General features: G+C 32.7%; 1 protein-coding gene across 1 annotated transcript; it reads right to left on the bottom strand.

The window, feature by feature from the left end:
• Positions 1-25,822: 25,822 nt before the first annotated feature.
• SLC16A7 (solute carrier family 16 member 7) lies at positions 25,823-56,620 on the bottom strand. The gene is made up of 4 exons (XM_011358177.1): positions 56,407-56,620; positions 33,114-33,257; positions 29,189-30,001; positions 25,823-26,091 (listed from the first exon to the last, which is right to left on the bottom strand). Exons 1-4 carry the CDS (start codon positions 56,618-56,620, stop codon positions 25,823-25,825), a joined length of 1,440 nt encoding a protein of 479 aa, XP_011356479.1.
• Between the last annotated feature and the right edge of the window lie 15,469 nt (positions 56,621-72,089).

Below are 72,089 nucleotides of genomic sequence, written 5' to 3'. Positions count from 1 at the left end.
TGCCAAGTGACCAAACAGCTGTCATAGCTTCAGTTTCAGTGAAAGTGTTATTGTGTCCAGTGGTAAAAGTGCTCCTCTCTTGGGAAATAAGGAATTCTAATTCAGCAGAGACTGAAGTTGTAGGAATGGGAAAGATATTTTCAAGTAGTTCTCTAGAATTAATAGCAAGAGGCCTAATTCTATACCTATGTCTTGATCGTAGGCACAAGCATTACAACGATTTTGGGTACAACGGTACTGTGTCAGTGCTTATCACCTATGTCTTTCAAGGACTGGTAAGATAGCATTTTACCTACCAACCTTTCACTAGTTTCTTTTTCCCACATAATTCTTCTGTATTCTACCTCAAACCTCCCCATACCTCAAAGTTGCAATATTTATTTTCTTTAAAAATCTATAACACCTTATTTATATCTCTGCAATACCCCTGCCTATTAGTATTAATTTGTGTATCACAATTGAAACTGTGGACCTGTGGTTGTCTTTGAGCATTGCTGCATTTAAAAAAGCACTCCTCTTATGCCTCCTTTTTTTCTTCTGATTTTATACTGTAAACACCTAAAGAAGAGCAGACACTTCCTCTCAGGGGAATGTAGTATATGGAGAAATAGAGGCCAACTGTCAGAAGTCGTCCTATCAGGAGAATCTGTTCAGAATCTCCCCTTAGAACATTAACTCCTTGAGGACAGGAACCATGTCTGATTGATATCAGTGGTATCTTCAGAACAGCGTCTGACACATAACAGGGACACAGTAAATAAATGAGTGAACAAATTGTGTACACACTATTTATCTCACAGTGGTGTTGAGAAATTTAAGAAATTTAAAAATATGTGTTACAAAGTATTATTATTATATTGTTATTTATCATGATCAACTGGTTGTTTTATTGAAAAAGAGGAACATATGGAGTAACTAATGGGAGCAAGATTGTTGGGACCTGAAATTAGCAATAATGTTGTCCATTCTGCATACTCGCTTTCTGAAAAAAATTTAATCATTATTGGTTGTAGGAGAAAGAAGATATCGATGCAAGAATACAGCAATAAAGAGATCATGTGTATGCTGGGAAGGCTGTGAGCCAGTGCTTATACAAACAATGCAAATACCTGTCTCTTCTACATAGACATAAATATTGAGACATATATTATTATATCTCTTACACTTTTTATACTTTCTGTCCCATTCTGCTTGCTTCTATCATCCAAAGATGAAGGCAAATAGATGAGGTCTGAATAAGTTATCTCCAAATTTCAACCATACCCACATAAACTGATTTCTGGATCTTTTGTGCTATTAAAGGAAGCATATATTTGCTGTGAATATGGGATTCTTCTACCTTTATTCCAGGTTGAGTAGATTATTGGGTAATTAATTATCTGCTTACCCTCAGGGTCATGATTTATCACTTCACATCTTCAGGGTTATTGGGTCAAATGTGGAGGGACAGTATATAATGCTAATAACTGCCTGCTCTTTCCTCATAACTGGAGTCCATTGTATAGACTCCTTTGTAGATCTTTATAGCATTAGTGGATCTGCTCTCCAAGGGTAACTGGAGAAGATTGGTTTTATCTGTACATATTTTTTTCCTTGTACATCTTAACCTTGACTCTCTATACCATTTATTAATCCTCTTTTTTGTATCCCATGTTATTCTAAGAAAATTAAATTACTTTCTTTATATTAAGAAACTAGTGCTAGTTGCATAGAATTTATTATAGTTATTAAACTATGATATATTTCTGTAATAACTAATATGGTGTATTCTAGATAGTTCTTAGGGCTTAGATAGAATGATTAAGCCAGATAGAAATGGTCTTCTCTAATATGGAGCCTTCATAAGGGAGAGAAAATAGAACAAGAAAACAATCAAATACATGAAATTATAAATTGTGATTGATGCCATAAAAAAATAAATGAGTGGCTAAAATATAAAATAACAAGGAAGGTGGAGACACTGTAGAGGGGTTCTACTTTAGATAGAGCAATAGAGAAATATTTTTCTGATAAGATGACATTTAAACTGAGAATAAAATAAAGGGAACAAATAATCCATTTGAAGTGTCAAGGGGAAAAATTTTGATCTATATTGAGTGTCTAAAGGAAGAGAGAAAACACGAAAGGAGAACATAGAGAGGAAGCGGGAAACAGATCATGCAGGGTATTTTTCACCATGGGGAAGAGTTTTAGTCTATTTATAAGTGAAAGAAAAATGATTATACAGTTTTAAACACCAAGATGATTATATTCATATTTAAAGGAGATGACCTTTGAGTGTAGAGAGTATGTTGGAGATGGGGGCAAGGAATGAAGAGGGGAAACCAACTAGGAAGCTGTTATCGTGGTTGAAGAATGAAATGAAGCTATGCTGAACAAGGATGGTGACAGCACAGACAAGAAGATCCTAGAACATATTTGTAGGGAGAAAAGATAGACTTTGCCTGTATAGAAATTAATAGGAAATAAGTTTTGACTTGTTATAAGAAATAATTGCATCTTTATGTGACAGATTATATTATTGTTCAAAACTATGTCCTTAAGAAGATTTTACTTTCCTATTGCATTAACACCAGTATTGATCATGCCACTTGCTTTGAGAAGAGAAATGATACATGCTGCTTCTAAACAGAAACCTTAAGCTAGTTTATGGCTTTATCAGTGCTCTTTCCCTCTGCTGGAAGAACAGTATATCTCACACAGGAGCTCTCCTCTTGTCTCAACTCTGAAATAAAAAAAATTAATAAAAAAGTAGGGCAGAGCCGCAGCTGATTCAAAAATATGTCATGTGAGTGGGGAATAAACCACAAAGATTTGAAGTTTGTTTATCACTGTAGCATAATTAGTGACTGATAAGATGTGTAAAGATTCAAATCTCACTTTTTAAGTATTTTCTTACACTCAATTTTATCTATAGCAATGTTTTCCTATTTCTATTAGTTATTGCATAGCTCCAAGAAAAGTTTGGATGCTCGATACATCTATCTTCTTCCAAAATTTTCTAATATTTAATTTATCAGTATCTGGATATCTATTTCATCCTAATCCCAACATCGTTCTTTCTTTACCTTGCAATGTGGCACTGAAAAGAGAACATATAGACTATAATGATTTAGATCATATGAATAAATTTAATTTTTCTGGCAACATAAACCACTTAGAAGAATTCACTGCCACCATGTTACTTTCAATGTCACATAATTAAACTCTCATGTCCTTTACCTCTCCCTATACACCCCTCAAAAAAGGTATGGGGAATTGGGTTTGAAAGGGATCAGAATACACTATATCAAAATATGCCATTTTGGCCGAAGAATCATTTTGTGCTGAAGGCAATTAAGAAGCCGCAAATGTAGAAAAAGTTCTTTGCCCGTCCCCTATAACATAAATTTCCCTTTATGAAGATGTTCCTCCTGCCTTTGCCCATACCAGGAGGAGGAAAATGACCCCTATTTTTGGAGACAGAAAGTTGGGTCTACACAAACAAACCTTATTAAAATAACATTTCTCTTCTATTCATTGTACCCGTATATTTATCTTCCCACAATTTGCAGCCCCTAAAAGGCCAAACTCCTTTTCCTTTGTTTTGTCATTTCTCTACAAATTTATCACCCTTTGTTAAGAAGATTAAGATGGTATATAAGCCCCCAAATTTAACTGCCCTTTAGAATTATTCATCACAGGGTTCTTTGTGTATGTGTTGCATGTATAAGTAAATTCTAGGTTTTCTCCTCCTATTACTCTTTTGTCAGTCTAATTTGCAAAACCCAGCCATAGAATCTAAGATGGTAGGGAAAAAAGGTTTTTTACCCTCTCCTATATATTCCAATGTAATTATAGAACATTATTATTATTGGATTATGCCTCATATCAGACACAATTTCTACATACTCATGAGATAGAGGTATGCCTTTTTATTTTAGAGCATTTCACTTATACTTGATTGATTGACAAAATCAATTGGTAGCAATCTGAAGCATACAGGAAAAAATCTGAAGGATGAAACTAATTCTTAATCATCAGTTTTACATTATAGAATAAAGCTTTAAAAGTTGAAAGAGAAAATTCTCTGTAATGATGTTTTGTTTTCTAATGAAATAGTTTATAATTTTAAAGATTATTACCTGGGGAGCACCACAGGAAATTAACGTTTAATATTAACGTGTTAAAGCTTGGCTCCACAGTACGAGGTTAAAAGGTAAGACTTACAGATAAATTTCTTCTGGTATGGCCACACAAATAGTTCTTGTTGAAGTTATACACATAGATCTCTTTTTTAAAAAGTTAATTGATGTAGAGATTTTCCTCCGAAGAATTCCTTCCAAAAGTTTTCCAATATTTTTTTCTTGATCATTCTAGTTTCTTTCTACTAATTTTCACCACTAAAGAACATAAACAATTTTCTTCAGACAGCAAAGCAAATAGTTTATTTCTATCAATTATGGAATATAAATTAGGATCAGTTTTTTTATAATATCTCTCTGTTATCCCTTTCTAATATTCAACTAATGGAGAAATTGAGGCAATTTTTGTACTGAGAGGAAACTAGATTTTTAGATTATTTTTTTCCATGATTTGCAAATATGGGCATGCTATGTAAGTTTTTTCTGTTCCATTTATTTCATCTATAAGTGAAATATTTTTATCTTACCTAAAAATAATATGAAGGGAGTATGTGAGATTACATTTTTTTAGCATCTACCAAAGGCACAGGGCTAAAAACCATGATTCTATTAAACACACTGTTGACCATTTCTAACTGACCAAAACAATTTACCAATGTGGACTTGCTACATATTTTATTCATGTGAAATTCCATAAGATATTGACTTATTCTCCCATCCCCAAATCCAGTTATACTGAAAGATAAATATTTAAATACTAAAATTAAATAGAAACTTTATATTAGAGGGCTACCTCTATGGTTAGTGTTCTCTCCAATTTAATTTTAAATCAGATTATTTTCATCTCTAAATTAAAATAAAGCCTAACCATCTGCTTCTTCATTTTCCAGTTCTAAAACATGGTTCTTCAGGTAAAAATTAAGAGGATATTAAGGAGATTTAGGAGATGTTTAATAAAATGTTTCCTTAATTTTGTGGATTTTAAATCTCTCATTTTAATACTGATGATACTTCACTATCTATGCCCCAAGGTTATGTATATCTAACATTCTATCTTATCTTTGCAGGGTGCATTTCAAAAAAGTTATTTTCCCTAGTCAAGCTAAAAGCAGCCATCTAAAAAGCTGATACGGCAACCCCAACCAACTTTATTTCTCTCTGGCTCTTGCCTCTTGACAACTGACAACTATTTAACAGGTAAAATGTAATTCTTGAACTAGTTCCATGGATTATTTTTTTCCTACTTATGTTTCTTGTGTTAGGAGAGCTCCTGGGGGCCATGACAGATTTGGACACTATCTTCACTCCCATCATTGCCTGCAAGAGATTTTGGTGATTCAAGCTGGGATACGATATTTTCAGATAGACCTTTATAAACTCGTAACAAGCCAGAGTGATGATTTTTATAAGACGTGCTTCAGTGCTCAACCACATTATTGCAAGATACAAGAAGAATTTTGGAAGACTTTCTTTAGGTTTCTAAATATTATGACTTCATTTCTTTCTCAGGATGTACGGAAAATGATCTCCCATTTTGTTTCAGTTGCTTTGCAGCAATAACTTTAAAAGTTTAATTAATTTCCCACATAGCTTTAAAATATGACAAAGTCTAATCAGCTCCAATTGTCTTACTCCTCAGGGGTTATAGAAGGGATTAAAAGGAAATATTCATAGACGAAGTCCCTATCTACTACAATCCTCTCCCTCACCTCAGTGACCCCAAGGTATATATCCTGATGGTTTAGAGTAATGAAGTTTTTCTCCAGCAATGCATTCTCTTCTCCTCCTTCTTCTCTCCCCACTTCTCCACCTCCTCTTCCTTCTTCAGTTTTTTCTTTTTTCTTTTTTGGTGTTCAGCAAGTAGAAATGAAATCTGTTCTTTTATGACTAATTCTAGCAGGTGAAGAAATTTGATCATTCTCTCTCTAATGACAAATGAGGTTTTATGTAAATAAGTACTTATTAATTTTATCAGTAGTGGCTATAAGATGAAAAAGATAATCATTTCTCTCTTTGCATTTTTATTTGATTTGGATTAATCTGTAAATGCAATCATTTTGCTCTTAAAAATGAAGAAATATGAATATCATGGATGTAGCAATCAGCATCTCAAAGTCTTAATAGGTTAGCATTAAATTGAATTGAATCTAACATTTGGAATATGTAATAGAAATAAGTGTTAAATATTATAATTATGCCCCTAAACCTATGTACTGCAAGTGTATAAATGCAGGAGATGTAGTTTTACAGAACCCTATATGATAATGAGTTAAGTTTCCTTGATGATAATTAACACTGTGATATGTATGACTAAGAGGCTAATGTGACCTTATGTAACACTAACAAAAGTAGGGTGCCCAGAAGAAAGAATGTGATAGTTTAATTGTTCTCCGTACTTCTAGGGGATTCTGCCTCACTCTGGGGATACATTTTGTCTAAATAATCAAAACTATGAGATGACTTTAAATATAATCAGTATCACATATTTTTAAATAGTTAGAAAAAAGTATTTATGGAATGAGGATGAAGTAGAGGAATATTATAGTTTATTTAATTGAAGGGCAGTTTAATGAGAAGTGACTATGTTCCATTTTTACCCTATCACACATTTCTCATGTCAAAATTTTAATTTAACTCAATTTATGCTTATTGAGTGTCTACTCTTTCCCAGAAATATAATGGGGTTGAAAACCAGAAATAGGTTCCAGTTCTGGCTCTTTCATTTACTATTACATGACCCTAGGCAAGTATTACACTTTTCTGAGTTATAGGATTCTCAACTATATTGTAGGGATGATCATACCTATTTTGCAGGGTGGTGCCAAGTATTAAATTATAATAATGTATGGAATGGAACAGAGGCCAACTCACAACAAGCATTTGACCTACCTTTGTGAGTACTGCTAGTATTAATAATCAATGCATTTAGTAGGTCCCTAGTGGAATGAACAAGGACCAAAATGTTAAAATTACTGATATGTTTCTATTAAAAAAACCAATAACTTTTTTGTTTCCCACATTCTTAAACTTTTTTGGTACATAAATGCCTTGGAAATTCTGGTAAAAGCTATGAGTCCCCTATCCATAATGTGTATGCATGATCAAGTATGAACATATGCACAAATTTTGTTAAATATTTTAAGAGATGACTTGGGTCACTAAAATCCTTTTCTTTGTATATATCTTCAATAAATAAAATTAAATTAAGTTGATAAATTAGAAATTTTGCAGAGAAGGGCAAGGAATACTCTACTACTACTGAAAAAAGTATTTGAGAATCCTATATATTAGGAATGCTGTTAATATCGTGCTTTCTATCTTTCTTAGTAATGATGCAATAAGGACAAAAGACAAAAGATCGAAGATGTTATCTCAAGCCCAATTAGAAATTAGAATTCATTGAGCAATATCCAAAGGACTTACTAAACATTCCCTAGATATAGGAGAGCAAATGAGTTGAAAATTAATTCTTGTTTATTTGCTGACTTATGGCCAATTTGTTTCCAAGCATTACATTGGAATCAATTTCAGAGTTTATGTTTTGTCAACAGAACAAGTCCCATTACACCAATTTTCTAAATCTTTGCAAGCCCATGGTCTCTTTTGATAAACATAATAATATTAATCTCTCATTTAATATCATTTAAAATATTTGAATAAACGTTAAGGTTCTGACCATTTTGAAAACACTTTTTGAAATTAAGTTGCTTCTTAAAGATTTCAACATGCCTCTCTCCACGTTCACTCTCCTGTGCCTTGCCCTCATTAACTCCAAAGCTTGTTATGCACTTAAATAATTTTTTTATACTTCTGGCTCAGAGGGAAGCGAAAATAAAAGTACTAAAGCAGTTATTCAAATTAGTCTAACCAACCTTTTCACTTTGGTTATGTGGTACTTAATGTCTTTGCCCAGGTATCCTCTTCTCTTCTGTTAACAGAACCTGGTTCCTGATCGTAGGAGCAGCCATGTGACCCAAGTTGAGAGATTCATAACCCATAAATTGGATCCAAGAGATTAATCCAGGGGCGGGCATAAATCCTAGAAAGACATTTGGAATCACTCCCCTGGATTCTAAACTGAAACTAACAAGTCTGTGTGTTATGTTGGGAATGTTGTATACATATGCATGTGTAGGGGGTAGGGGAAGTCTCTGTTTTCTGTGGCCATAGAGTTATATGGATATTACACCAGAGGATATTCCCTCATCACACAGACAGAATAAAGATGCGCATAGAAAAAAGAAGAGTTGAGGGGTAGCAGAGACTATCCTGAGAATGTTGTTTCAATATGCCCAGAGATACCCTGATGCCTACAAGTCTTCCTTCAGTTCTGTGAAATATTCTATGTCCTGTCAATAAATTTTATTTTCACTCAAGCTAGATCGAATTGGGTTCCAGTCTCTTGCAACTGACATAGTTAGTACAATGACTAAGAATTTTAGGTTATTATTATTTTGATCTTCAAACTTTTACTTAAAGCAGTGAATTTTTTTTCAAATGAGATAGTAAGAGGATCCCCCCGCTCCACCAAAAAAAAATGTTGCTTGGATTCAAACAGGTAATGAGTGTCCTGGTCTTATAGTGCCTTCTCGGACCTCCCTTTACCCCAGAGGTGACTCCTCCACTTTCTTCAAAAAGCCTTGGTGTCTGCAAAACACTGTGAAAAAAATCACTGGGAAAGTCTTACTGGGGACGAAGCACACTTCATCTGTTTCTTTTTTTAAATTTCAGCTTTATTGGATTATAATTGTCATATAAAAGCATAAGATATTTAAAGTCTACTTTGTGATGATTTGATATATGTATACATTATGATAAGATTGCCTCCATTTAGTTAAGTAATATGTGCATCACCTCATATTTACCTTTTTAAAAAAATTTTTGGTGGCAACCTGTAAGTTCTAATTGCTTAGCAAATTAAATATACGACACAGTGTTTTTAACTATAGTCACCATGTTTTACATTAGGTCCTCAGACCTTATCTCAAAGCTGAGAGTTTATACACGTTTACCAACCTCTCACTATTTTTCCCCACTCCCTAGCCGCTGGTGACCACTTTTCTACTGTCTGTTCCTCAGTTTGACCTTTTTTTTTTTTAGATTTCACAGGTTATTTTTTAATACATTTAAACATGAGGATAATTGCTTCTATCACGCTTTGCTGTGTTAGTGATATCTCAAGATAACGTCTTTCTTCTCATACTTATTTTGTTAAAACTATCCTTTATCTAGTGTATTACATAAAAAATTCTGTGAGAGAATAATTAACACTTTAGAGTAGTAAATATATGATCACCATTTTCCTAATGTAAATATAAAATTTTAGTTATGTGTTTCCAAAGATAATATTCAAATGCTTGTATCATATCATTATTTTCAATTTAATTTTTATTTGATAAAATTTTAAATTTTAATATTATATAAAACTAATAACCCCAAGATTTAAATTCACGTCTTAATTTTAAAATAAAAGTTGTATAAATAATATTTGTAAAGAAAATTTTATAAAAAAGAAAATGTACAAAACTGCTATAAAAAGATTTTCTTGTTGCTGATTAAGCTTAAAGAGTAAAATACAATATAAAATTTCACTTTGTGATAGTGAATATAGTTATGTTTTATAGCCAACTATTCCTTAAAATTAAAAAAAATGGTTAAATGAGTTTCAACTTCATGTCATGAGCAAACTTCATTTTAGTAGAGTGCCTTCATGTAGAAGTCAAGAAGGTTGATACAATAATGATGATGATGTTTTTAATTTGAACCTCATGAGGCCTCAGTTATCACATTTAAAGCACATTAGAAATGAAAAAAATATAGTTAATAGAAACATAGCAACTTAAAGTCACCAGTTTTTTTCAACATGTTTTTGCCTACTTAGCATCTTCCCTTTTTTGGTACAGAACCTCAAATTTTCTGTGGAGAAATACCCTCCACCCACACTCAGGCAACAAGGTTCAGAAAGGGCTTTATCCATGACTGAATTCAAGATTTAGCCTGGACAAGCAAAACCCTGAATTGCCTCAGACACATACCCAAATTCATACAATCAGAGAGAATCCCCAGGCTAATGAGGGAGCTGTTAAGAGGAGATGCTCTTTGAGATATCTTGACATTCATTTGAGCAATTTGGATATTACACCCCCTCAAAAAAGCACAGACACCAAAGCAAAACTGGACAAGTGAGACTGTAATAAACTATAAAGTTTTGCACTGCAAAGGGAACAATCAACAGAATAAAAAGGCAACCTACCATATAGGAGAAAATATTTGTAAACCATATATTCAATAAGGGGTTAATATAAAAAATACATAAGAAACTCATACAACTCAATAGCAAAAGAAGAAAAAAATCTAACCCAATTAAAAAATTGTCTGAGAACCTGGGTAGACATTTCTTTAAAAATGCAAATCAACATTACAATTAGATACACCCCCACAAATATTAGAATGCCTATTTTCAAAAAGACAAAAAATAACAAGTGTTGGAGGATGTAGAGAAAAGGGAACCTTTGTATTCTGTTGGTGGAAATGTAAATTGGCACAATGACTTTGAAAAATGGTATGCAGATTCTTCAAAAAATTACAAATAGAAATATTACATACCACTTCTATATACATAGCCAAAAGAAATAAAATCAGTTTCCCAAAAACAAAATCTGTATTCTCATGTTCATTGCTGCATTATTCATAAAAGCAACACATAGAAACAACTTAAGTGGCCATTGACAGGATAGACAATGAAAATGTGGTAGATATACAATGAAACTGTATTCAGCTAGAAGAAAAAAATGCTGCCAATAGTGGCAATGTGGATGAAAGTGGAGGACGTTATGCTAAGAGAAATACTACATGATCTCACTTATATGTAGAATCTAAAAAAGCCTAACTCAAGAGCAGAGAGTAGAATGGTGTGGTTGTGAGGGCCTGGGTGTGGACAAAGGGAGTGGGTAAAGAGATGTTGGGAAAAGGGTATAAAGGTTCAGTTATGAGGGGTAAATAAGTTCTGGAGGCATACTGTACAGCATGGTGTCTATAGTTAATAATACTGTGTTGTACATTTGTAATTTGCTGACAGTTGGTCTTGTGTTCTCAGGGAAAAAAATATATATGACTATGTGAGGTGATGCTTATGTTAATTAACATGACTATAGTAATCAGTTTACAATGCATATCAAAACATTACATTTCACATCTTAAATATATATAATTTTTGTTAAATACACCTCAATAAGAGGAGGGGTGGAAGTCTGGACATAGTGAATTGACAAAGGGGTAAAACCAGAGAGATTATTAGTCAGGAGATGAAGGTTTATAGAAAAATTTGAGCTTGGTATCTATGTTAACAGATGAGTAAGATAAGAGTTTGTAAGAGGAATGGGGGACATTTGATAGGGAGTAAACGTCAGGAATGTTCCAAAGGAATTTTGTACATGGCCATTCTACCCTTAATCTAGAAGAAAGTTTCTGGCATGTTTATGTAATTTTTCCCTATTTCAAATACAAGTGTAGATTATTTTTCTTAGCCTATTGATAATTTTACTCAGAATTTAGAATAAGTAGAATTAGATGTATATATTTAAACTTCCATCTGTAATGAAGTTTAATTAATAATAATTAAGTCTCATGGCAAAAGTGAGTAGCTGAAAAACGTTTATTGGACCTTTAGAAGTAGGGATTTATCAGGTCAAGAAATGAGAAAAGACATTATATATATGTATATATATATATATGTTTATGGAATAGTTTATGGCGTAAATGACAGATTTATTAAAATAAGAAGAGACCTATGTGACTATATTTTAGTAATTATAAAAATATTTATTAATAAATAAGTCTGGTAAGGTAAGTGGTGATCAGCTAACAAGAATCGTAATGCCATGTTCAGACCTTTGATCTTTTTCCTTCACAAGAGTTCACTGAATATTTGTAAGGATGGAAGTGATTTGATAGAAATCTAGCTAGAATGTGAATAGTCATGGGGGAAACGGGCTGGAAAATTAGGTATAATTATTGGAGAAAATGAACTCTGGGATTAGATACTAAAATAGACTGTTAAACACCTATGTGAATAGGAACAGAGAACACAGGTGGAGAATGGTAGTGTACATGGGGAAGGTAGAATACTATAGATTTGGTAGTAAGTTTCTTCTACAATTGCATTATTTTTCTTCTTGTGCCTTGATGAAAAATAATTGTACAAAAATGTTACTTTCCCTCATTGTTCAAATCCAAGTCTTTTATTTGACTGGTAAGGCTCTAAAATATATCCTAATTCCTTCTTTGATCTCATCTACTTCTCTTCACTCTCTCTCTCTGTCCAACTAGACTGACATCTTCCCCTTTCATGAACTTGCCAGGCTTGGCTCAGAGCTTTCACACTCTCTGTTTCCTTTGCTTGGGATGTTCTTCCTTCAGAAATCTGCATGTCTTGTTTCTTCAACTCCTTCAGGTTTTTATGTAAATGTTACCTTATCTATATTTTCCATCTTATCTAAAATAGCAATCTCCTTCTTTCCCATCCCTGCTCTATTATTTTCTTTAGCACTTAGTACCTAACATAATAAATGATTTATTCTCTTTATTGTTTTCTCCACTAGAATATAAGTTCCATGAAGTCTGAATGTTTTACTGCTTTGTTTGCTGTAAACTCAGCATTTAGAACAGTATTTCCACCATTGTAAATGCTCAAATATAATTGTTAAATGCATAAAGTGGTATGCTTTTACAATGTATGTAGCTGCTTTTGTGCTTTTTATATTTGTATTCATTTCTGTTATATATACTCTCTATCACCATCACTTTGTGAATTTGACCAAATTGGTACACAGAAATCCTCTGGAAACCCTAGACAACTCACTCATTCTCATGTAACTAGGCCTCCACCTGCCCCCTACCCATCCCCTCTCTCTCTCTCTCTCTCTCTCTCTCTCTCTCTCTCTCTCTCTCTCTCTCTCTCTCTCTCTTTCAGAGAATATAAGGGGAGAAAAAAATATTTTTATTCTAACTTAATATCAGTGTAGATGACATTATATTAAATAATATTTTTCTCCTAAGTGCAAAGTATATATAGCATATTATGTCAAGTTCCACATAGTGACAGACATCCAATAGTCATCTGACCTTCACTCACTGCTTTGATTTGTTAGAAATATATGAAGGGCCCTGAGTCCAGGGAAAATAGATTCTACTTAAGCCCTAAAAAAAAATTATCACTAACCTCCAAAGTAGTCATAATAATTCCCTTGGCCAGTGATTGGTTTACGAGTGGCCACGTGACCCATTTGTAGCTAGTGGGGTGGAAGTGGCAGGCTACTGAAATGGGCTTCAGAGAAAGTCTGTGCTTTACTGGTCATAAGGTCAAATCCAATTGTCATGGTGCTTTAGTTTATTTCCCTTTCCTATTCATCCTGCCTGGAATGTGAATGTGATGACTGGAGATGCAGCTTTCATAAGGTGATAAACGTGAGGAAAGCCAATGTGCCAAGACTGACAAAGCAGAACATCAGAAAGACCCTTGTTCTCTCATGGCATTATTCAGTACCTGCAAGTCAGCTTTTTGGCTGACTTCTGAATTTCTTGTTACATGGAAAATAAAAATATATTTGCATAAGATACTATAATTGCATTTTCTGTATTCCTAATTGATGCACTAGTGAACAAGTGATTTAAGTATGTTGATGCAGTTAGCTAGTATTAATACAACAGTACCATGCTATACATTTTGCTTACTTGCAATAATACATTCATTGTAAAATATTTTAATAATAATAAGTTATATTAGAGTAATAATGAGATATTAGGGAATTTCATATATAATTGTGATTTATTGAAATGAGCTAATGGCTTCATGAGGTAAAATTATATTCAAAAAGGAGGCTCTCAATAGATAATAACAGCTAATATATATTATTTTAGTGAAGCAGAATTCTAAGTGCTTTACATTTGATATTCCATCCAATACTATAAGTTTATATGAAATCAAACATAAATATGTGGTACTTAATATTTTCTAACTCTCTGTTCTATATATATCATTTTTTCACAAGAGATTTTCTAAATTCCACATATTAAAAAAAAAGATCCGAAGGAAGATGTTACATAATTAATTTCATCCTACATAAAACAGTGTCAAGTTTGGTTGATAGGTGAGATTGACACAAATTTAATACTAATGCTCCGTTAAATGTACTTTAAATAAAAGCATATAAGTCTCCCTACTGATATGAGCAATACTTTTCAGGCTGGTAACTCTTAGAATCATGTCCTTTACTATTCCAAATAATAGTTTTATCACTAATTTGAAATAACATTGTGATATAGTTCGTGACAAAAGTAAAAATGTTGAATGATGTCCTTGAATAAAAAATAATGAATAGAACATGAAATTCAGCTTAAAGGCAATTTTTAAAAAATCTGGTTTCCGGTCTGTTAAGTAAAAGGTTAGCAGTTGCCCCTCTGTCCTAACAATAAAAAAGCTGAACTGAAAAATTAATATTTCTTCTTAGATCTGTAAGAAAAGTGAGATAACATGGCAAACTGCTGCCCTCCAAATTGAAGAAATGGGCAAAGAGAATCACGACTTACTAGGGCAGAAACCCAAGCGTAGCAAATTCCACAGGAATCAGTGCCAGGGTGAAGAAACCTGACTGTAATTGACAAAACTGCTGGAGTTCAGTGTGGACAAGTCTGAGACTTAAAAACTCCAGGGAACTCCTGATTTTACCTCTGGGAGCATTACCAGGGCCTCACGATGAATATCAAAGAAAAATTCTCTTGTGCTTCTGGCAGGGGAAGAAAAAAAGGAATCATTTTGCATTATGCCAGAGCATTCTATTCTTCTTAGCAAGGACTGCCCTCAAAAGAAACTATTTAACCAGGGCATAATCTGCTGGGGTTTTATCAGAGCCTAATTGACTTGAGGGAAGGGAAATGCCCAACTCCAGTTGGCTCTAGCTGTCCATTTGGAGGAGGAAAGGGGCAAAGGGAGAATGGGAAGCACATGTGAAGCCCACAGTGCAGAACATAGGTTCACTAAAAGACTGAGACCTAATCATAGAACTGCAAAGAGCTTCCCTTCCCCTCACAACTTACCACCACATTACTAAGTCAATTAAGCAGTTCCTTTTACCCAGTAGCAGTTCCTTTTACCCAGTATATCATGTCTAGTAATCAAGAAAAAAAATTATAAGACATACTTGTAACACTCAAACACACAGTTTAAGGAGAGAAAGCTAGTATCAAAACAAAACTCTTATGACAGCGATGTGGAAATTATCAGACCAGGGATTTAAAACAACTATGTTAAGATCTCTAATGGATCAAGTAGATAGTATGCATGAACAAATGGGCAATATAAGCAGAGACACAGAATTCTAAGAAAGGGGAAAAAATCCTAGAGACCAAAAATATGGTAACAGAACTTTAAGACATAGTACAAGGCTATTGTAATCAAGACAATGTGGTATTGATAAAAAAGTAAACAGATCAATAAACCAAAATAGAGAGTCCAGAGATAAATCCACGTAAATAGTCAAATAATCTTTGACATAGGAGAAAAGGTAACACAGAAAAGAGTCTTTTAAACAAATGGTGCTGGAACAACAGGATATGCACATATAAAGAAGTAAAACTGGACGCAGACCTTACATTCTCCACAAACATGGACTCAAAATGGATTGTAGATCTAAGCGCAAAATACAAAACTATAAAACTTATAGAAGATAACGTAGGAGAAAATCTAGATGAACTAGGGTTCGGCGATGACTTTTTAGATAAAATATTAAAGGTGTGGTCCATGAAAAAATTGAAAAACTAGACTTCATTAAAATTACAAAATTCTACTCTGTAAAACACACTGTCAAAAGAATAACATGATAAGCCACAGATTGGGAGAAAATATTTGCCCAAAACTTATGTGATAAAGGACTGTTATTTAAAATGTGCAAAGAAAAACAACAACAAAAAAACTCTTAAAACTCAACAATTAGAAATTTAAAAACCCAATTAAAAAATGAGCCAAAAACTTTAGCAGACACACTACCACAGCATATGGCAAATAACCATATGGAAAGATAATGCACATCATATCATCAGGGAAATACAAACTAAACAATGGGATACACTACACACCTATTAGAATGGCCCAAATTTGGAACACTGAAAACAAATGTTGGTGAGTGTGTGGAGCAGCAGAAACTCTCACTCACTGCTAGTAGGAATGTATATTGTAAACCCACTTTGGAAAACAATTTGACAGTTTCTTACAAAACCAAACATACTCTTACCATCTGGGCCAATAATTATGCTTCTTGGTATTTACTCAAAGAAGATGAAAACTATGTCCACTCTAAACCTGATGTGTATATGTATAGCAGCTTTTTCATAACTACCAAAACTTGGATACAACCAAGATGTCCTCCAGTAAATGAATGAATAAACTGTGGTACATCCAGACAATAGAATATCATTCAGTGCTTAAAAAATGAAAACAAAAATAAAACAAACAAAAAACTACTAAATCTCAAAAAGATATGGAGAAAACATGTGCATATCAATAAGTGAAAAAAAGCCATATTGAAAAGGCTACATTGGATGTGATTCCAAACATATGACATTGCAGAAAAGGCAAAGTTATGGGAAGAGTAAAATATCAGTGCTTGTTAGGGATTAAGCAGGAAGGATATAGAACAGAGAGGATTTTTTAAGGTAATGAAATTATTCTACGTGATACTATACATGACATTGTAAATTTGTCCAAATCCATAAAATATACACCAAGAGTGAATCCTGTCAGGTACTATGGGCTTTGGGTAATAACAATGTGTCAATTGTATATGTGCAACAGGGAGTATATGAGAAATCTCTGTATTTTCTAATTTTGCTGTGAACATAAAACTGCTCTAAAAAATAAAGTCTATTTTAAAAAGTTAAAAGAAGGAAAACAGGTTGAGAAGTGGTTTGAGGGGAACTTCTATGGTGCTGGTAATGTTCTCATTCCTCAGCCCTTAGGAATGACTTGTATTTTGACTGTTTCTGACTTCCATTGACATTAATCGATGATGTGCATTCAGAAAGTAGTGACCTAACATTTAAATTGATGTTGGAAATTATCTTTTGATTAGCATAGTGTAGCATCGCATTGAATCTTCCTTAAAACAAAAGGAAAAAAAAGCAGTGCAGATTTCATTTCAAAAGATGCTCAACTTCATTAGCTATTAAGGAAATGCAAATCAAAACTACAATAAGATACCATATCATACCTGTTAGAATGGCTATTATCAACAGGACAAGTAATAACAAGTGTTACAGAGGTTGTGGGCAAAAAGGAACCCTCATATACTGTTGGTGGGAATGTAAATTGGTACAGTCACTATGGAAAACAGTCTGGAGGTTTCTCAAAAAACTAAGAATTGAATTACCATATGATCTAGCAATCCAATCCCTTTTCTGGGTATTTGCCCCAAAACCCCGAAAACATTTATCTGCAAAGATATACATGGTGTTCATAGCAGCATTATTCAGTGGCCAGGACATGGAAGCAACCAAAGAGTCCTATTATAGATGATTGGATAAAGAAGCTATGGTATAGGAGGAAAAAAAATAGCACAGATGATAGAGGCTCTGTTCATCCCTCTGGAGACCAAGTCAAAGTTTTGAGGAGCAACAAGGAGCAAGGAGCAAGGAAAAATCACCTGGGATCTAGATGAACAAACCATACAACTAGGGAGAAATCAAAGAAATCGCCCTGCAATGGCAGAAGGTATGACGGGGCAAGGACCCAAAGCTGCCTACTCTCTAGCAGATGAGTGAGACAGAGGCTGCGGCAGCGGCAGCAGCAGATGCCTCTTAATGGGGCTGCATCCGCAAGCGGATTTTTGTGATGACGCATCTGCTTGCTCTGAGCACCAGTGCTGATTCGGCTGTGCACAGGAGGCACCAGGGACTTACAAGGAGACATTGTCAGAGTGAGGGTTGAAGCAAGACTTGCTCTATACAGAAGTGCCAGCAGTATCCACCGTTCCTTGTTGAGCCCTCCCCGCTCTCAGTGGCGGACACAGCACTGCCATAGCCGTGACGTCATCAAACTGGATAAAAGAGGTCGCTCCACCCAGAGGATTCCCTGAAAACCCGCCTCCCCCAATTCGTGACCCTACCCAAGCCATATCCAGGTATATCTTCAGCGAATCAGGTGCTCCTTGCTGAGCAACGCCTAGACTCACATTGGAGCCAGTTGGCCTTGGTTTCTGTTGTGGCCTTTTGAGGCAACTATAAGCACAGCATCTGTGGATTGCTTTATAATCTCAACAGGTGGTCCTGAAGGGATAGAGGCTTGAGCTAAATTTGGCCTGTAGCTGAACCCCTCTCAGGACTGGACACCTACTTCACAAATCCACACTAATAAGACCGGGAGACTTAGGAGCTTTGATTAGTACATAGAAACAGATATGGGAAGGCAGCCAAAATGAGAAGACAAAAAAGCAGAAACCATATGAGAGAAGAGAATAGTGATCCAGATATAATGGGGTCAAGAAATCTAACAGATGCAGAGTTCAAAACACTGGTTATAAAGATGCTCAATGAACTTTTGGGAAGTGTAGATATATTCAGTGAGAACTTCAACAAAGAGATAAAAAACATAAAAATAAAAATGGAAATTATAAAAGAGAATCAGTCTGAAATGAAGAACACATTATCTGAGATGAGAAGTATATTAAATGGAATAAACAAAGGAATAAACAAAGTGAATAAATAAAGAGATCAAATGCCCTATCTAGCGGATGGGAAAGCCAAGATCATGCAATTGAATGGCAAGAAAAAAGATGCCAAGACTATAAAAATAATTTAAGGAGCACATGGGACATTATTAAAGGTCAAAATATCCATCTGATCAGCATATTTAAAGGAAGACAAGATGTTGAACAGCTATTTGAAGAAATAATGATGGAAAACGTCCCTAACCTGGTGAAGGAAATGGACATACAACCTCAGGAAGCTAAGAGAACCTCAAAAACCAGGGATCCAAAGAGGCTCACACCAAGACACATCATAATTAAAATGCCAAAGGTTAAATACAAAGGAAAAATCTTAAAAGCAGCAAGAGAAAAGCAGAGTTATCAACAAGGGAACATCCATAAGACTGGCAGCTGATTTCTCAAAAGAAACTATGCAGGACAGAAGGGCTTGGCACAAAATATTCAATGTGGTGAAGACCCAGGATCTACACTCAATAATACTTTATCCAGCGAAGCTATCATTTAGAGTCGAAGGACCGATAAAGAGCTTCCCAGACAAAAATAAACTAAAGGAATTTATCACCACCAAGCCAGTATTACAGGAAATGTTGGAGGGACTTCTTTTAGAAGAAAAAACATGTATCAAGAACAGGAATAAAGAATGGTAACTACTACATTCCTATCAATAAGTACCTCGAATAGAAAAAATTAAGTGCTCCAACTAAAAGATAGAGTGGATGAATGAATAAGAAAATAAGACCCCTACATGCTGCCTACAAGAGATTCACTTCAGATTAAAAGATACACACAGACTAAAAGGAAGGGGATGGAAAAAGATATTGCTTTGATGGGCCTAGAAGGTATTTAAGTCAGATAGATAAAGATAAACACTGTATAATTTCACTTATATGCAGAATCTAAGGAATAAAAAGAACAATCAAAAACAGATTCACAAATATAGTGAGCGATTTGGTGAAAGTCAGAGGGGAGAGGGGTTGGGGGCCTGAAAAAAATGGAGTAAAGGGTTAAAGAAGTACAAATTAGTAGCAATGAATGGTCATGGGGATGGGGAGCATGGCATAGGGAATGCAATTAGCATTAATACATTGGTTAGGTGGAGGGTCAGGGGAGGGGGGAGCAATTGGGGGGGTCATTTTATGAACTATATAGATGTCTAACCAATGTACTGCATACTTGAAACTAATTAAAATAAATAAATTTTAAAAAGATACACACAATGAAATATTACTCAGAAGAAAAGATAAAATATTGTCATTTGCTACAACATGGGTAGATCTCGAGATAATCATGCTAAGTGAAATAAATCTTACTGGAAAAGTTGAAAACAATATGATTTCACTAATACGTGAGATATAAAACTGAAAGCAACAAACATGACAAACAAATAGAGACTCATGGACACGAATAGTGGATTAGTTGTTACCAGAGGGAAAGGGGTATGGAGTAGGTAGATAGGGGTAAAAGGGGTCAAATATTTGGTGATGAAAGGAAATCTACCTCTGGGTGGTGAACACACAATAATGCAAAATATATAAAACACACTGTTGAATTGTACATTTGAAACTTATTTGATTTTATTAATCAATGTCACACCAATCATCTTTAATTAAAAAAGTATAGATTTCATTTCAAAAGATTAACATGAACATTTATCATTAATTTCAATTCAATAAGCAATACAATTTTTTTCTTGCATAGTATATAAATATATATGCATTTTTTTAAGAAACAGTGTAGGTCTACAATAAAAATTAGTGAGCAGTAAGAAATAATAATTCAATAATAGCATACAAAAAAGATTTAGTGATAAATTGCATAATTCAAACAAAAACTATATTCTAATTTTTTAGCACTCCTCTCCCCACCACCTGGGGAAAAAAAAAAAAAAAGAAATAAAGTTCAGCAAACAGGAGTAGTTAAGATCAAGGTAAATACTGGAAAATAAGTAGCACCTTTAGTCAATAAAATGATTGTCAGCATTTGTCTTCAATAATCCTAAATAGAGCACTTCTGATTTTGTAAAGAAAGTAAAACTAGTTAATATGTACCATGAAGTTTAGCTGCTGCATAATTCAGCATTTGCATAGAATCTTTACTGACAAAAAAAATGAAATCTTCAAAATAGACTAGCAATTTTAAGATAAAATGCTACAGGTGTTTACTTTCTACATCTTACGTTGAAAATCAGCCAGACAATTCTAATATACATTCCTCTTGCATCATACAATACTGTAGTATTCATTTAATAATCTAGATCCATCAATTTATTTCACAAAGGAATTATTTTGTGCCTGGCATTTTGTGAGACATTGAAGTTGTTAGTGTAATTAACATAACATCCTTGTCCTCAAGGAGCTCACAGTCTAGTAAGAAAGAGATGAATTTTAAAATATATTCAAAACTGCTGACATAATATATACTCTCACAGATGAATTCAACATTTGATTTCAATTTAGAGAGCTGAGAAGATAAACAAATTAATCAAATGTATCTTTGATATGCAAATATATTCAAAACAAAATAGAATACAAATCAAAATTACATACAATGCTTAGAAAATAAGCACTACAGTTTACATGTCCTTTCTCACTAAATCCAGAAATATTCATACTTTGCTTAGAATAGCATGTAGTAAAAAAATAAAGTTGATTAAATAGTCTATCAGAAATTTGTACTCTAACAAACAAGCTATCTGAATGGGTCTAAGTTAAAAATCTTTTTAGATGCACATAAAAAAACAACAAACCTAGAATGAAAGCCTTAGAATGTTTTAAAATTTCACTCTGACATTCGTATGAGGTAAGAATTACATTTTTGTTCATCTGACCAGAACTTTTACCAACCTTAACAGAGTGTTGAGTACCAGTGTTTTCATACAGAGCTTCTCTAGCTTATTTTGTCATATTTGAATTTAAAACAGAGAAACGAAAAGCTCATTTTACAATGTGAAGGAAAATACCTGCTGAAAGATAATGGATTTATAATCACTGAATAATAACCTAGTGAAATACTGAATATTATACACTTTACTAACAAGTATATAGGAAGGCTTTATGGAGAGTGTGTAACTAGGGAAAGTAAACTGAGCCCTCCAAGGAAACAAAAATTCTATGGTAAAAATGTCCCTAATTAGGTTAAAGATGTCCATAATTCTATAGTAAAAATTCTCATCATTAGCAAGAGAAGTTGAGCTAGACATCGTGAAAAACAATGAAATGAAAATATATATTTTTTAATATAGGTAAAAAGGAGGGGGTGGGGTTAAGCAGCATGGGATTGAGATAGAAGAAATAATTTGGCCTAAAAAAATTCCCACATGGTCCACTAACGTAAAAATTTCTTTTTCCAATACAACTTTTCCTCTTAAGATAGAGATCTAAAATTATGATTCTTAATACTACTACAATAATTCTTCCATGAAATGCATATAAATCAAATTAGGTGAAAGTGGTGGGGACAGAGACTAAAATAAACCAGATCGTAGGACCATGTAAAGTGTTAAGATCTATTGTGTACAATTGATAGCAAAGAAGAGAAAAATCAGAACTACGGAAAATGACATGAGCTAACAAATTATTCCTTTTTCAATTATCAGTTGATAGTTTATGATATTGATTATACAAGCATTATAATTACAGATAATGGGGCCTCTCAGCTTTTAAATGCATTTCTCAAACATGAGGTCATACACAATGGATATGTAGAAATCAAAACCCTAAAAAAGTGACATGAGTTGTGAGATAGGGTGGTTGGAACTTGGTAATAAGGAAATGAAACGTATGAATCATGTGAATTTAATTGAGAAAACATTGTGTCTTTCAATATGAAGTACACTAGAGCCTGACGCACTGCCTCTTAAATGTGTGCTGATTAGACCCAAAAAGGATCGAGAAAGAGGGTGTGAATAGGTCAGGACAAGTCTATACCTAATATTCTATTTATAAATTAGTAAAGGCATATTTAAGGTTAAATGGTGAAAAATATGGGGTGCTCAGTTATCACAAATGGCCAAATAAACTTGAATTACTTTGATCATGAATTATTTTGGTACCCTGGGTTATGATAACCTTCCTTCTGTAAAATTCCATGATGGAAGAAGAGGACTCAAAAAGGATTTTGATGGTGTTCTGATTTTGCTTTATATCTTGAACATCTAAAACCTATAGTTCCCTAGGGGAATGTATATATTCTGCACTAATTGGTACAGACACAGAAGCCAATCATATTTCCTCCATTTATGTGATTATATAATAATGAATGTTCTGTTGATATTCTCTTCTCAATTTTTGAATAATTCCGTTAAAACAACATATATTCTAAAAAGTTCAAGGGAGTGGAAAGAATGAACAAACAGAAAAATTTATTTTGCCCTGGAACAATTGTGAATCCTGTATGTGAGTTTAAGTCACTGTTTTAAGTATGTTCTGACTTAATTTTCAACATTTATGTACAGAAATTTATGTGTGCATATTTGTGACTTTGTGCAGTGCTACTGCCAGGCATGACTTTATATATCATATCATGTGCTTTGAATATGTAATTTCCCTTCCCTTTCTTTTTTAACAATATAATCAGTGTTAGAAATTAAAAGTTAATGAAAATGACCAAAGAGCAATGAAATAAATACAAACTGTTTTTGACTTGACAAGAAATTCATCAGTATGTAAATAAATCCCCTTTCATGAAGAAAGCCACTGAAAGGCACCCACCAGCATGTCTCTACCAGCAGGTGATAAAAAGAACTATAGCCTTAGACCTAAAACCCTACCATAATTACTTTGCTGTTTTCTCCCCCAGGGGTCTGATATCTATATTAACTTAAATGTATTCAAGACATTTTGGGGGAATGTTTAAGATTGGAGAGCTACTACATGATTTATGATGTTGAATTTCTTATGACGAGTCAACGATTGAATACAAAAGCACTAATAATATGAAAATAGCTCATTCCAGATTCAAGATTGGGTGAAATTAAATTAAAAACAGCCATATACTGCCACATTTCCCTGATTAATTTACATGTGGTATTGGCACATATTGTTTTACTTAATATTTTAGAAATCCAAATACCTCTTCATATGCAAAAAGTAAATGTTAATGAAATATGAAATTTTATATAGCTTCCTAAATATGAGCCACTTGCTTGAACAGTGCATAAATTTTACAAATCAAATCTTTAATATTAACTATCACAAAAGCTTGATATCCAGGTACAATCTTACAGCAAATAAGAATATCACTTGCCTCAACTACAATAAAAAAAAAAAGAATGGCAAATTCCTTTAGACATCTTAAGAGTGATATTGCTTCAATACAAGCACTAAATGTTTTTTAGTAATCATAATCATAATTGAAACTTCAGATTTGTAGATGTAAATATTTATGTTAGCCATAGTGCACAATTTCTTTCTTGTTTAAAAGCCCTTTATTAGTCAAAATGATATTTATAGTTCTGAATGCACACAACTATCATATGCCTCTGTATTAAAGAGTGATTCAGAGTCCCAGATGTTTTCACATAGTTATGAATACGAGAAACTGCTAAATTAACCTGGGTTGCAGTATTGAAAGCTTCTTGCTTGGTATCACAAATATATACCAAGCCACAGACAACTTCCAGTTCTAGAAGCCTCTTTTAACAATCTCTTGGTTTAGTTATGTTCACAGGCACCTGGAAATCCTATTAGTAGAAGGCAGAATTTTCAAGTGCTACCATTCCTATGACGTGAGGCATTTTCAGTAGCTGAGTAAAAAGCCAATTTGTAGTTTCTACTTTTTGCTTTCACGTTTTGAGGAAGGGAGGTAAATGAGAATGTTTATAGGGCTCATTGAAAGCACCTCCCACTCTAAGTCAGCTTTACCTAGAGGGATTACTCATAAGAGTAACCTCCTAATCACCACTATGTGTTGGGAAAAAATGGAATTTGGCCTGTCTATAAGCCTCTCTACTGGGATTCCAGTTGATTCTACTTTGATATCTCAATATGAAAATGAGTCTGATAGAGTTCTGGTTGGAAAAAAAAACAAAAACCCTGGTTATTACTTTCTGGATTACTAACAAAAATCCTTTTTAAAATCAATAGTCATAGCTTATTGCTTGGAGCTATTTAGGCTTTTAATTTAATTTACATATTAGGTAAAAATCCTGAAAATTATTTGAGGGTTCTAGTCTCTAGCACTAAGTACTAATAGCCCCCTCAAAGAAATCATGTGCATGGATTAATCAAATCTAACAGTGCTTATAAATAATGGTTAAAAATAGAGTTTCTTCTTTTCTTCAATTTTATTTTATATTTTGAGCTGCTTTTTTTAGTTTTATTTTCAAATCAAGATCACCCCATTTTCACTCATATCCTTATCTTTAAAATCCACATTGTAAAGTAGTATACTGATATAATGCATTTCTTTTTTTTCTTCATGGATTTTTTTGAACTTGTCTTTTGTTCTCCAGATGCTGTGTATGTTTGTGTGTATATATGTGTGCGCATGCACCGGCATACACATACATGCGTGTGTGGGGAAATTAATTTTTCTTTAATTCCAATTCACACTTTAATAGCAAAAAAATGAAATATGGAGAGCGTACTCTTATAAGATTAAACATAATTCTTATAATTATTTAAACCAGGGGTTTGAAATTCAAATCTCTATAACCAAGACTGGAAGTTACTGGAGGACTTTAAAATTATTTTTAACTGCCACAACCAGAGTCTTGTATAGAAATAAACCCATTGCATGGATTCTTTATATACATAATCTCAAAATTTAACTTCTCAAAAAAATTTTTAAAAGAAAACATTTAAAATCTGCCATTGAGAAAAATCTCATCTCCATCCTTAATTGTAACATCTTATTTCAACTAAAAATATCTCCAATATTCTGAAAAAAAAAGAAGTGCTCCTAAGGAAGTCATAAACACTGAAATCAGAGATGGGATTCTTGTTATATCTTAGTTTCTCTTTCTGAGCTCTTACTCCTTGATCTCTTATTTTTGACACTAACAACAGAGTGTTTAGATCTGCTCAAAGATTCAGATTCTCTGGACTCAAGCTTATGCATTCTCTTCCTTGCTTCTTCCAACTTCTTTTCCTTTGCAAGCAATCTATAGTTTATAGCATTGCCAATGAGCAACCACAAACTTGATAGGAACACAATAGCTCCACACCCCATATACAAGTATTTATATTCTCCAGTTTCATCCACCAATTTACCTAAGAGACAAAAAAAGCATTTTTTAAGATAGCACAATAAAAAAAGCCATAAATGATAAAACTTTCAAATAAGTTCTTCCACAAAGTATGTACTTATTTCTTATGTAAGTTAATATTAAATGAGACTTTAACAAAGAAAAAATATTCCAGATTATGACGTCTATATATGCAAATAAAGGCACGTATGAATGGGCACACGCAGCATTATATTACCAGTACAGGAAAATCCTTGAAAATTATTACCATCTCTCAATAAAAATGTACAAGCAAGACAAAATATGTATATATGTTTTTGGGTATATAGTCATAAATACATACATGTGTGAGGTATATTTTTTATATCCATACATGTAGAAATAGATACACTTATCTATCTGTTTACAACATATACATTGAGACTGCTTCATTTCCATGCTTCTTATCTTTTCAATAAAGAAGGAAACATTACATTCTTTAGGAAAGACCCAAAGGCTTTATAAAGTTCTTGACAGAGCATAATGTTTACTAAATGCTTTTTCTATGATCAGCACTAGGCTAAACACTTTATTTGCAATATCTCATCTAATCCTACAAGAGCACTGTGAGGCAATCTGACCATAGGAAGAGAGGCATACTGAGTGGCAGAATCTAGACTCTAACTAAGGTCTGTCTGAATCTCACATTCTTAATTGCACTGTAAAATAGCTTCACCAAACCTCTTGGTTAAGTGTTATGTCACTTTTTGGGCCAATCATAGTTTTTTATTTTATTTTTTTTTAACTTTACCTGAATCTAAATTATTAAGACCAAACTAACCAGAAAGAAAATATTTATTCCATTTGATTATTAAAACATTGAAACAATTAGCCTGGTGTTATATAATCTGAAGGTTTACTGACTTTATAAAATATTTCAGTTTACAGTCTTGCTTATACAGGCATTTAACTGTTAACAATAATTATTATCAACAAAATTTAGTGTATACAAATATATATTGTTTGTCATATGTGTATTCCAGGTGATTCTGATATAGACTTATTTGTTTATTCATAATCTTTATCATTATAACTAAAATCTAGTCAGTGGCTCAGTATTAAATTTAGCTACTTGTAAAATCTATTTGAACAAAGTTACTTGTTTTAAACATTAGATAAATGGTGAAATAGGCTTATTTAAGTATGACATATATAAGCATAACAAAAACTGTATAACTTAATTTTTCATTCTAACCTTAAGTCAAATATTCCTATTCATTCAATGATTGTTATACTTCTAAGTAATAACTATTTGTTCTATTGCCCCATCAGAGTTAGTGTCACTTTGGGCTGCCATATCAACATACTTTCTAAAGGTTTTGAGAGTTTTTCATCATCATCGAGAAACCATATATGATTTCCAGAACTTCAGTTCTTTGTAAGTGTAGCAGTGACGGTTTGGGCTGAAAAAGATTAAAATAAAAATCATGTTGTCCCTATCTTTCACTGTTCTACTAACAAGAGTAGTAGGAGCAGCAGCAACTGTTTAAGAAGTAATTTCAATGATACTCATTCATTCAAAAGTATTTAGTGAGTACCTACAATGTACCAGACACCACTCGAGCAGATACCAGATGCTATAGGGAAGAAGCCTGTCTAAAAGTCATGGAGTGTCAGGGGTAACAGGAGGCAGAAATAAGACAAAACAAAAAAATAGATATATTATGGCTAAAGTCTGAGAGCTTCATCAGGGAGCTGCAAATCAATTACTGCCATTGCCACCACTGGTACAATAATTTGGCAATATTAATGCAATAAGCATTTAAGGATACTAAAATTGATATAAATATTATTAATACAAGTTCTCAGCACAAGTAGAAAGAGCCAATTCTGATTCCATGACCTGAGACGATATTTTTTTCATCCCACCATGTCTGGTGAAATACAAATTTCTCTGTTGATATCAAGAATTTTTATGTGAATGAACAGCCTTCTAAAACCCATTCAGTAAAACTACTTCTGTATGGAAAGATAGGCCCATTGTACTTAGATAATGAAATCAGTTGGCTGATAAATAAGATCTACTGGCTTTTGCTCTTTTTGAAAATTGTTTTGGTGCCATGGTATATCCACATTGAGAGATATACCATTCAAAACATCTGTGCTAGTTAACATGACAACCATGGTGAATAGAAAATAGACAACTACAGAACTCATTTCTGACCAAGTGAAAAACAAACATGAATTTTTCCACTTTAAAAATGATTCTTTACTGTCATATAGGAAGTAATTTATAAATTTACATTTAGCCTGGCAGTTACTGTGACCACTAGGGGGCAGGCCAGGAGTCTAAATGAATACCTGTTTAGTATACAGTGATTACTGGAAAAGACTGGCCCACAAAGAGGATTAATATTTATAACATTAAAGACTAAACAGTCTTAATTTCAAAAATGAACTTACACATGTGTCTTTACTTAGTCTCCTTCCTGGGTTATTTAGCACAGAAACTTTTGCAGGCATCAATGAAAAAATTTCAGATTTTAAAATTTAAAGGTAGTCTTCATAATTTATAAATAGTGAATGTAAGTATGTGACCAAAAAAATGACCTTAAATGATCTCCCTTTATTCTTACATTCCATATGTATATAGATATTCCTATCGGTGATATTATAAAAGTATTCCTTTCTTAGGCATGTAACGAGTTCCATATTAAGATAACCAATGTATTCCAATAAGAAAATAGATCCTGAACTTTTGAGATAATTATTTTAAAATTTTGATTCATTTTAATGTAAACAGAAGAGAAATTTATTCACCAATGATAAAATAAAAAGTAACATTTTATTTTTATACTTTAAAAAGCATCAAACAACTGATAAAGGTAAAAACCTGAAAATTATACTACTAATGGTCAAACTTAAATTCTTAAATTCATAGGTTCAGGCTCTGAAACAAATTAAGGTCTAAAATCAACTAATTATAAAGTTTAAAAATACATAATAAAACCTCAAATTAACACACCCGCAGTCTTTCAGGCTATTAGTATTCGTTATTACAAACCACATTATATACTACAAAGTCTCAGTTAATGGCTATTGATTTTATACTTGTTGCTTTCCCTGATAAGAAATATTCTTACCAGCAAGAGGAGGGCCAAGAAGAACTGGGCAACACTCTACTACTGTGACGAGACCCACAGCACTGGAAAATCTTTGAGCACCAACAAGGTCCATGAGAGTTTCAAAGAGAACACTGCTAACACTGCCAAATCCAAGGCCAAAAAATACAGCATAAAGCACCAGGCTTGTGTAATCCTCTGCCAATGGGCACAAGAGATGACACACTCCAGTGAACATAATTGCAAAACTGAAAAAGTACTGGATGCGGGGTCGAACAAGTGAGGAGTTTGCAATAAAACCTCCAGCAGGTCTAGCAAACATATCAACAAAAGCCATAATAGACAGCAGGAGAGCTGCAGAATACTCATCAATCCCTTTGTCTTTAGCATATGGAGCCAGAAAAATAATGGGGGCAAAAAACCCTAGAAACAAAATGACATTTCCAGATAAATATATCAAAAATCCCCTATGCTTGAAAAGGGAGAAATCTAAATACTTATTAATTATTTCCCATGTCGATTTCTTCTTACGGCTTTTCTTCACACCTGGTTGAAGAACTCTTGCACTGATCTTATTTTTGGACTTAGTTTGTTTAGGTCCAATGGGTCTCATGAGAGACCCAGCCACACAGGCATTCAAGAGTATAGCTCCCAAAATCAAGAAGCTTCCTTTCCAGCCATAAGTATTATAAAGAAACTGATTGAAAGGAGCTAAAGTACTTAAAAAAACAGGACTTCCTGCCATGGCGAGTCCATTCGCCATGGGTCGTTTTTTACAGAAGTATTTGCCAATGATTGTTAAGGCAGGTTGCAGGTTGAAGGCAAGACCTAAACCTGAAAGAAAAAAAGAAACAATAGAAAAACATAAACACATTATGCCACTCTCAAAAGAAATGACTCTTCAAAATGTACATTTAAGTGGGTAAGGCAGAACAGAAACGCAACAGCAGGTAGTGATTTTTGTTAATTATAGATATCAATAGGACAGCACCTAAACACAAGGTTCTCATAACTGGACACTCGATATGCATGACAGTTTCATATTGCTTTCATTAAAACACAAAAATAAAACCAAGAATTACTGATGTTTCAATAATCAGAGAATAGATTGAAGCTAGGACAAAGTTATTATTTCTTAATTTCAATCACTTAATTCCACAGATATATTAATTTCTATTTACATATATATGTACATATATATGTGTGTATATATATATATAAGATTTCTAATATATATATGTATATATATATACATATATATATTAGATTTCTTTTCCTTTTGGGAAACTCTGCATTTAAAATGTTAATACTTTCTTTTCAGAGTTGAATAGACTAAAAACTTTGTCACTTATAAACAATCTTAGGTCTCCCCAGAGATATTTCTTCAAAATCATGCAAATGATAAAAAAAGTGATAAATTCATGCCATTAATTTCATAGTCTACATCCCTTACATTCCACATTTCATGATATAGATGCACATATGTGTTAAATAAAAAGTAAATAATTTCTTGGCTTGAAACATATTCTTATTTGAGAGATTAAAGGTTAATGTTTATAGAAGTCAAAAATTCACACTGTTGAGGGAACTCCTTGGCAGTGCTAAGTATAGCCTTTGAAAAATGAGTTACTTCTTAGCTTGCCAAGGTACTATTTAGCAATAGTAATGAATAAGTTTGTTTAAAAAGTACATAAAATTGAATTATATAAACTACTTCTCTTTCCTCTTTAGCCTAGGTCTTATTCTATATTATTTTAGGTGCTATAGAAGTAGGAATTCTTTTGCATTTACCAATTTATGTAAATCGAGACAGTATTGTAAAGTGGTTAAGTATTTAGATTCTAGGACATTCAGTTCTGAGTACAAATACTTATAAGCAAACATTTAATATGAGTATTTTCTATGATTAGGAGGGTCCCTAGCAGCTGACTATAAAGAACCAAGAACATACTTTGGAGAGTAACAACAGGGCAGTATGATCTCTGATTCTACCTCAGTTATACCTATGAGACATACAGAATAAGTATAATTAGATCCAACTTAAAAATAAAGAAAAACTGACTAGCCTATGGTTAGCAGCTGGTAAGTAGAAGAACCAAAATTAAAACTCAGGAATTGTGTTTTGAATTGTGTTTTGAAATTGTGTTTTAAGTTTCCTTATCTTCTATCTCCCGCTCCTTCCACCTGGTTCTATCACCTGGAATTTTTCCTTCAGATGTTAATCTAAGTTCTCCTTAGGAGATGTCAACCATCTATTTCCTATTCTGGCATGGCAAAACAAATATGAGATTTGAAATCAAAAGATCTAAGTCTGTCTCAACTACTTACCTACTAGGCAAAACACTTAGACTTCTTAAGCTTTAATTCCCTCAATAACAAAAATAAGAGTTTGCCAAAATCAACTAAATTCTAGAACTATAAGATGTTACACAATGACACTGTGATTATTATTATTTGTAACATTTATTTAAAATTAACAAAATGTTGGGCACTCTGTTAAGTACCATATATTAATTTTTTACATTAATCATTCCAATGACTCCCAAAGGAGCTATCATCTTCCCCATTTTAAAGACAAAGAGACTGAGACATAAAGAGGTTCATTTACCCATGATCGCACAGCTAATATGTACTGAGTCAGGTTTAAAAACAAGACCTATCTGATTTCAGATAACAAAAAGTATTGGCTAATAATGACGTAAGATAAATCCCTTAAAACTGTCTTTAATGGTTGACTCTAAAAGTGCCAAAGCCTTCAATACTCAAAGGAATGGAACTGAAGTTGGAATAATGTATAATGCTGCTGATATTTGTGGTACAGTGATATCAAAATCATCTTTTTCCTAATACATCTACTTGTAGGCCCAGGCTAACTTTATGGTTAAATTCAATATGTAGTATTTCTGCACAAAAGAAGGTATTCTCTCCACTATGACAATTCTTAGATATAATATGACTCTCATTTACAAAAGTTGTTTCAACCATATCAAAAATAAAGAGAGTCGTGGAAAGGTAAAGAGAAAGATTGTCACATTACTATGACTGCAGGCTTTAATACATCTAATTTTTTTTCATCAAATGATACATAAGTACATAAGGTTAGACTGATCTAAAACTGATAAAAAGGGAAACATATTTACTTTTTTATCTGTGGGCATAAGAAAACGATTCAAACTCTTTATATTTTGAAGTCTAATTTTTCTTAAAACTGAATAGAGATTTGTTTGATTCAATTTATTATTGAGGATAATAAAAATAGTGTTTTCCAAATGTACATATTCAGGCCAATGTGAGTCCAGAGACATGATGCATGAGAAACAATTGTAATCAAATGACAGTATGTCTTTCTAAAGTATTTGCGTTTAATGGCAATTGTGCCTTACAGAGCTTTTAAACAGAATGCTTTAGGTAAGGACAATAAGGGATACCAACTTGTATTGGTATCCCATATAGTGAGAACGCAGACACTGATAATTCTGTTGTTAAAGTTTAATCAGTGCATCTGGAAAATATCTTTTTGCCACCATTTTTAAACTTTTAAAAGTGATATATATGTCAGATACTCTAAGGAGCAATAAGTAATAAAAAATAAATTTTTTAAAACGAAGCTATTTCTATGTCACAGAGTGTCCATAAAACCATCATACTGGTCGAAGAATAAAGGGTAAAACAGTAAAAACAGACCAAAGTTGTTTTGTTTTTGACATTTATATCATTGCACATTACATATCTGATAACTTGTTTTTTTCCATTTCTTGAAATGAGTTTGACTGAACATTCCATAGCTAGTATTTCAATGTACTAGATGAAAATAATTTAAGGTTGCATCTGACATAAAAAGGAAATGCAATGAAAACAATAAAAACATTCCGTTGTTCATGCTTCTTACAGAGTTTTGAAAACAACCTAAATGTTAAGAAGATAATAAGCTGAAAACAAAACTTACCTCCAATGAATCCGATAGTGAGGTAAAGCTCTAATACGCTGGTACTGAAAGAGGCAGAGACCATTCCCAAGCAGCATAACACACCTCCTACCATCACCACGGGACGGCTACCGTATTTATTCACCAAAATACTGCTTATGGGACCTGCGGTAGAGAGGAGATGAAGAAATATTCAGTTGCTGGGTCATTTATTTATTTTAAACATTTGCTAATTTTGAAAGCTGAGAAAGCACATTTAATGATCAAAAAAATAGTAGTTCACATAGAATATAATGAAGACTTTTCGATACTTTCCAATCAGTTTGACTGGTTATTTTTAAATACATATATTTGTATGTATATATATATGTGTGTGTGTATATATATATATATGTATATATATATTCATGTAAAATAATAAATTAGAAGTGTTTAACAGATAGTTTATTATGGCCATTCAACTTCTGATGGAAAAGTTTTTCAACAAGGCATAGCTAAACAGTCTAAATATCTCAAGTGCAGGTAAATTTATGTAACAAAAATTAAAGGATTATATAAATGACTTGTATGTTAGAATTTTATTTTTTAGAATAATGTGTGTGTGCACAAATACACGTACATGCCCTTAACTAGAGTTCAAATTTTTTTATTACAAAACATTTTTTTCTTTTATGATTTTTCTTTAGTATTATATTTCTTTGATTCTAAGACATCGGTTGTTTCTCTTTTTTTCTTATATTAGAAATAAAGATGTCTCACTCTTGATGGTCTCTTAACAATCTCTTCATCAGGTGGCAGTCATAGGTAGTAATGTAGCTATCATTGCCTATGCATGCTGAATTTGGTTGTTATTTCTGTGGTTTGGGTGGACAATGGCAATATCTCCCATTTCAATCAAACCATTTGAGGCTCATTTGAAAAAACAACATGAAATTCTCATTGTCTGAAAATAGTCTGTTGACACATTCTGTTAAGGTCAAGAAAGTACCAACCTCAAATTTACAGAATGGATGCAGTAGTTTAGATGGAATTACCAGAGAAAACGGTGGATCTCTCAATTAAAATACACATCCTCATCAGTGAAGAGAACAATTTCTGTGTGAAACGTGAACACTGAGACTTTAGACTCCACTAATTTAGAAGAGCCAGATACTGAGTGGGAAGAAGTTTTTGAAATGCTTTAATATTTTTAATGTATCTTTTCCGATGCATATGTTCATATGAAATATTCATAAATGATTAAAATGATTAAAACAATCTGTTTACATCTAGAAAAGCTCTTTTGATAATTAAAGTTCTAAATATTTACTGATTATTTAGATTAATTACAACAGTCTCTTCTCTCAGTATCATAGATATCACATATACTATTTTCTATGTGGTGCCTGGATAACTAACAAATGAGTTAACTGATTACTATATTTTATAAATGTGTCTTTCCAAAATGTGTAAACTGAAAATGGAAGATAGGCTATGCATCACAACTAAAACTGTAGTGTATGGAAAGTAATTATATCTATAGATTAGGATAATCATATTGAGGCTTTCTTCCATTATTGTGATTAATTAGGGTAGCTACTAAAAATGTCTAGAAGTGTTAGCATTTGGTTTTTTGTTTGTTTTTTGAGGAGGCTTTGATAATATCTACATTGGGATGAGTCAAGATGCAGTCAAAGTTCTAATTTTAAAAAATATTTTAAGTTATATACTTTAAATGATATAAGGGATATAGTTACACAATTCATCTATAATCTTTTCTCTAGTTTAAAAAAGACATACTTTTATAAGTGATTATTCAGAAATAATCAAAGCTTCTTATCCTTTAATATTACATACTTATATTATAAAATATAAAATATTTCTACTTTGTAATAGTTGATCAAAATTACAATTATGATATAAAATGAAATGTACTTATTTTATAAAGAATCTCTAAATGCTTAATATTATCTTGAAGAGGCATCTAACATTAGGTGTAAAACACAACACCATCCATTGCCCCTCCCCATCCTATAAGCAGTTTGATTTACTGTATTAACAAGACATAAAATTTCAAAAAAAATAAATCCTCATCAAACGAGATTTTTATTAAACATGAGCTAGCTTCACAGGTATCCCTTTTTGATGAGTCATAGGCCTAATCATTCTGAGCTCATTCATTCATTTATTTATTTATTTATTCGATCTTTTCAGAACTTTTTACTCAGCATGTGTTTTCAAAGTAATCATGATGTTTAATCATTAGTTATGTCAAAAAAGAAAATTCTCTACCTGCTGAGAGTTATATCTGAGCCCATATCTAAGCTGAGCAGTTACTGTTCATCAAAATTCTTTGTTCTATTTGCTTGTCGAGCAGTTATAAGAAAATGATGTGCAAGAATAATGTTGCATTTCCGAAAAATTCCCGAAAGTATCAGAATGTATCTAAATCAGACTATCTACCCGCTAATTTATTTTGATCCTATTTTCCAATCTAAGAATTTTTAGTGTCAAGTATAACGATCATGTTCATGCTAGCTATGGAGTTGTAAAGGAGAGCATTATCACAGAGCAGTGTAAGGATCCCAATACTGTCACCCATATTTCAGTTACTTCTTTGTCTTCTAAAAGCTACTTCTGTCTTTTGTGTGTGGCTCCACAACACTTAGCAAAAGATTATGTATTCTGCCAAGGAAGCTTCTATGAATCTCTTACAAATTAAGAGTTTGCCCACTCTTAAAACTGTTAGACTTGTAGCTGGTAACACACAGAAACAAAACATTTACTCTCCTTTTTATTCATTTGAATCTTATTCATACATTCTATTCTAAGATCTATGAAAGTAGCTGTCACATATACTATTATTATTCAACATTTATTGAGGTATTACTTTCTGCAGGCAGTGTGCTAAGAATTATACAGGCATCACTGCATGTGATTTTCATGGCAATCCGATGATATAATTGCTTAATTAAAGCTATTAACAGTTGATAAAACAGAGGTGTGCTAAGTGTTTAGATAACTTATTCAAGATCACATCAGTATAAGTGGTAGAATGTGGATATGAGCCCAGGGTCATCTGATTACAAAACTTGTATTTTTAACTGTTATGCAGAAAAGTGTCAGCACAGCAAGGGCTAAGATTGCCATCTATAAAAAGGCCTGCTTTCAAGGTTGGCTCTTGGCTGGTATCTGGGAACTTGGATTTCAGAAGTGTTCTCACCATTCCCTAACTGATAAGAGTGGGCTCATCACGCCTAAAATGTTTTTCAATGTGTTTATGCTAAATATCTGCTTTCTTTCTGGGAGTCTGGAATTTTGGTACATGCCAGACAGAGAATGTCTAGGTGACCAGCAACACAACAGAAACCTTAAGCAGTGAGTCTCTAATGAGCTTCCTGGTTAGAAAACACTCCACACATTCTGACACAACTAATTGCTAAAAGAATTAAGCCCATCCTTTGTGATTCCACTAGGAGAAGACCCTTGGAAGTTTGTGACTGGTTTCCTTTGTACTTTGCCCCATGTGCTTTTTCCTCCCCTGATATTGTTTTGCATCTTTTCATTGTAATAAATCATAGCCATGAAAAAGACATTGAGTCTTGTGAATCTTCCTAGCAAAGCATCAAACCTGGGTATGATGATGGGGTCTCTGAATACTATATCTCTCCTACTGCTAATTTTGAGTTTTGCAAAGAATAGTTATAAACAGATGGTTTTTTGTTAATATTTTTTTAAATGTATGACCTACACACACACACACACACACACACACACACACACACACACACGGTCTATTGTTTTGTATATTGTTCTGTTCTGTAGACATAAACTCATAGTGCTTGTTTTAATTTCTTTTATATATTGCATGAGTACATATTACATGCCATGAGAAAATTTGGAGAGTATGTTATATAATAAACATTTCATAAAATATATTTGATCAATCTAAAACCATAAATTGCAATTGACTATCAATTTGAGCTACACAAAATTTTTTATGCATAGCATAAACACTAACAGAAGAAACGATAAACTGCTATAATTTATTTTTATTTGCTTTATTTCCAATTTGTATATGTAGTATCCTATCAAATCAAATGATAAAAAGCAGTAGTGCAGGACTAGGACTAAGCTGTTTGCAATTTCAGAAATTTATCTGTGTTTACTAGTTTTGTTTTTGTTTTTTTTTTACTAACAGAGACTTTCTAAATTTGAAATATTTTACAAAGAGATTTTTTGAATTTGAAAACTGTTGCTATTTAAAGTGGGCCAGAGAGTGGGACTGTCTTCATTAACTGCTTGTTTGCCTGAGGTCTATCTCTGCACTGAAGTAGCAATTGGAAATCTGCCTGGTTTCTCTCTCCCTATGACCTCTCTTTATTTAAATTGAGCAAAAACATGAGGGAAGAGTCCCTGACAGTTAGGAAGCAGCTATTGCATTTGCTTCTAGGCAAGATGACAACATAAATGTTACCCAGGTAAATCGTCAGCATGTTGCTCAGTAAGTGTTCTAGTTTAACTTACTAGAGCTGCTCCAGTGCCACAAAAGATGAACCTTTATGTCAGCTGAAGACACTCATGCTGTACTCATTCAGCATTCAACTAATATATTAAGTACATAAAGGTTTTGAGTCAGTGGCTTGAGTAGTTGTAGAAATCAAGAAAGGGATCGATTAACATGCTAGGTATACTTGGTGCATAACAGGGACAGTGCGTACCGGGAGGTGACATGGTCTACAAACTTATCTTTGCATCTCTGCTTGAGATGTTCTCTCCTTTATATGTAAACAGTTTATTTGTCTCATACCCAGGTTTCCGCAGATAGATTGACTCAGATCGCTTACCATTCCAATAGATGAAGCTATCAAACTTTAATGAGGTATTAAATACTATTTTGAAAATACACCTATAAAACTAAAGCTCATTTTCCATGCTTTCTATATTAAACTGGCATCTTGTCAAAATTTTTTAATACAGATCAAATGATTTGAAAGTGATCCTTCTCTACAGTTAAGGACAGAAATGCCAACTTCTTTTGTGTTGGTTATATTATTCTCATTTGGGAGAGACGTTTTCACTTCTTTAAGGCTGGCACAATGGCTACATAATAATAAAAATAACATTTCTTAAGGACTTGGCAGATTTCTAAGCTCTTCACATTATAAAATCACACTTAATCTTTACAACCCCTCTAAAAGTTGGCACTATTTCTTCATTCCCATTTTATATATAAGGAACCTGAGGTGCAAAGTATTAAGTATTGCTCAAGCACTCTAACTGCCTATGGTAGCTATGTATACTCCTTTGAAGAGTTATTTCTCCCAGGAGGAAGGATTAAATCTCTTTTACATGCATGATGTTCATTTTTTAAAATAAAAATTTACATTTAATATTACATTGTACAAAATTTATACTTGACATTCTCTGCTCTTTGGAATAACGTTTAAGTAGATTTTAAAAAATTACTATATTTGCAAAAACTGTTAGTTCCCTACCCAAGAGCCATGCCTTCTGTCTTCTTCCTAACTGAATCCTGATTTTGCTTTATACCTAACCTCTGCCGTGAGAGCGCATGCCTAATATCTGGGGAGTGAATCATAAGAACTATAAGCCAATCATGATAGGACAATTGCCATTACCAAATATTGGTTTGAACATAAGCATTTGGAGACAATTTACATAAGGTGAAGTTTTCCAGAGACTTCTTAGAAAGTATTTCTTCAGTCTTGTAAAGCAATATAGAGCCTCTCCATATTTTCATGACAATGATGCCCGGAAGTTCCATAATCATCTTTGGACCATGAAGAGGGCTTGAAGATTAGACAGATACTTAAGCTCTTGATTAGATCAAAGAGCCAATAAATCAGCTAAGTCAGGAGCTGCCTTAAAATTTCCTTATTAGTTTACCGATGGACACTGGATTCTTATCTACTTACAGTTTAAAATATCCCAACTAATATGATAATAGAAAAAATTCAATTCTACTAAAAATTTCATAAAATCTGTTAATATCATCTCACACTAAAAAGTAGTTAACATGAACTAAATACTTTCTTTTCCTCTAAAGCTTGAAAGTTTACTTAGTTTCAAATAATTATCTCAGTGTGATCTAACTATAGAACATTAAAAAGTGATTCTGACATTTTCCCCCATTTGTTCTACACAATTAAATGTTGGAATAGTTCAATCCCAACAGGATTTTTGAAATATGGATATATAATTCAGAATGCATCTGTCTTAGGTAACTAATAAACAATATGACCATTTCCAGATGATGCTAAAATGTTTCTGTTCATGGATAGTTTTCCCTCATAATTTTTGTTGTACATAGAAGATTGCATGAAGTTCTATGAAATTTTATATTCTTTCCTTCCATCATATTCTTCAAAATTAGGTTTAAATAACACTGCCATAATGCATTCCATGAACCCATCTGTCTAATGTAATCCTCCAAGCTTTTAATTGCTATACTACATTGTTCCTATTTTTCTTAAGATAGCAATAATATTCTACCTTGTGGTATACTTATTTGCATATTTGCATTAATCACTAGAGCTTCAACTCTTAGAAGGGAGGAGTGTAATTTTATTCATAAGAGACATAATTTATTTCACATAGGAGATAGTAATTATTTTAAATTTAGATTAAATTGTTTTCTAAGCTGATTTAGAATTGTCATATGATGCTACCATCACTTAATTGGCATGATATCAGTATTTAATAGAGAAGACAAAGTTTTATGAGGATATTTAATCTACTAAGTTCCTTTCTCTTATCTAAACCACAAATAAACAAATAATACAACATATATGCCATATTAAAGGTCATTTTAGATATGTGTATATGATCACTATCCATCTTAACTCGTCTTTAAAAGTACCTTGGTTTATGAGTAAAGATGTTTTAAGGAAACAAAATTTCTAACTAAAGTTATGAGGTCCACTCATCCCAACATTCTTACCACGATCTACTACAGTATATAATGTATATATAGGGTAGCTATAGATGTATCTGTATATGGCTGTGTGTTGTTTTGAATGCAAGGAACATAATACCAAGAGAATGTACTAATATTCTTTGTGCACCTTTTACATAAGTTCTAGTATATTATAAAGTACTATGGAGTAATAACAATTAGTATTCACTGCTTACTTCAGGAAAGTAATAATAACAAATATTTAAACAAGTCCTCCCTTGGTTAATTCTCTTGGTGAACAACTGTGCATCCATTTTCTTCTGCTTCTTCTTTTGGATTCCTTGAAGGAGTCTACTTTTCACTGGGCAGCCACATGCTCAGAGAATTAAACTCTATAATGAGGTAGGAATCAATTCTATTTTACTGAGAGAGCCAATCATGGAAATCTCATTCACTCTCCATTGCATGATTTAGGGCTAGGCTTACATTACAATTTTGGCCAATGAGACATGAGTGGAAATCTTCCCAGTGATTTCTGGGAAAGCTCTACTTTTCTTAAAGAGATACAAAGAAATCATTAACTATTGTCTTGTATGCTATATTGTCTTGAACCACATCAACCATCTTGTGAACATAAAGAGAACTGGCCTGAAGAAAAAACTAGCATAGTAGACAGTAATTATTGGAAGTAAAATAGTTGCTTTAATATTTAACAGAAAAATCCATGTACGATGTTACCAAATATTTAACTAATGATAATGAAGACATTAACCAATCCACTTCCTGCTTCATATCCTTTTACTGTATCTTAATGTAGGTTTATTATGAAGTTAAGCAGCTTAAGCTTCAGAGCCTTGCACTTGCAGGACCCTTTCAAGGTCCTGGGAGTGCCTAGAGATGTATTCACAAGGTCATATGTTTAGCAAAATCTGAAAAGACGCTTTTATATTTTTTTCTCAAAAAAGTTTCTTTCAAATTTTATGATATTTCAGGGACTACAAAATCTATAACTACTTCTAGAAATGCCAGTATATTTTGGCTGCGATATAAACAAATGTTTGAGTTTAGACTTAGTTTCACAAAACCTGTCTGGATTGTTTTGTTCTTGGACTAGTAATCTTATTTGTGTACTTCTTAGCAACCATAATCAATTAATATGATTTACAGAATTGGAAAAATCCAGGTGCTAACAAAAACATAATTTTAGTTTCTCTGTGACCACTGCAAACAGAGGCAATCTATTTCTGTTCCATAAATAACACTCATTAGAGTGTTATCCTAATAACAGATTGTAAGAACATCTTCTTCCATAAAACCCCTAATTATTATGCTGTCTACTTTGTCAATATTCTTTAAAGGAAAACCAAAATAATTTTTGCTAGACTCACTCAGGTGCATGATCAAGAATGCCAACATGGCTAGAACTAAACTGATATACTCTTAAGATGCTCTTGATGACTATGACAATAGTAATAATATGCTAACTTAATCTGCTTTGGCTCGGCTCAACATTAAATATCAAAAACATCTTCTCATTCTTCTGAGCTTTCTTTAGACTTTAACTACTTTGAGGGTTCCAAATCCAAAATTTCAGACTAGAATTTTTTAATGACTATCAAACAGGACAAACGAGCCCTTTTTAGCACTTTCGACTCTGTATATCACTGACACTTCAAATCAGTTGAGTCACAAATATTGTTTCATTTGAGCCTCTGAAATAAAATTTGCTCTGCTCGTTTTCCTGATTTCATTCAATATCACTATCCATTCAATCAAGCCAGAAAGTTAGACATCATCCTAGATTACTCCTTGTGTTTCATAGCTGACATCAAATTAATTACAAGGTATTACCAATTCTATTTCTTAAATATATCATTTCCTTCTTTTCATCTTTGCTCTGTTTCCTTACATGAAGTTCACACGACCTTTTACTGGACACAAATAGATGACCAGAGTGGTCTTTCAAAGAGCATATTATAGATCATGGTTTTTCTCTTAAAACTCTTAACTGACTGCCTATCAGCTTCAAAATTGATTAAATACTTTAAAAGGAGATATAGCCCATTCATTCTGCTACCAGTCTTCAATTTCACAATTTTTCACAATTTTTTTTTACGTTTTTCATGGTCTACTATCTTTGTGAATGCTGTTCTTTTAATATATCTTATAAATATTGAGAGTATACCATGTTTTAACATAATTCTAGACATTAACGATACAGAAAAAAAACAAAAGAAAATTAAACTTCCTATTCTCCTAGCATATCCATTCTAATCCTTTCTGCTTGGAATGCCTTCCTTGCCAACATAGATGGTTGACACTGGCTTGGGGAAGAGAGAATGGGATGTTACTAAGCAATATACGTAAAGTTTCAGTTAAACAAGATAAATAAGTTCTAGAAATCTGCTATCCAGCACTGTACGTATGGTTAACAATACTGTATGACATAAAAAGTTAAGAGGGTAGCTCTCATGTTGTGTTCTCACCACAATAAAATAAAATTTTATTTAAAAAAATTTTTTTTAATTAAAATAATTAAAACCTGCAGGAGAAAATAAAATGATGAGGATGGAGAATCTGAGTGAGGATATAGCACAGAGTAATTCTTCCAGAGAGTTGTTTGAGCCATTGCATCTTTGTTAGGGTATGATATTCATTTTGACTGGTACTACCTTTCTACCTTTGAAAAGTATGGCTAAACAAGTATGGCTAAACAGACATCATATCTAATAGCCAAAGTGGTGCTATTGTTTGAAATAATTTAATCCTCTAATTTGATGAATTTGGGGAAGTTTTCAAAGCAAAAAGTCTTCCTATTGTTGACATACCTCACTTTGCAAATGAGTTCGAATGCATTCTTTGTCTTGTTGCCAACAGCAAGCTGCCCTTCTCAGATTTCTGATAATGTCACCAGTTAGTCATTAGAACTGCAGTAGTCATTTGATGTTGACTAAGATTAACTTCCTTAAAGTTTAGTAAGAAATTGTCATTAACTGAAATTCATGATTACCTATCTAACTGAGGAGTATCTATCTCCAAGCTGCTCAGCTACCCTATTCCACTCAAATTATATGCAATTGCTATTTTAATTTTTTTCCAAATCTCCTAAAATTTAAGCCTCTCTTTCTCCTACTCTGCCATTATTCAGCATATGACCTCAAACTACTCACTTGAAGAACACAGAAAACATCAAGCAAGAAATACTTCAACCTCCAGTGAACAATTGCATGTTTAAATTCATGTTTGAATATAATGCAAAACCAACAGGGCCACAGTCTCTCATTTAAAAACACCCTTGTGTTTACCTGTGATCAAGCACAGTGTATAATGTGTCACACAGCATGATGTTACATAGAATTAGCAGACTTCTAACTTAATCTCATCTTATTGCAACCTTTTTTCTTTTGAAATGAGTATATTTTCCTATCTGACATCAAGAAATAAAACCCATCAGAAACAGAACTCTTATTCCCTGTGAACTGTTGTAAAGTGGCTTCATTCTTTCTAATGGCTGCAATGCATCATAAACTCAAAATAAATTAGTGGCCATTAAGCCAGAGGCTCCCCACCATTTGTATTATAAATGATGCTTAGACATCAGGCATTACTGGAATCACCTGTCATCTGAAGAGCGATATTGATATCTTAAGCCAAAGCACATTAAAATGATCCAGTGAAGTACACTGACTTCAGGAAGGATATTCATATATTGCTTGTGATGAGAATAATACTTATATTTCCTAGTAGCAAAAAACATTTCTTCAAAAATAAAAACTATATTTTTGAGGTAGAAATTAAATACGGCTCAAATTAATAGGACTTTTCAGGAACCTCATAGTAGTATACTATTTATACCGCCGCAGTTTGCCATCTAAATCACAAAGCACACAGACAGCATTTAAAATGTATTCCTGAGTTATAAAATACAATTTTGCATTCATTTTTGTATTATGTTTTCAACTCTTTTCAAGTAATCTAGCTCTCCCACTGTCTGAGATTCCCCATACCACTCCTTCTGTCCTCAAAACACCTATCCTCCCTCTGCCAGAATCTACCTCTTCACAGTCAGCTTGTGGTGACACCAGAGAAGTCATCACCAGGGACCAGATCAATTTTTCGTGACTGAAAACCCCACTCTACCTGAATATGCACTCTTATTCCTTCTCAATACAACATTTATATCCACTTCATATTTCCAATGATCTCACTAACAGAATTGTAAAACTCAGTATCAGTTGGCTAAAGTTCCTTTGTCACGGGACGTAGTGTTAGGATAGATATAGATAATTTTGTCTCATGACCACTCCTTTTGAATATAATTTTTATTTGAATAATTAAATGGATTTAGTACGATTACTATAACAGCCTAGAGTTCCTTCCTTATTATTTAAAGTAACTTCGCATATCTCTATTCTGATCCATTTATGCATTGGCCATTAAGTGTAAATCTCTGGACAATCTTATTTCAAAATATTGTATCACAAAGTTTTTAAATTTTTTTCAGAGATGTAAGTAATGATTATTGAGTGGTGCGCTTTTGGAGGAGTTGAATTGTGGGTGCTAGATCTTAGGACAGGAAGAAGAAGCAGAACCTGAACATTCACGGTTAACAACCCAGACAGCCTAGAGGTGGGGGATCCAAGACTAGAAGTCAGATTTCCTGGTGCCCAGTTATCTGTAGCCTTTTAACTTTGAATGTTATTTCTTAACTTGCTCACTATTAACAGAGTCATGAAATCTCGTGGATCAGAAATTGGCCAAAAAGATTTTAGATGATATATTTCAATATCCAAATGCAGTGAGAATAGTGATAAGATTGTCTGTCAATCTATACCTAAAAACTTTAAATATTCATGATGCAAAATAGTTTAAAATATTGGTAAAAGAACATACACTTTGGCTAACTGAAAATAGCCATTCTTTATATTTCAAAGGCCTTTCCCCAAAGAGTTCCAAGTTGCTTTAATTTTCTACATGGACACCATTGGAGTTTAGAGAAGCAATCTGGAACTCCAAAGTCTAAGGCAACCGAAATTAGCCACATGGACTCATTCCTCACTACAACTTAGATAACTTTAAACACGGTCAAAGGAAAAATAAAATTGAGGTGAAAAAATACTTTTGAACTCTACCCACAAACTGATAGTTTTGATCTCTTCCTCATATCCCAAACTTGATTGAAATGGTTTAGTCTACATTCTTTCTGTGGTCTGCTGAGACCACACTAAATACAATGTGGCAAACTGTTCTGTTTTGAACAGTGCCAAGTAAACTGTCAACACTCAAAAAATAAATGATAAAAATAGGAACATGTGGGAGTCAGTTCAGGGAGAAATAAGCGAAATGTCTAAAAGGCTAAGGGACTTATTTATGAGATATGATTAAGAGGAAAAAAAATAAGTAGCTTGGTCAAACAATACTAAGGAGGGTGATGGAATAACTGCTAGTATTTTTTGCAAGGCTTAAACATGTTGAAAACTAAAAGATTATTCACCAAATAGGATAGTAATAATAATCACTTTAGACCTTACATTTCTTCAGTACAATTTTCAAAATACATCTCACTTATCTCGGAGTGTAATTAAATAGTACAGAAATTATTTTAAATCTATAAAATTTTTTGTGGTGAAAATAATTTGACTAAGGGCAGTTATTTCTAATGGAACAATGTTATGTACTATTTTCAATAGGAAAAATGAGAATTGACCCAACAAGGAGAAATAATCCTGAGAGATGACACCACAAAAGCCCAGAAGTCAGGAGCAGATGCCTTCAGTCCTACCACTGTTACTCTCTATGTGGCTTTTGGAAAACTCATAACTTTCTTAAATCATTTTTTATCTGTAAAGTAAAGCAGCAGTCAAGTGGAAGAGACTTTCCTTCACTTTGTAAATGTGAATGAATTCACAAAATTATGATTCAAAGTGTGAAATGTTTCTTTAAATAATATTAAATTATATGGATTTGGAAATGGATTCTAGCTGTTTAATGATAAACTATACCAATAACGTGATACACTAAGTACTCATCAGCTACATTCTATCCCTTCATTTATGAATATTAGCAAAAATATTCCCTTTATCTCTGTGATTAAAGATGAATGTGTTCTTAAGGGAAAGCATTTATTCAATAATATTGGTATACTATAATTCTTGGGCACTGGAATATCAATAGCTATCATTTTTTGAGTAATTCAATACATAGTAGGAAGCATGGTATAGTACGCTTTGCAAAATTTATCTAATTTACCTATATTTCATAAACTAAAAATTTTCTATTTTCACCTTCATTTCACAAGCAAAAAGAACCTATATGGGACTTTGTTATTGCTATATTCTTAAATGCACACATTCCATATACATCTGAATTTCAAAGAAATTATTCCTACAATGCAAAAATATCTCCACCATCTCTTGAAATATACTTTTAATAAAAACATTCTCATGACATCATTAACTAGTTAATAATGCTCTATATAATTAAATTACAGAGTCACATTGGTGTCTTAAATTCTAGCCCTATTCTATTTTACAGCTTGGCAAACATCTCAGATATAAGGACACAACTGATTCCAGCAAGTCTACCACAAATTCTATCATATAGAACATATGATATATTTAATTGGGCAGTAATACATCAGATTAGCAAGGTCAATGATAATTTTTATTTCTATAATTGATATAAAAATCTGAAGACTAACCTCAGGATAAAATTGAGATGTGCTTTTTTAAAAACATATTGTATATATTAATGTTATTATTCTTATTTAATAACTTTTTTCTTTCTGCATACATATATGCATTTGAAAATTGATATTAAACTATGACAACAAGCTAAGCTTTCAGGGGAGACATCTGATATGCTCTTTGGCTGGTATGAAAGGTGAAACAGCATCCTGCTTTACCACATTAACAGTATCATTTATTCCACTGTCATCTAATCCTCAGTACTAGAATAAGAGATGGACACAAAAGCTGTATTCTATTGATGATCTACAAAAAGCTACTCTGTACTTCCATGGTCTTTCAGGCCTTCCTATTCCAAAGTTTTCTTGGAACATGTACATGACTGCTTAGAAGCTGATGAGCTATCTATAATATTTGTCATATATAAAGATTTATATATATACACATTATATATTACATGTAATGATATTATTTATAAATATATTTTTATCTCCACAATTAAAATTTTCACTGTCGGCTTTTATGACCTGCATGCCTGTTTAGAAATGAAAAGAGAAGGATTTATACAATATTCTCTAACTATAAGCAGAATACTACTTAGATACATGAAAAGAAAGGCAATAGAAAAATTTTAAAAAGCTGTGCAAACAGAAAACAGTTAAAAACAAATAACGATTGTTTTAGAATTTTGTCATAGAAAATAGCTGAAGGGTTTCAGAACTTGTAAGAGAATTTTCTGCATATTTATATTGTGACCTCATAATATCACAGATTCAATCATTTTTACTTCCCTTTCTTCCTCATTGGATGAAACTACAGGTCAGGGATCACGTCTTTTTCATCTTTGTATATCAATGTTTAGCATAATTCCTGGTACATGGCAGGAGCTCAATACATGTTTATGAAATGAAATAAAAAATATGAAGTAATGTGGGTTCTAAGAAAGGAAGTGACTTCTGAAAAATCACACTATTATACAGTAGCATAGCTAGGCATAGAACTCAGTCTTTCACAGCTTATGTTAGAATTATTACAATAATTTTGATAATGATCCATTTGCTCATTCCTTCAAAAAATATTAAGCACCTACTACTGCCAGGGCATATTTTAGTGACATAAGAAGTTTGTACTATCATGACTGTTCCTTTTTAATAATAGAAAGGTATATTTCTATTAACATGAGAACTAATTATGCCTTCATAAGACTATATTCTATTTCAAGAAAACAGACCAAGTTCATGAATGTGTGCTACAAGGAAAAAAAAAAGTGACCTAATAAGAAATTTTAGTCAACTACAAATACATAAGTAACAATAACATAAGAAAATTCCAAACTAGGACAAATCTATTGTCCTTCTAATTCTGTGTTCTTTTGACAGCAATGCCATAATGGATTTGATGGACAATATGGCTGTTGCACATTACCTCAACCTGAAGATTAGGAAAGAAAAAAATGGGGAATAGTGGTAAGAAATTCTTATATCACTAAAACATGAAAGTGAACAGAAATATGAACTTTAATTAAAGTCAAGAGTATTAGTCCAATTTATAATATTTCCTTGAAAATTAATATGCTATTTCATTCTTAGTAAATTTGTAATTCAACGATCTCCAATATAGCTGGACTGCTAAGAATACAGATTAAATACCTGTGTTTATGTCTAGTTATCATTCATAAATTTATCAAAGCTTCATTTGGTTCTGTTAAAAATTTGGTCTAATTCACTTTTTATTGAGATCATAAATTCTATTGGGTTATCATTCTCTTATATTATAAAATTTACCATTTCAGGTTTCTCTTGGGCCCTATTTTTCCTTCTCCTTTCTCACTGCAATTCCAATATTGTGGAATTTAGTTAACACGTTTATTCACATAATCCATACCCTTCAGGACTTTATATCATTTTATTATCTTTTCTTAGACTTGGTATTTTTAGCTTGTAAAGACAAAATCTAATTTATCTGTCTTGATAGAAGTATTCTCTATTTCAAAAACAACACAAACTCACAAATATGTGTTTTTGATCATTTTAGTTTCTCCATTTTGAATTTTCTCTGGCTGTATTATGTTATTGAGTATGGTACTCCATTTTGTGCACCTATTGTATTAAAATCTCTTAAAAATGCATAGCCGTTCATAGCAAAAGGAGATAAAATGCAATGGTTTCTCAGCAGTTACAATGAATTTTGTGAGTTATTTATTCTCACATAAGATAGATTTTTCTCAGCCTATTGTATTAAAAAGATAAGAAAGGTGGAGAAAGAAACCTAGAAGATAGAACATAAAGCATGGAATAAAAGTTAAACCATCAAACCTAGACAATGTCGAAAAGAAATACAGACAAAATTTTGCCTAAGTAATAGAAAGATGAATCTTTTAATTTCTATAATTATTTTAGGTCGAAATCTAAGGCAACATTGGCATATGATACTTTCTTACCTTCTTAATCCATTTTTCATAGTTTCCATGCTGGAGATGCTGTCCAGGTATTTGGATAATTTTGAATTTTCAAAACACCTTAAATAAGCTCAACGCTAGAACACTACGTCAAAATACACAAATTTAGATGACACATATGTTAGCCCAGATAACCACACTGTTCTTTCTTGTGTTTAATTAGGGGAGTTGAAAAGAATCAACAGAGTTCAGAACTAGATACTCATGAAAAAATGCATGAACATTTTATTTATAAGGAATTGAAGCAGAGATATATTGAGTAACTTGCCAGAACTACACAGCTAGTAAGTGGTAGTGTGGGAATCTCAACATAGCAAAGTCCAAGTCCATGCCCAAACCACTCTACCTCTGAAAAGAAAAAAAAAGAAAAAGAAAAAGAAAAAAAGCGGGGGCTTCTTTTGTTTAGGAATTTAGTCCACAAAAACTGTTTTTCACCATTGAAAGTGGAATTTTCACTTAAAAACCAATGATCATGCACTACAAAGGAAAAAGCGAAACAAACTGCCAGTGGAAAAAAAGGAACACCTCTTAAAAAATACACAACAAAAAAAAAATTACAGTTGGATGCTCATAAATATTATATAGGTATCACTGAAGATAAAACTAATATTCAAATGGTTAGTTAATTTAATTTGGGTCTTATTAAATTCATTCTAAGGTAAAAAAATATGACAGCTAAAGCAATAAAAAAGTATTGTCTGAAACCAAACAGAAATTTGGGTTCTTTCCAAGAAGCTTTTTTGCCACTGCTACTGATTCCCCAAAGAAGAATGAATGCCAAAAATATATAAAACAAAAAGCATTTCTATGTTCAAATTTGTTTCTTCATAAGTAGATAAATTTTTTTTAAAACCTATATACAATAATTATTTAACATTAATGGCTATTTCATTCATTTTTACCTAGGAGAATAAAATTAGTCAAAGAGACAAAATAAGAGGTCACAGATATGAATTTAAAAACAAACTGAATAAAAACAATTTCCTTTTTTCTCCCAGAAGCATATTTTGGAATGTTAATAGTATGCATGGACCATGCTATTTTATCAGGGAAAGCAATTTCGTAAGTACTCAAGAATCGCCTCAGGCTTCCAGTTCAATTGTGTTTGAAATAATATGGAAGCCATCTTTAAGGAGCAGAGGTTATACTGCCCCTGAAAAGTTTTATCCAGCTTCTAAAACAGATCATGTTTAATTTAAGGAACACCTCTAAGTAACATTTTTGCTACAACATAAAAGTACTTAATATCGTTTCTTGATAGGAGCAGTGTTCATGAGAAAAGCTTTCTCATTTTATCTGAGTAATCTCATTGAACTTGTTATTCTTTGTCTGAAAAGGCAAAATTAACTCTACATAGATATTTTAAGTGTATTTTACACCAATCATGAAATACTCCTTGTACCAAGAAGGATTTGGAAGGTTAATGACAACCTCTAAGTGTTCACAATCACTCTAAATGTGGATATTAAAATTCTACCCTTTGAATACTTCTGATAAAGGAAAAAAAAAAAACAAAGTTTGTCCCGGATAAGAAGAGACAAAGACTATACAGAGGCTTTGAAAAGTTCCTCAATCTCTAGATCCATATCCACTCTTTGGAAGATGATAGACGTCTGAAACATTGAGACAGATCTCTGTTTCAAAAAATAGTTTCTGTAGCCTAGTTCTTTCCCCAAGCCAAATAAGTAACCATCACATGGATTTCACAACTCTCATTTCCATAGCACATACCATTTACTCTTTCCACTAGTATTACAATATCTTATACTAGTAGAAAAAAAAAATTTCAAATATTTTTAACTTACTCTATGATTTTCTTTTCCCTCCTAATTAAAAAAAAAAAACTAAAAAGATGCTTTCATGATTTTGGTCTATAGATGGTTCTTATGCTTCTGTATCAATGCAAGTCATGAACGTGAACATTGTGTTATCTAGTGGAAGTTTGGAAAAATTAAAAGAAACTCCAAAAGAAACTGACACATATATAATATTTTTCCTTTTGTTTCCCTTTGTTCATTATCTAGATTTCACTCATAGTTTTATTTACAGATTTTTTTTTACTCATCACTTGAAGAGAATTGATGAGTCTAAAGTATTTTCAGAGTTCTATTTACTGGATTTATTCTTCAGCCTTCCAAGAATGCACATTCACTGCTGGGGTGCTGAGATAGTATAAAGCTTGCTTCCATTCGGTCTCTCGCATGAATTTCTAATCTAATTATAGGTTACATAAGCGATGAGGCCAAAGAACAGAAACCAACATAATACTATAGTCATTAGACATTCCCAGAATATTCAGAGCACATTTTAATCAGAACAACGAAGGCTATGGAGCATCACTTTAGCATCAGTCTTCAAAAATCTATCAAAGCTTTACACTTAATGCTGTCCAAGTGACTAGTGACTAAATGTATCCATTATTACTTAAATAGCGAGAGAAAGTTGTATTATTTTAGTAAGAACCAGTAAAATCCAGGGTGATAATCAAAGTCTATCTACATAAATGCTAATGTAAATTAGCTTTGTGGTTGTGCAGACTTGTCCCAGTCCCAGAAACAACAAATGAAACAACTATAATAAAAATATTGGGTAACCCCAAATCTTTTTACACAGCACAGGAAACTAATTCTATCAGAGAAAAAGTCTACAGGTATGATTGATCCTCATTACCTTGAATTCCATATTATCTAACTTGCTTATTCACTGAAATTTATTCATAACCTCCAAATCAAAACTCGCAGTGCTTTTTCAGTCATACATGGAGATGTGCATAGTGGGGGAAAACTGGAACCACCTGACATGCACTTTCCCACCTGAGGGCCATTCTCTCTCATGTCAAATCTGGAAGTGAAACATGAGATTGAGATGCTGGTAATCATCTTCCCTGTATCAGGGAGAGGATATCAAAATAAATAAAGCTACCCCACTGGAAAAAGCAGAGCAGGGAGGAGAGAGAGAAATGTGATAGGCAAACAGAAATCACTGGTACTAGTTGACCTGGAAGGCACTGGTACTTGTGCTGCTCCTCTGATTCAAATGCAGGAACATTTCTGTTTAGACCTAAAAGGCTTTGAATCAGGTTTCTGTCATTTGCAACAAAAATACATCTGCATAAAATATGTAATAATATAATAATATGTTTTAGAGAAATTTTAAGACAAAAACCAGAAGAGATATTCTTGCCAGGCCATATATTAATAACTAGGTTCTTTATATAAGTCAGTAAGTGAAATGTTCACTATCTAAAGCACACATATAGAAAAAAAAAAAGGATTCAATAAAATTTCTTAAATTTTTGTCTGCTGAAAATAACATTTAATTATAATCCAATATTATTTGGACTAGATTATCAGCCCTTCATAGGGAAAGTATCTCCTGGAAAACTTTCACAGGTCTAAGCATATTTGTGATCTGTCCTTGATCTCTGCCTCCTTCCACTCCTGTCTTGAGAGGGACAAAGGGACCTCTAATCATAGAAAGCTGAATGGGCATGATTTGATCCCTACATCTGTGCCTCTTACTTTTATTCCAATGAAAACTGGCAGTGATGATTTCCACTTATACCTCTTTTTATATTTGAGATACTGAAGCCTTCCTCTTCTCTAACAGAGATCAGAAGAAGTAACAAACATATCGCCAAACTTCTTATGACATAGTATATACTAAATGACATTCCGTAGTCTGTTCTAGTTCCCACCTATAATTTACATAATTATTATTATACTTAAACAACAATCTAAGCCTTCCTGCAAGGTGAGCCAAAGATCTTCCCTTTGTAGCCATGTCCTATGGAATAAGGTTGCTGCAGTAGGGAAGAGGGAAAAGGAAGATGAGCACCAGCTAGAATTGCCTTATCCAGGTGTCCAGTGATGACATACATCCTTGCACTCACATTTCATAGGTCAGAACTTGTCACTTGGTCACACACAACCTAAGTGTAAAGAAGCTGGGAAATACATAGAAGCTCATGGCTAGATAGTGAGCATAATGGTTTCCCCCATATCGTACTGTATTTCCTAGGAAAACTTTAGCAATATCTATGTTCATGGATGGAAAAATAATCTACCATGGCATAGGTTTAAGGGGGTACCCAACCTGCTTGCTCAGGACTGTCCAAGTAGTTTCAAGTTACTGGTACTTTCTGGTTTATGTAAAGCTAAGATGAAAGCCCTACCTATTTCAAACATAGGAATGGGCTTATTTTTATTATTGCTTCTAAGATACAGCCTTATATGACTTAATAGTTTCCTTTATTATGCAAAATATTTAGAGCACAAAGCAAAATAATACAATGTGCTTATTTACACCTAAAAACAATAGAAAAATACACCTTGTATATTACAGCCACCATCCTCCTATGCCTAAAACATTTTGCTTCTTGACCCCCAGTAATATAAACCCAGTGGTCTAATGCTTGGTCCCTTCATAGTGTAGTCCCATCACAAAACCATCATCATTACTTTAGCACAATTGGCAGTCACTGCTCACAGAAAATAAAAAGTTACTATGGAGACAAAGACAATTCTCCTCTCTATAATGGTTGATTCTTCCAAGACATAACAGATATTACCAGAAGAATAACATGAGGCACTCACAGAGATTGGTGGTCCCAAATCTGTGTTCGGTAATTATTTAGCTAACCATGTTCACATTATTTTTTGTTAGAGTAACAAAGATAAACATTGTACTAAAAGGTAATCCTATGTAATCACTGTTTACAAAATAAATCTCTATATCCATCTAAACAATGGAAAGTTTAAATTGTAATATGTTTTTTACTTCTACTTAGTGCTTTATCAATGGGGTGATCACTCTGCTTGACCTATTTGCTGAAACCCGTTAGAGCACCAGGAGACCATATGGATGGCCAGATGGGTTGTGTAATTTAATGCCATTATTCTAAGAATGAAGTAAAGGATAAACATAATTTGCATTTTTTCTATCCTTCCTGCATACCTTTTATTAGTTTCATTTTTAATTCGGACATCAGACGGGAAAATAATAATACCTTGTTACCAAGGCCCAGATGCCAACTAATTACTACAAGAGACTCCAGCCCTGACATCACAGGCCAGGCCTCTGAACACCCTCTGTCTTACCCAGTGACCCCACCATGGTGATTAATAGCTTGAATACTAAGCCCTAATGAATGTGTCAGATCTTAGATGTTCTCTAAACTAACATAATTAGCATTACATTGAACAGATTATTTCAGTCACATGGCATAGAGAGTCCTATTTCATAGTAAAGTACATACCTTTTCACCTGATGATCTTTGAATTTATTTTATAATCATCAACTTAAAAGGCCCCTATAAATAGAAATCTTTCAAATATTAAAGACAAATTTAAATATTTTTAAATTGAATGTTGCTTTTCTTCTACAAAAGTGAATCCCTATGTTGTACATAGAGTGCAGTGGTTTTCAGAGATGCTTGTTGAAATGCAAGTTTCTGGACTCGACTCTACCAACAGAAATTCTGATAAAAAAGAGTTTGGAATCAGACCCAGGGCTATGCATTTTAACAAGTGATCCATGTTTCAGAAGCAGAAAATGTGGACTACATCTGAAAAAACACTGCCACTTTAGTAGCAGGACAAACATCTGTGTCTTAGAGCATATGAATCGATCAGACTTTTTTGTTCTAAATAGTGTGTTCCTGAAAAATTTATCTGCATCCACCTAAGAGGAATTGTTTTCATACTGAGATTACAGTTTTAAATGTGCCAACATTTTTTTCCTGTGGTTAAAAGATTAAAAACTAATTATCAGGAGAAGACATGGATATTATTTCCAACAAAACATATAAGTGTATGAGGTCTCCATTCAACAGTGGACATGGTACTTAGCAACATGTCTATCTTGTAGGCAGTGGGCCTGGAATTGCTTTTCCACTTTTAAAGGAAATTAATGTAAAATTACTGACAGAAAGTGTAAACACAGAAAGTGGAAAACACATACAGGATTATTGGAATAGCAATTTTTACCTTGGTAGTACCATAAAGAGACAATATCATAGAGAATAATTATTATGTCACTAAACAAGTGACCTTGGTGGATGAAGCACCTGAATTAGGTCTGTAGAAAGCCTGGCCTAGATCTGACTCTGTCACTTTCTAGAGGTAAAGAGGAAGATACGAGAAATCAGAAGACCATAGTGATGAAGCATTTGGTGTCTCAATTTCTATCTACCGCTGATAAGCTGTTTGACTTGGCAAAATGATTTTAACTAGTTCCTCAGCTATAGAAGAGAGAGAAGATAATACTTATTTTATAGCTCATTAAGAGGATTGGGTCATATAACACATAGCAAGCATTTAGAAAGGCCTTAGCTGAAAGTAAATACTAATAGATATCGGGTATTTTTACTAATGGTATAGCTCTGTCACTATGAGCCATATTATCTTCACCTGTAAAGTAAGAAATTACACCACATGATTTGTATGATTTCCTTAAGAGCTTAGATGCTGAGTCTATACCTATCTCTCAAAGTCAAATACGCAGTTGAAAAATGAAAACAAATCTAAATATTTTAAATAATGACTTTTAACAAATCTAGAAGATGGTCTAGTCTGCTGTTCACATTTATTTAAAAAAGATAGATGACATAATAATGCACTAATGCCAATATATATATTTTTAACATTCAGAAGTGACATGGCACATTGATTCATTCATGAATTACATCCTCATTTGAACATTAAATGTAACAAGATAATTGTAAGGTGATCATTTAAATTTTAAAATGTCATATTTAATAACTACTAGAGAGGTAAGAAATTATTTCTATCACACAAACCTGAATAGATCCAGAATGTACATGATAACGCTCTAGTTTTACATCTTAGGATGAAGTACTTCATATACTTCCCGGGCTTATAGATTGTCAACAACTTGAGTTTCTCATTCAGAAGAATTTCTATCAACTGTAGCAATAGTAAGAAATTATACTAATACCATAGTAAATACTTTCTTCCAAATTAAGTGGAAAAGTACCTCTTTTGGAAGTCGCATAATTTAGTAAATCTTACTTTGTGCAAAGAAATCCTCATCCATATAAATATACCAATAAGATCAGAATTATGTAAATAGTTCAAGGCAGTTGAATTACTAAAATTATTAAAAATTTGATTCTAATTATACTTTTAGTTGATTTTAAATGACACTAATATGAAAAACAAGGCTTTAATATACCAAGAAAGTAAGTGTAAAACATTGTGGCATGGAGAAATTGTCTTAACACAGAAATTTATGGATTCCAAAGAACCTTACCTCCTGCGTACATAACAGCCAACATAATCGATGAAATCCATGCAATTTCACTGTAGGTAGTGTTGAATATTTGCTGAATTTCTTTGAAGAACACCGTGATGGCTTTGGGGAATGCGTATGAAAATCCAATGGAGATAAAAGATGCGAAGTCCACTACCCAGCCCCATCCTCCATCAGGAGGTGCAGACTGTGGGGTATCTATGACTACTGGCATTTCTGCTCTTCTTTTTGAAATTCAAGTAACCTATATTAAAATAATGAAACAATGGTTTAAAACATATTTTTATTTTCATATATCACTCTTGACAGTCACCAAAATAGTATTTTTCGGTTGTAACTACAACTATATAATTTTTCATGAATATTATTTTAATACTCTATACTCAAAAAAATATCATAAAATTTACCCCCAAAAATGGAGTGGAGTATGTAACTTTGACTGTTATGGACTAAAACTTGAAAGCATTTAATTTTTTTATGGAAACAAAAATTACTCAAGAAGAAGTTAAGAATTCAGCTCAGTACTGAAGTACTAGCAAAAAATTAAAGCTATCACAATCTGATTTCTAAGTATACAAAAAATGGGGCTATCATCACTTAAAACAATACTTTTTTAATCTAAAATATTTGTGACTTCTGTATACAGAGGTTGAAAAGGACCATTTATTAAATCTGATGAATTATAAAGAATTAAATAATAGGCATATTTTAGAATTTCACTTTTAATCAAGAACACATAAAAATATTTCAGCACACATCTACTTTCTAAACTTATAGGGTTAGAAATTGTATAGTTCTAACAAATTAAGTTAACTTTAATGCACTTCCAAAAAGTGGTACTACCTCTATCAATTTATAAATAATACCTTTCATGTATTTTTATAACAATGAAATTCTCTCAATTGAATGCATGGTATGTTATTGTTTATTAAAAGAAAGGTACATTCTTTTTAGATATTCCTAGGAACACTTAACTGCTAGCTTTATGGTACAGAGTACCCACTACCTGTGGAAGAATGATTTTTCATAATTTAATACAATTGATATTAAATTAAAAACATCTTTATTCCCTAACATCAACTTTTTTTTGTATCCTGCAACTTTATTTAATTCCTTGATTAATTGTAACGGTTTTTTGGTGAAGTCCTTAGGGTTTCTATAATATAAGGTCATGTCATCTGCAAATATAGACCATTTTACTTCTTCTACTCCAATTTGAATGCCTTTGATTTCTTTTTCTTGCCTAAATGCTCTGACCAGGACTTCCAGTACTTAATCACCATTTGTTTGTCCTGATCTATTAACTGATACATGTAGATGACATGAAAAGACTTGTATGTCTTCAATATATTTACAGTTGGCTTTGTAATAATTTTGCTTTTTTAGAAACAACAAGAATTATCTATATATTTAATTTGAAATTAGGCTTCTCCTTGGTCATCAGATAACCCAGCCTGGTAGGTTTATGGTACGTGAGCACTGAAAATAATATCTTTTAAAAAGTATAATACTTAAGAAAGAAAGAAAAAAAGAGACAGGTGGTATATGTTGGTTAAACTAGCTGAAAACAGCAATCAGTCTTCAAAAGTTGTTTAATGAATCTGAATTTGCTGTAGGTATTAAAAAAAAAGAATCTGAATTTATATATTATTGAATTTTGTTATTATAAAGTATAAAGTTTCTTATTGCTCGAAAATATATTTTAAAAAAATCTAGAAGAATACAGAGGAAATAACAAAAGACATTTATATGGTAAACTACTTTTTGCTTTATTATCAGAGTGTAAAAACAATTTTGAGATTTAAAGTCCACTCTCTACAATTTTCCTGCTTTATCAAGGAAAACAAAATCTTTTATTATTAATTTATGAGTTTAAACTATTGTAGCTTTTATCACATCTGCTATAGTACACACTTAGAAATACAACTGGATGTTTTTTCAGTCATTTCAAAAAGCTTAAATAACATTTCTAAATAATCTTAAATTTATATTTAAAGATATATCAATATGAATATTAAGATTTATCAATATTCTAATTATGTTATAAATAGTAATACTGAAATTTACTAATGAGTTACATTGATGATGAGATTTCCATTTTACAGAAAAATTCTATGCTCATCGATAAATGAAGGGGCCTTTAAAAAAAAGGCATTATATCATTGAGCTATTTTTTCTAATTCTCTTTTTTTTGTATTGTTATTTTTTTCATAATTCATCAGTTTATCTCAGCATGTAATCTACTCTTCTCTGTTTCCAGCATACTTACCTGATTTTAATTATAACTGCATACTCCAGATTGCAAATCACTGTTCATATACCTCTCATTTCCATATCACCTATCTGTTCTGTTTCTTCCATATAAACTGATATCTTATTATCTCTTAACTAAATCATTGCAAAGTGAACCCAGAACCAATTAACCTTTAGAAAATTCTACTTCCACGATTGTCACCTGTTCATTATTAACAACTCTTGAGCTGATTAATGGTCAAGATCCAATTCATATACGCTCATTGGCTTCATGTTATTTTCCTGTGCACAATTCTATAATATTTTATACAACTTTTATTTGTGGGCATAATCAAGGAAAGCAGAGTTAAAAGTAAAATTTTACCTGTTGACAGGTGCCTACTTAAAAAGACTTCTTTGGATTATACGTGGAATTCTTAAGCCCAGTCACTATTCCTTGAAGTATGATAATTGAAGGCAATACAAAGGAAGAGAGGTAGAACAGACTCTCGATTATCTAAAGAAATAGAAAAACAAGGGTTACATGTATAACTGAGTTCCACAAGTCTCACTGTAGCCACTAGCTACAATTTGCCCCAGTAAATTGTGACCGTGGTTTAAAAACTAGCAAATTCCTCAAAGGTAAACCTGAGGCATTTCTGAAGATTGGACTTTGATCCTCCAGTCTATGCTTAATAATCATTGTGGTTTGGGAAGGCTGCATAGGGACCATAATGACAGAGATCTTGACAAGTTCACATTTTAAGTGCTCACCAACATTTCTACAAAATGTTCACAGTGCCTTAACCTAACTGGTCTATTTTCATCCAGAAAGAGCAACCTATATCCAGCGCTTTTTTCAACAAATTGGCCAGTAATCCTCTGTTTGATAGCAATAGCCATAAAATTTATTTTACATCCCTTACTCTACATCGATTAACATAGACTATTTTTATACACTTTTATGTAGATATAGTTATATAGTACTTATATTGATCTTTAGTTTTAAAAATGAAAGGTAGCGTTTCAGAACCTGGGGGTCTAACCAAAAAAAAAAAAAAAAACGGTAGAAGACCAACAATCCTTAAAGCAAGTGGGAAGGCTTTCCTCTCATTTGGGAAAGCGACTATTTTGGAAACTGCTTCCTGAAGTCTAGGTAGCATAGAGTGTATTCTTCTTTACAAAAACAGTATTAATTACTATAACTAGAAGATGGGCTGTGGTATCAGCAAATTTGGTTTATTAGCAATTCATATATATGCCACATGCTATATGATGCGTTTTACTTAGAATACATTTTAAAAAAAGCTTGAGCTTTCAATTTTTTTCTAAAGATTCAATTATTTATCATAATCCCATGAACTAAGAGGAAGTGGTATTTTTTAAACACATTTCTAGATGAGGGCATAAAGAATCGGAAGTGCGAAGAGATTTTTCCAAAGTGTAATGCCCGGTAAGTGACCAAATTGGTACTATGACTAGTATCTTTTTGTTGGGCCCATTGTTACTGATTCCACTTTAACACACCAACTCGGAGGCTGTTTTTACTGCTTACAAATAGACACCTTTAGTTTTATTTCTATGGTAAATTTCTAAATTTCTATTCTTGCAAATAACGTTGCCTGTCTCATCCATTGAAATTTAAGTACTTCTTCTTTGGAGTTCTAAACCCCAACTATCCTTCGAAGCCTGTAGAAATTCATCATTGTTCCAACTTATTTGTATCTGTCTTTTTATAATGTTTTAGAGTACATAGATTACAAAATACCATTGTTGTTAACAAAAGGGCGACTTGATAGCTACTAAAAACATTTAGCTATTTCAAGAGTTTTTCGAAAATTAAGTGGTGGGATGTGCTAAAGCCCAAGAACTTTGCCTTATCTTATAGAAATCAATAGGGGTTGATAATTTTGTGGAGAAGTTAATGTAGGATAAAGAAGTAAGTAATGAGACTATTAGTGATGGTCAATGTTTTGACTGTAATGTCATATTCAAGGCCTTTTCTCATTTAGTTGTATAGAATATCAGAATGTTTATGTATTTTGTGAATAATTATTTCTTCAACTCCCCAAATATAAATCAGTATGCAAAAAATTTATGAACCCTTATTAATAGTCTAGGCCATCCAGAAGTTTATGTTTCAAAATACAATCCAGAAATAATGTACTCAGCAAACTAAGTCCCAAATTAAACCAATAGTTGTTAGCAAACTATTGGCTTCACTATAAATTCTTCTAGATGGCCTATAGATAAACTATAAGTTGTTTTTTACATCCAACTTATAAAGTGGCCTATGTTTTCACCTAATGGAATTAATATGTCCTTAAAGAATAATGAATTAGTCTTTTTGCTGCTCTCTACCTCCTCTTTCTTATACAAAAGAATATAGTAATGTTAAATTAATGTACAATGTTTAAGTTTAGGTGACAACTCATCTAACTTTATAAGAACAATTCAACTGAACCAAATTTCTTTTCCAATATGCAAGTGAATTAAAATTGGAATCTAATCCTGAGAGGTTATTTTATTTTCCAAAGAGGACCATTTTTTAAATCCTATTGACTGATTAACTTTGACAACTCGACAAGAGAGATATCAATAGTGCATGGCCTACGAAATGTCAGTAACGCAAAACCTATTTTTAAATGTAAATTATTACTGTAGTTAAAAGGACTCTGAAAATGCTAATTGTAATAAGGGTCAAACTAACTAAAGATGCTTTCATAATAGACAAATTAGGGAAAATAATATGAACTAGCACATAATTATTTATGAAAAATTGGAAACTGACATTCCATACCAAACAACTCCCTTGATTTCTAATACTATACTTTTAAAATTGTGTAAAAGCAATTGTAGGAGGCTGAATAGTGGCTGTCAAAAAGTATGTGCATGTCCTTTCCTAATCCCCAGAACCTGTAATATGCCTTACGGGGTCCTATAAACTGAATGTTTGTATTCTTTCAAATTCATGTTGATACTTAATCCCCAATGTGATGGTATTAGGATGTAGAGCTTTTGGGAGGCAATTAGGTTATTAGAGTAAAGCCTTCATAAATGAGATTAATGCCTTTAAAAATGAGGTCCCAGAGAGCTCCTTCACTCTTTCTGCCATGTGAAGATCCAGTAAAAGATGGCTGTCTATGAACCGGGAAAAAGGCCCCAACCAGATACTGAATTTGCTTGTTGGCACCTTGGTCTTGAACTTCCTGGCCTCCTGAACTGTGAGAGATAAATTTCTGTTATTGCCACTCAGTCTGTGGCATTCTGTTATAGCAGACCTAACAGAGTAAGATAAAAATTGGTACGAGGAATGGGGTGCTGTTGTAACAAATACTTTAAAATGTCGAAGTGGCTTTGGAAACTGGGTAACAGGTAGAAGCTGGACAAGTTTTGAAGTGTGAGCTAGAAAAAGGTTATTTCCATAAATGGACTGTTATGAAAGATTCTGGTGAGAGCCCAGAAAGGGAAGAGGAGAACTACAGAGAAAGACTTGATCTCCTGAGAGAATATTTTAGTCAACTTGGATAGAATATTGGTAGAAATATGTAAGGTAAAGGCCATTCTGATGAAGTCTCAAGTTTCTATTGTTTTAAGCCATGCAGTTTACAATAATTTATGGCTGCCTTAGGAAACTAATACAGCAGTGATGATGCCATTATAAAAGTTACAAACCCAGCAATTCCAGTTAAGAATATTTCTCTTATAGACACACAAGCACATTTGTGCAAAGAAACATACAGGATGTCCAGGGCATCATCACTTATAACTGTGGCAAACTGAAAATCACTAGGAAAATGGGTAATGGTTACACGTTAATAATAACATACTACACAACTGTAAAAGGATTGAAGTAGATGTATATGCACTAACATGGAATATTGTTAAAAGTGTAATAAATGTAATAAAAGTAAATGGTAAAACAGGAAAATATGATTCCATTTATCTTAAACATATACAAAAAAAAGACACCATATATTTGTATATGTTTAGAAATTATCTAGACTAATACATACATGTAAAAAGCTATTAATAGATGACTTTGGAAGTGGTTACATGTAATTTAGGTATTTTTGAAATGTTTAAATACTACAAAATGAATATATTATTTTTCTATTAAAAACTTTAAAAATGCAAAATACAAACCTTTAATATGCAAACATAAATACATTCCTTTATATGGTAACTTGGTTGTGAATTGTGGCAGGTACTTCTGTTTGTATTACACATAGAATATATCTTTCTTTTCTAATGCTTCGCCTTGTTAGATAAATTTTCATTACACTAAGGTAAAAAGAAATTGACCCTTCCTTATAAATCCTATCTAGTGGCTCTCACAGTGTGGCTCTAGTTCAGCAGCATAAATGTTACCTGGTAACTTGTTAGAAATGTAAATTTAAATTCTGGGACACCACCTCAGATCTACTGAATGAAACTCTGAGGTGAGACCCAGTGAACTGTAGTTTAACAAGTCCTCCATATAATTCTGATGCACATTAATGTTTGAAAATTACTAGTCTAGGCTCTTCCTCTAATATACCTGCATGTGTTGATTGTAATAACTGTAATAAACTTTAAATCCTTAGAATTCATAGGAGCACAGTTGGAAAGCCATTTCCTTTTTTTTTTTTTTTTTTTTTGCATATTTAGTGACATTCTCTGGTCAACCTGAAGGAAAATGCAATTATATTTAAGAGCTTTTCGGTCTTCCATTTTGCATTTCATCTTCAAAGATTTCTCTGGTGTCTTGCTTCTTTCCTCAACTTGAAAAGAAGGTCATTAACTGGCACTGGGGAAAAGGAGTTAAAAAAATTCCTGGATGCTTCTAGGAGATTATAGGGTCAGAGGATATCTTTCTCATGTTTTATTAAAAAGCCCATTTTAAAAAATATGAATAAGAAAAAAAATCCCTAAGGTCTCCTGATACCAATGATGGTATTCAGAAATATGCTAGAATCCCCTAGAAATTTCTATAAAATATAATACCAATGAGGGCAGGAATAAGAAATAGTACCATGGCAAGGTGAATAAACTTGGCCAGAGGCCTCAAGTACCATGGTCTTCCATTTCACCAAGATAAGTTTCCCTGGTCTATTGACTCCTCTGACTACCAGGTAACTGAAACTTCCTATGAACCACCACTCTTTTCAGAATCTTGAACATATTTAGTTTTATCTATGACATATCCCTTTCTCATCCAACACTTTGTCAGACATACTCTTATGATTCTATGACCCCTGGCTCCTATCTCCCTTGAGTAATCATGTTTACAGTATGTGGAAACTAAAGAAAACCTAATGCCCAACTTTGAGAAGTGGCTGAATGTATTACTGTCATCCACTTGGTAGACTGTTATACACAAATAAATAATGATTATAAAATTATGTAATAATGGGAATATTTGTCATATAATGGTCAGTAATAAAAGAATGATATAAACATGTGAAGCAAAATTCAAAACACTGTATGTGATAAAAGAGATGATTAAAAATACATAGGCTATAGTTTAGGGTGAGGCATGTAGAAAAATTATGTTTCCTTAATTTTAATAATTTTGGATAATGTTATTATAATATATCTTAATATATAAAATTACACATTTAACTATTTGCTCTAATTCTGGCTTTTACATCTGCTTTGAAAAATGGGTTGAATTTAACTCATCTACAACTAGTTCAGATATGGTTATTGTAAGGTAACAGAGCAAAATTAGAAGCTGTATTATATTTAGAGATCTTAGCTTTATTTTTAAGTTTTCATTTCTTTATTTTATATTGTTTTTAGTTATACCTAAATAAAATTATGACGCTCTCATATAAGTTGTAAAGAGGATATCCAGAGGTGGTCTCGATGTATAAATTTAGATAAAAATTACACTTGTTGATTACTACGTACCTATATAATAACAATTACCATTACATCTTATGTTACATCACTGATTAAGACACCTGACACTTTAACATGCATTTTCTCATAATTCTGTTTAGTAGCCAAAGCCTCCATTTTGCAGACAATGAAACTGAAATTCAACCATGTCAAATATCTTTCCTTAAGTCTACCTGTGGCATTTGTTTCACTCTAGGACTAGGCTCTTGTAGAGTTAAGAGCTATGTACTTCCTCCTATCTTCATGCTACTTTTCAGTCATGAACTGCTTGAAGTGTTCATATTGCCACCCTTTCTGCACCCTAGTATATTTTGCCTGTACTGATACCTGCTTTGCATATGGTTAGGTGTCTGGGTTTTCTGCCCTCCATCCTTTCCCGCTGTGTGCTTCTCCACTTCAGGAAACATCAGTTAGTTGGTAATTGCCAAAACAGGAAGAAGAAACTAAAGCTGAAGCCCACAAAAACTTAATCATCCAGTGAATTCAGAGAAATGGTACCAGCTGGCATCTCAAAACTTCAAAGGGAAGGGCTGTGGAACTCTTAGGAACCTAATCGAGTTATCAGTCGTGTCTTCTATTTTACACTTGTGAGTGAATTAAATTGGCAATTTTCATTTTTGTTCCTAAGCATTTGTCTTCCACCCAACCTTGTCATGCTTCCCTACCCATTGACTTTGGGTTGAGCCATGTGACAATGGAATATAAGTCAATGACGTATAGGCCATGCCCAAGAGTAAGCTTAAAATGTGTTTGCATGTTTTAGCTCTACATCCGTAGTCCTTATCTTCCAATATAAGAACATGCTACTTTATTCTGGATCCCTGAAAATAATATGTTTAAAGGTCGGCCAAACTCACTAAGAGCCAACCAGAGCTATAGCTGACCCACAGCCTCCAAGTAGCATGGACAAGAAATAAATATCTGTTGTTGTAAATCCTAAGATATTAGAGTTGTTTGACAGAACAACAGTATCTCAGGTTAGGTATGAAAAACAAAATCCTAAAATATCTGGCTTTGGCTTTAGGGATAGGCAGCTGGTAGTGAGGACCTTGTTAGAAGAGGTTAGAAAAATGACAACTTCTGTTAGGTGGTAATAAAATATTTGGTAATACTTTTGATTGTGATATCTTGAAAGGCAGAAAATACACACAGTGCAGTGGGACAAGAGATTTGAAGAAAGAATATTGGAAGCATAAATTGGTTGTTATTAGCTATGTTTAAAAAGTATTAGAAAAGGCAATGAGATCATAATAGACTTGACCTGTTTGCAAGCAGGGATGAAAAGAGAAAAGGGACAACCCATGTATAACAGGTCTTGCAGGGTCGAAAGGTACATTTTTCCTCCTACTTTTAGTCTGGTAAAAGATTCTCAAGGGTGTGGCCTTAGTACCTTCTCTTAAAATCTCTTACAGGCTTAAGACAGACAGCAGTGAATTCTTTCAATTTGAAAAATTGAAGTTGGGAGTCAGGTGAGAAGAGATCAATGGCGTGATTCCTGAAGGTGTAATAAACTTAAATTTTCTATAATTAAGTATATTTAGAGAGACATGTCTCACAAAGAACAAAGAGTATTACTATTTGCACTAACTAGAACCAAATAATTTTTAAAATATCCTTTAAAAGGTAATACCAAAAAATGTGTTACCAGCCTGGATAAAAAAAAACAGTGACTGTTGGAAATGACCAAGTGATTAAAATAACTCCAACATCTTGTAACTTGCTTTACGAGATGTACGGAGACAGAATACTATGAAAATTTTAAATACATGTATCACGGTAAATTTTACAGTATTACAATAAACTATTGTAACCCTTTGAGAAAATGATAATCACATTAGCCCTCAGTTTCCTTATATGTCAAAAAACAGAGTGGGATTAAGTGTTCTCTGAGGTCCCTTTCAGCTCATATCTGATTCTCTGACCCTATTTATAGTTCTATTTATAGACTTTCTTAGCATGCGAAAAACAAAATTCTTCCTTTTCTGGGAAAATGCTACGGCCATTCAAAAAAAAGTAGTGAACAGATGGATATTATTTGAGCAAATTTTCCAAGATTAACTATAGGCTGAAGGGGAAAAGTTCTTTTGAAAGAACCAAGTGAAGGAATTCCATTATGTAAGAAGACAGGGCCATATACTTAATTAAATGCCAGAGGCTACTAAAGGCCACATATCAGTTCCTTAAGTGTGCTTAGAATTTCATTCAATTCCCAAATCAAAATTTAGTTTACATAAAAGTTATTGTGTGAGATCCTCAGAGGATTTGGTTCATGTTTGAATGGTTTTTCACTTATTAAGATTAGATTATTGAAGCATATTTTCATGTTCTTCAACAGAATATGTTCTCATAAAAGTGAGACAATTTGGTTCAATGTCACAAATAAATCACATCAAGATGTTTTCCAAAGATATAATGACAACAGTACCTTGCATATTATATATTTGAAATGTTTTAAAGAAGTATGTAATATTTCAATTTATACATGGTACATTTTTATTTCTCATATTTGCCGAACTCATATACACTTAAAAAATTATACTATACAGCTACCAAATAGGAATCATGTCAATCACAGATTGTTTAATAAAAATATCATGTTCAAAAATATCACTAAAATGAAGATATCATTAATAATGCACAGAGTTGACTGTTTACAAACATTCCAAAAGGTATTCCTCTTGTCAAACTTATATATAAATTTTATGACACTGACATCAGTATGGACTGTTAACTGCTGGCATTTCTTATAAAAGATCAATAAAACCCAGCTGAAATAGGAAGCAGAGCTGAAAGTGATCACTTTCATCACCTTTTATGACATTCTCAAGATTCACTAGGAAGATCCTAAGAAAGCCTCGTTGTGAAGTTCCACAGAATTTACAATTTCAAGACCTTATATTTAGAATATGATGTTATTGTTCCATAATACTCACTGAACATTAATAAAGAAGTTAGTGCTGACTGGAACAAAAATGAACCCAAAGTTAAATATAACCTAGATGAGAGTTACAGGAGCTGCTGAAAATAAATCAATTGGTCCAATCCTGCTTGTCATTCCTGGAAAGTCACCAGAAAGAAGCATCATCACAAATGTAGAGAAAAGAAAAACTTCTCATTCTCTTTTCAGTTTTTTGATTATACTAGTCAAGGTGGTGAATCCCACAAAAATATACAAACAGTCAAACAAATACAGTCCTCTGAGGATTGACAATATACTTGTACCACGGAAAATTAGAAGTAACAAATTACTAGAAACCATTCACCTTTGTACATTGCACTCATTTTTCTTCCTCTTAGCTTTCTCCTAAAGGTTTTATAGGCTGCTTTCTTTCAGGTTTGGCTGCCAACTGGGCTGAGAAGACATCCATAATTCCAAGCATCATCTTGCTCCTAATTTAATTTCTTTATCTTTTAATTACTTTATTAGTTTAATTTTGTTTCCACCTTGCCTTTTCCTCACATACCTTGGCATCCACACATAGTCTAAGACCAGAGATTCTCCTGCCTGACTGGGTGCCATTCTGTTCCAGGTGATTCACTCATGTTTGTCCTGAATTTCCTGCAGCACAGTTGAAGAGCTCTCACTTCCTTGCCCTAATGTTTCCTTTATATCCCTTCAATCTCCACAAGAGAGTGCTATGCTTCTCTGACCTTTTGTTTGCCCACATCACACACATTGTTTGCCCTAATCGACAGCAAGACAAGTAGCTGAGAGAGGAACAACAAGCTGCCATCCTCTCTGCCCTGCTCATTAGAATGAAAACATTTCAAATCTGGGTCTAACAGCAGAAAGGGAATTCCAGTGGACGAAATTTTTAAAGACAGAAGCTAAAGAAACTATTTTTCCTAAAGACTTTGACGCTCTGCATGCAGTTATGTTTTAAGATTCAGAAGATAATATTTAATGTACATTTGGACAGAGGGAATTTTTGTCATTACTGCCTCCATCTCAGCTTTGAGTCCTTGAGAATCAGTTACTATGGGAGAATCAGGAGACATGATCCTTTACAGAGGCAATGTTTGTTGTTGTTTCCACTTGAGGGTATTAGCAACAGTGAGAAACAGTAGTGGAAAAATTTCCTGATTTCAAACTCTATTACAAAGTTTTAGTAAACAAAACAGTATATTTTGGCATAAAAATGGCACATAGACCAATATAACAGACTCAAAAACCCAGAAATAAACCCAGGTATATACAGTTAACTAATATTTGACAAGGGAGCCAATAATATTAAAAAAGAAAAAAGATAGTGTTTTCAATAAATAGTGTTGGAAAAATTGGATAATCCCATACAAAAGAATGAAATCTGGCACCAATCTTACATCACTCAAAAAAATTAACTTGAAATAGATTAAAAACTTAAATGTAAGAATAAAATCCTAAAACTCTCAGAAGAAAATATAAGAAAAAATTTCTTGACATTGGTCTTTAAAACAATTTTTAGATATGACACCATAGCATAAGAAAGAAAAAGCAAACATAAAAAAGTGGGAAAACACCAAAATAAAAATCTTCTGCACAGAAAAAAAGGTCAAACTAATAAAATGAAAAGGAAATCTACAGAATGGGAGAAAATATTTGTAAGCTGTCTATCTGATAAGGGGTAAATATGTAGTGTATATAAGGAATTCATACAACTCAATAGCAGGGGAAAAAAAATCCATTTTAAAAATGGGCAGAGAACCTGAATAAACATTTTTCTAAAGAAGACATACAAATGGCTAATGGATATATGAAAAGGAGCTCAACATCACTAATTATAGGGTAAATGCAAATCATAACCACAATGAGATAGCACCTCACATCTATCTGGTAGAAGGGCTAAACTTAAAAAGACAAGAGATAAGTGTTGACTAGAAATGGAGAAAAGGGAACACTGGTGCACTGCTGGTAGGAATAAAAATAAGTAAAAGCACTATGGAAAACAGCATGGAGATTACTCAAAAAAAGAAAAATCAAAAATAGAACCGTCATACCACTTTTGGCCTTCTGTCTGAAGGAAATGAAATCACTATCTTTAAGAGATATCTACACACTGTGTTCACTGTAGCAATATTCACAAGAGCCAAGATGGAAACAACCGGAATATCCATTGATAGATGAATAAAGAAAATGTGGTATGTAAGTGTATGTGTGCATGCACGCGTGTATGTAATGGAATATTACTCAATCATAAAGAGAAGAAAATTCTGCCATTTCTGACAACACAGGTGGACCTTGAGGGCATTAGGCTAAGTGAAATAAGTCAAACAGAGAAAGACAAATATTGAATGAGCTCACTTATATATGTGGAATCTACAAACATCAAACTCAGAAACAGAGAGTAGAATGGTGGTTGCTAGGGGTTTTAGGGTGTGGGAACTGGGGAGATGTTGGATGAAGGATACTATCATCCAATAATAAGATGATACATTCTGGGGATCTAATATACAGCACATTGACTATAGTTAAAACTTTATTACATACTAAAAAGTTGCTGAGAGAGTACATCTTAAATGTTCTCACCACAAAATAAAAATGGTAATTAGATGAGGTGATGAAGGTGTTTAACTACTCCTATTGTGGTAATATTTTGTTACATATCTGTGTATCAAATCATCATGTTTTACATCTTAAATTTACATAATTTATATAGCAATAAAGCTAGGGCACACAGATATACTCTCCAACACACATAAGCAATACAAAGATATAAAGTTTAGAATAATGGTTACTTCTTTGAGGGGTAGGTTGGAGATGAAAAAGGAAAGGAATAAAACCATTTCAACTGATGTTTCTGGTAAATTCTTCAGTTGAATGGTAGATTAATATAATAGATTATATTAATCTATTTTCTAATTTATGTGAATGTCACTTGAAATTGTATTTATCAAATATATGTGATACTGAAAATATATAATAAATAGTAATATTCTTTTATATCTATTTAGTAGATGAAAATACTATAAGAAGGAATTGTATATTATCCTCCCTGCCTCCATTTATTGCATTGTTTCCTTCATTAACATGACATACTTTAATTCTTTAAAAAATTTTAAACATTATAATTATTCAAAGTACTACTGAGGAGTAAGAGAAAAGTAGTTTCTTCATTTTCTGTTTTCCAAAAATTACAAGCTCAGTTAGTGGGGGCTGCACCTAATTGTCTACGATTGTTTTTCAAGTACATGTGCTATGCTTGACTAGATAATGGTAATAAAAATGCAATAATTAGTAAATAGATTTTTATAAGTATGTGTGTTACTGTTAGATACAAATGTTTTTTAAAACTCAGGAGCTACTTGACATAAAAAAAAAAAAAAAGAGCAGAACCATGTCAGCATACTAAATAAACACACTGAAATTATACATTAAAAAAAAATAAAAGTTTAATTAAAAATTTTTTTATTCCAAATCCACATGCCCTCAGTATAAAAGAAATTTAACTTTTTCATCCAATTAGTGAAAGAGCATAGTAAAAATACTAGGGAAAAAAATGAGGTAAATTGTTTTTACCTAGAAGCATAATAAATCAGAAACAAACAATGTCAAATGTTAGTCACTGAGAACATCAATCTGTATGATGACTCTGCTGTCAACTTCAAGTTTGAAGCTTAATCATTTTAGGAGCAAGAAAGCCTGTGTCATGTTTTGCCCAAGAGACACTTGGGAACACATATTCATGCTGCTACCTTCATAAATTTCTTGACAATTTGCCTGAAGGTCAATTAATAATGAAATAATAGAAATTTTGAGTTTTGAACAGATTATGTGAAGGCAAATTTAGTGAATATTTAGTCTGCATTGTCATTTGGTCTCATGAATATATCCACTGGGAAATACGACATAGCCTGCAAAGCTAGTAAAACATATAATAGTACTGAAGTACACTTATTAAATGCATGATTTGTAAGCACTAACATTAGAATATATCTGACTCCAGGTCATTTTTTCTGAAGGGTTGACTTTCTTTTTTAATGTTTTATGTCAAAAGAAGCATAATTCACTAATTTTTTGATACCTACACAATTTTTATTGTCACTATAAATCATACTTATTATAATAAACTATATATATTATTCAAAGACTGTGACACAATTATCGTAGATAGCAAATTGGCCACAAATTATTCCCATCCCTCCCTGCATCTACCTCTTTGAATAGTCTCTTTTCACATTTACTCTGGGCTTGGCCATGTGACTTGCTTTGTATATTAGTCTCTGTAGGCTGCCATGACAAAATACCACAGACTGGAGGCTTAAACAACAGAAATTTATTTTCTCACACTTCTGGCGGTTAAAAGTCCGAGATCAGGGCCCCACCAGCATGATCGGGGTCTGGTGAGTACAATTAAGCCAGCTTGAGGAGATCATAAATACATTTTGGTTGAGTTTTGAATGAAGAGCATTATTTAATCAAGTGAAAAAAAAAGATAAAGTGATCCAAGAACATGTTGGAAAGGTCCCTAGAAAGAGATGCTGATATACTTGGAGAACTAACAGATAAAATTGACTCCCTCTTTCCGTAGACAACCAATGATGCCCCAGAAAATATCACAGCAAAGTCTAATAGAGACCAAAGTCAG

The sequence above is a fragment of the Pteropus vampyrus genome, unplaced genomic scaffold, assembly GCF_000151845.1.
Source record: "Pteropus vampyrus isolate Shadow unplaced genomic scaffold, Pvam_2.0 Scaffold37, whole genome shotgun sequence".
Lineage (NCBI taxonomy): Eukaryota > Metazoa > Chordata > Mammalia > Chiroptera > Pteropodidae > Pteropus > Pteropus vampyrus.
This window is presented reverse-complemented; position numbering and strand designations above follow the sequence as displayed.

Bases quoted from the DNA above. Each gene is read 5' to 3' on its own strand.
- SLC16A7 (XM_011358177.1), bottom strand. From the start codon at position 56,620: ATGCCAGTAGTCATAGATACCCCACAGTCTGCACCTCCTGATGGAGGA. The intron at 30,002-33,113 runs GTAAGTTTTGTT...TTTTTCTTTCAG, and splicing joins CACTATCGGATTCATTGGAG to GTTTAGGTCTTGCCTTCAAC. The intron at 26,092-29,188 runs GTAAGAATATTT...TTTGTCTCTTAG, and splicing joins TCTTGGCCCTCCTCTTGCTG to GTAAATTGGTGGATGAAACT.